This window comes from Rhyacophila brunnea, unplaced genomic scaffold (genome assembly GCF_057557595.1).
Source record: "Rhyacophila brunnea isolate RB1 unplaced genomic scaffold, BYU_Rbru_1.0 scaffold_8, whole genome shotgun sequence".
NCBI classification, from domain to species: Eukaryota; Metazoa; Arthropoda; class Insecta; order Trichoptera; family Rhyacophilidae; genus Rhyacophila; species Rhyacophila brunnea.
This window is the reverse complement of record NW_028233350.1, coordinates 43,388,430-43,460,518: the sequence shown is the minus strand read 5'-3', so window position 1 is coordinate 43,460,518 and position 72,089 is coordinate 43,388,430. Positions and strand designations below refer to the sequence as shown.

Here is a 72,089-nt window from a genome sequence, read left to right as displayed (position 1 = left end):
TTGTTTTGTGGAAAGACATTTTATTAATTGAGTAGGTTAAAGGTAAAAGGGCTTCTCTCCATCACTTTCACATTGAGATAATAATACATGCATAAAAATTATGACATAATGTTGAGAATATTTTACGTGGGTACATTATAAGCAAATAATACCAGGTGGCAGTGGCACCTGTCAGCATTATCATATATATTTTGCTTATCTCCCCGTTTCTAATATGTTTACGTGTATGTATGTGAGCTGCCACATCAGCATAGCGGAGTATTTGTAGATTCTCCTGACTGTGCCGAGCTCACCATCGTGAGCCCGTTTAGTTGTCAAACTGCGGCGGTTAGTTGATGGTCCTTCCTCATCCATAATTTAAAAACAAAAAATCGGTTAGGTACATGTTCAAATACACACGTTAACATGATCTTACTCCCTACTTCATTTATCGTTTGTCAATTTATGGCTACGGCCGTATGTTGTAGCTTAGCCACTGGGAAATGCCAATAGAAATGGCGTATTTCAAAGAAATACTACCTTACTCTTGGTCAATAATTATTATAAGGAAAACATTAATCGTAGAATGTTTATCACCTTTGAATGGTCAAAGACATAGCTTATAATCAGTATCTTTAAAATTATCTTTAAATGTGTAAATCTTGCCCATTTTTTGAATAATAAAATGCCTAATTCTTGTCAAATTTGGGATCACAGAGATTATCACTATAATTTTTTATTGTAAATATTTCACTATAATAATGTCGACATAAATTTTACTAATGGTTTTATAAATGCTTTTAAAAATTAATAAATATAAAAACTCTTCACACCACTTCACATGGACGTACTGAAATATGACTATATTCTAAAACATTAGAGCGAGAGGTTTAAAAGAATACTATTTTATGTAATAAAAATACTTTATGCAGTCATCAAATGTTTAAAATAAATATAAAGGATAACAAGGCTTCAAAATTATGTAAATAGATTATCCACAACGTTTAAGGAATGTCCAGGATCATGAAATAGCATAAAAGTTCAATTTTGACGTACTGTTATGCACTATATCGATACGTAGATAAGAGATTCTAATTAAAGAAACCGCAACTTCCGCTGATAACAATAGCATCCTTTGATATCAATAATATTGTCAATTTAAATATTGATTCATTTATTCTAATTAATTCTAGAAAACCACAAAACAATAATATCATGTTATTTGTGTTTGATAATTGGAAACATCTAGAACATTATTCAATCTATATAATATGAACCATTGTACACGTAATTAATTTGTTAGCTCTCTGTCGACCATTGTACCTATAGTATGTAAGCTGGCTTTCTGTCAGTTGTAATAAATCTGTATTACTTGTAATTATTCTCCGTTTAATAAATCGAACATCTATTAAAAGTTCTTATCTTTCAATTTGATATCTCCTGTGAACATTTCCGCTCTCTTTCGCTATTCCTGACAAAACAAAAGAGACTTTAACAGAGTCCTATTTCATAGTCCTCTGTATAATAATAATAAAATAGCAAATAATACCTTACAAGTATAAAGACTATTTAAATTCGTATATTACGAAACCTAAAAGTACTAGTGAAAGTGATTAACTATCTTACTTAAACTACTCCGCTTTTTGGGGACGTAACAGTACGCTGAGCATGTTGGCCGTTAACTAGATTGACAAACATCGCCGGTTGCTCCGCTAAAATCTCACAAAATATTTAGTTAGGTTAGATTAGAAACCCCAAAAATCCTAATTATTACAGAATATTATTTTATTTATTCTTTTTTGTTTTCTATTCTACAAGCCATGAGGCCCAAAAATATACGACAACGTTGTGTATTTAGTAATTGAAGATTTACAATCACAAACACTCAGACTTCGAGAAAATCATATAAATATATTGTGACCTCGCCGAGATCGACCTCGAGGCCCCCGGATGAAAGGCTAGCGCCTTACGCAATGGTCTACAATAGCCGCCCAATAATCGCAGTCTACCCTATAGCTGGGAGTCAACTTCAAAAAAATCTGAAGAATCTAAATAAAAACTAAAAATATGAACGACAGAATATTACATAGTAAATTTACAGCCCTTAATTATTATTCTCAGTTCACCACTGCATCGCATATATATGTGCGACTACATTATATATAACATTAATCATATATTCTCAGTATGTGGGAGCAATTCTATGGTGTATGGTGCGGAACAAAGGACCTTTGTTCTCAGTTTCTACATACATTTTCGATTTTCATAAAACTTAGCTATACACAGCCAACCAACCGGCTAATGAAATAGATTATTGTAATCAAATATAGTCAAAATGCTATAATATTAAAGGGTATTCTAAATTTAACTCTAAATTACCTATTGTCAATTTAAAAAATCATTTATTTTATTTTTATCTACATTAACATAATACACCAATAGATACTCTCACAATGGAATCCGATCTATTTCAGGGAAATCAAAAATTCACTAATACACAAGGTTTATTAATAAAGCCTTTATGATGAACATACATCATTTAGATTATTTAGAATGCCACAGAAGTACCTATGCCTAAAATAAATATTTTTGAAAAATATTACCACTGAGCGACACAATATTACCATCGATTATTAACTAACACTAAAGTTTTGAAAGATTCTGAACCCATAGCCCTCACAAGGGGGGGGGGGGACTAAGGCTTTAGTATGAGGACCCGTTGTGGTGGGTCGACTAGCTAAGTGACAAAAAGTAACTTCTTTTGAATATTGACTTTTGTTTTAACCATCCAATTAATATTTTTTATTCATTATTATCATTATACCTACGTATCGTTTCATCTTTGTGATTTATCACCATTAATATTATTTTTTTCGACTTATACGAGGTATAAATGAGAATTCTGGGTAGTGTTGACCTGTGTGTCCCTAATAATTATCTTAGAAATAGAGAGCATCGGTTGTTTATTCTCCCAAGGTGCAGAACAGACCTGCCACTGGTAATGCAAATTGGGAGGGCGATAACTATGTTCAACCAAATTGCCTCGGGTGTGAATATATTCCACTTGCGTGAGGGTGAGTTTATGTGGACGCTATTTTATAAATTCTTAAAATAGGGTCTCCTTAGCAAACTCGGTGTACTTCTTTGAACTTCTATAGATGTATAATTGTATTTTCACTGCTTTTGTATGTTTATATTATGTTCTCTTTTTATATTATCATTTTTATCGTTTTTAATACTTTTTTTTCTTTATAATAATGTTTCTCATTTCCTGCACCACATTTTTTCTCACAATAAAAACGTGGCATGCGGTGCTATTTTATTTCTGATTTATTCGGCAGTATGGATTTTTCAATTTTTTATTATTATGTGTCGATAAACCTATTATAATTTGGTTAATCTTTTATGTTGGAAAAAAACGCTAATTATAATCTTCCGATTTTTTTGGTCTAGACATGAATTTTCAGACCTCATTATATTAAAAAATTCTACAAAACTGGTGTGACGAAATCTATTAGCTACATCACCAAATCTTTCTTGATCTTAGCGATAGTAAGTATATCTAGAAATCAATGTTAGTATTAATAATATAATACCATGATTTTAATTTACAAATCAAGATTATCGTCGCTAACTTTAACTAAATTTAAAATAAACACCTCGAACGCATGGTTGTTCAGATATTTTAATTTTATTTTTATATTTTTAAGATGTTCCAAATTGTATAATTACACAAAGTTGCAATATCTGGTAAAAAAGAATTTTAAAATTACCTAAGTTAGGTAAACCAAATTTGAAGTAGGGTTACGGTATGATAACATCGAATCTTGACGGTGATATTATTTCTTGATTCTATGTATCGTGCAATTAACCTATTTGCGGTTGAGCGCTTTTGCCTTTAAGCCATCGATCTGTCAATGACACACAACTACTTTTTATCTAAGGTACATCGAATTCTGCCAATCTAAAGGCGATCGGCTGTGTAATCGATTAAGGTTAACGACATTACAAACTTAATTGTTGCCAACGTCCGGCACTTGCCATATTATTTCTCTCTTTATACCCTTTACTTGATTACTGAGGATGGTGATCATTTAAATTACAGGCGTTGCCAACAGAGACGTTGCCATCTAGAGCGATCCTGCGCTGGTTTTATTGCTTCATTCGCTTTCTTGATAATGTCGTTCCATCCTCACAACCTCCTCCCTTTGACGCCATCAGAGATCATTTTTCTCTTCAGGCTGCTATAATTTCTTATTGCTAGGTGCCCGAATAATTGTAAAACACGTCTTTTACAGTTAGGTCAGCAAGCTCTTCCAGTAGCGAAACATGTGTGCGTCTGGCCGTCCATGGAATGCTGAGCATTGTCTCTACATTTATTAAATACTTAGTAAAGCTAAAATATTTTGAAGACTACAATGTGTAGATTGTGTTTGTTAGTTTTTAAAGTTCAATTAACCTCTGCTTAATCCAAGCCATAGTAGACAATAGTCAAAAAAATAATCGTTTATCTATAAAGTATCTAAAATTATGCCATTAAATCATACCTAATTTTAGATCGATAGAATCGATTATGGTTTAGTTAGGCAGGGCTAAATTAAAAAGAAAACTAACCAAACCCATTTATAATCCTAATTAAACGAAAACAAATAAGTATGAATTGAAAGTGTGCACTATTTTGTCGAATCACACATAACATACCAAAACTATTATGGTTTGGTTTAGGCAAGGCTTAATTGATTTTCTTAACTAAAATTGAAGTAGGGAGTAAGATCATGTTAACGCGCGTGTTTGAACATGTACCTAACCGAATTTTTTTTTATTTTTTTTAAACGGTAACAAGGCTTCAAAATTATATAAATAGATTATCTACAACGTTTAAGGAATGTCCAGGATCATGGTTTGAAAATGCAATAAAAGCTCTATTTTGACCTACGCTGAGCATGTCCGCCCTTAAAAACAAATACAAATGATTGATAAAGTTTAATGTGCACTATTTACGTCAGATGTTAACACCCTTCGCCACTGCAGTACCTTATTCCTTACTGAAAATTATAATAATAATAAATTTAACAATGGCTAATTTTCCTCATGATTTACCACGGTACTATTTCCATAATATAATAAGCACACGTGCCAAAATTTTAATTGGTTTATTCCAAACAATACATTTTCACATAGGTACGTTATAATACAAAATTCTTCTTTATCGCCACGGTGTTTATTACACATAATAAACTCTGTGAATTAATAATGTTTAGGTTCTATTCAGGGTGAACAATAAGGTTATATTTTCCAAAGGCTATCGAGCAATTTTCTCGCCGCTCACGGTGTAATTTAATTACGCTGACCCATGCAGAATTATTTAGCAATGTTTAATTGAGCACCCATTAATATTTCATCATTGAAAATAGTGGCGTTGTAAACACGGAAAAATGGTCCAGGCTACATTAACAAACAACCCTGAATACTTTCAGAAAAGGACACAGGAGAAAATGCAAATTACGTTTTAAAGGTATTTGTTATAGGTATTAGGTATGAAAAGTATCAACAGAACTACAAGATCTCACCACTACTCTTGAAGATCTATTCAGGCAATTTGACTAGGACAGTGGTCGGCAAACTCATTAGTCAAGAGAGCCAAATATCAACAGTACAACGATTGCGATTTATTTTCAGAGCCAAATTTCTTAAACTAAAACTATATATTATGTAGGTACACTGCTTATTAACTTAATAACCTCTAATTAATTAAACTAAAGGTACACTGAATAAAACTTCATATCATACTTAATAATGATCTTATTTATTGATAAAAATTAAATTTTAAGTAAGGTATCAATAAAATTAAATCAGGACAAACACTTAATGTGAACAATGGCCTTCCATCTCCTTGAAAAGTTTGGGTAAGTCAGGCTTGTATGTTATTGTTTTTAATTTTAGACACGATTCCAGGTCCTCATCAATAAGACGACTTCTCAATTTACTCTTGATAAGGTACATGCTTGAAAAAGATTGCTCGCATGAATATGTATAACCAGAAAGGGAAAGAACAGCAAACGCTCAACAACAAACCCTTTTCCTATGCTGGTCATACTTTTCACCCTATCTGTTGAAATTGACACAATTCTATCGAGTGGAAAATGATGTTTTTCCATGCACTCATTTACAGCATTTCCAATATCCTCTCCACGTGTTTGATCTTTGAGTGGCAATAATCCTAAAAGTTCTTCTTTGGACCTATAGATGAAATAAATCGTAAAAATTTGTGCTGTATCATTTATATCACAAGACTTGTCTACTGCTATTAATAAAGCTGATACCAATTTAAGATCTTCGACTTGCTGGTTGGTTATATTTGAAGACATTTTGACTATTCTATCTTCCACTGTTTTGTGGTCATTTGCGGAAGAGTCACACTCAAGGGGCCAAAAAGCCGACCACTGGACTAGGGGAACAGTGAATTTGCCATTACCTGCATTTTGCAGGTGGCATTTAATGTCTTTGCGAATGATCCATAAGATCTTGAGAACAGGACCTTTAAAATGAAATCCGCAAATCTGATTCCAAGACAAATGTCTCGACGATAAAAGTAAAATAATAAAATATTTTTCTCAATCAAATGCGACCTTCCTCAATGACAATCAAATTGTGCAAGTCAACAATTGCGTATATCTCGATTAACAATGATTAATGTCAATTGATGGTGCATGGTATCGACTGTGCGCGCGGTAGAGAGTTGCAACGTTGCCGGTGATTTTTATTTATCTCCGGACGAGACGATTTTCTATATAAGACTTGACTCAGCCTTAGAGCCCATACAAATTGCCGTTTTTTTAGAAAAGTTACAAACGCTGGCTTCCTATTTACATAATATATTTAGGTCCGACGCGTATACCGGCTTTGTGGCACTTCTAAAAAACGCCGAATAATTGTAAAGACACCAATTCATTGATGGTTGAGCCAAATTTTGGTCGCATTCATCCTTAATCCCCCTCCTACTCAAATCCCCTTATTTCGTATTTTTATAAGACCAGAAGATGAGCAATTACTGGTCAAAGAAGAATGTAATTGCGAACAATATTCAGTTACTCAAAAACCGCCGAGGGCGTAAGGCTTGCGAAAGCTATCGAGGTATATCTGATAATATGATACTAACGAGGCTGTGTTAGATACAGAGTGATTCAAGAGTTGGTTCAAGACACTGGTGTGTGTACCTGTTAACGCTAAACCACAGTTATTGATTAATTTAGTCCTACAGACATACCTATCCTCATCAATCATACAACCATTAACAGTGTACCGTCAAGTGCTGCGCACTGGGTAACCCAAACAAACGGCCACGGAGCCATCATCATCATAAAGGTCAGTGTCTGGCATTCTGTTAAATCGACCCCACCCCTAGATCCGGAATCCACACCATCCTTCAAATTATAGTCCACTTTCAAAAAGCGCCACCAATTAAGAATAGAATACAAAAAATATATTTAAAAAATTATCATTTGTATTAAATATACCAAGAGTATAGCAAGAATCCAAATCCTGAATATTTTTTTTATATTTTTCCCGCCCAGTCGATCAGTACATTTAGCCGTTTTCCAATAAGGTGACAGATGTTATCTTCGGGTCCGCAAAGATAATATATGGTTTTCAAAGTAAACCCAAAATGTGGGTTTTTACAAAAAAATATTTACATTATGGGCCCCATAAATAGGCGGCTCTCGCAGTCCGCTGCGTAAGGCGCAGGCCTTTCATTCGGGGGCCCCGAGTTTGATTCTCGGTGAAATCCATTGATATACTACTAGATGAGCAGTTCTCATACAAGTGTCATTTTAAAAACGTACCACAAAAGATAATATATAACAAATATCGTCTTATAATATTTCCTTGTTGGTATAATGCGTTAAGACCGTTAACAGGGATTCCCGAATTTCACCCGTATTGCCCTGGCTGTAAAACTAAATTTGCGTTCTTGGAATAGTGAACCTAAGGGTGGCTGCAACGCAAAACAGACAGAGCAAGTCGTCATGCGCTGACTATTAGTTAGAGTAAGATGCAAGCTAGACCGGGCTTGCTCAGTAAGTTTTAACAAAGGCCGACTCGCTGAAAATCGGGCGTCATTTTAAGAAGCATATGATTCATCCAGTAGTATATCAATGGTGAAATCACAATATATTTATGTGATTTTCTCAAAGCCAAGCTGTTGTGATCATTAGGCCTCGTGGCCTGTTGTAGTGTTTAAAAAATAATATAAATGTATACTTACATAATAATATATATATTATTAATTTAAAATATTTATCAAGCTTATAAACGACTGTCTCTTAAAATAAAGGGATGATGGTTCATAATTAAAACGCAAGTTTGACACGGGTAAAACATTAGCACATTGATGGGTTTCAAAGTTCAATCATAACGTCAATCAGTTTTCCCAATCCCCCTGAAATTCAGAGTACTTCCTCTTTATGAAACTCTGCAATATCCTGTTACGGATTATAGCGACGGAAATGAATCCCGGTGTAAAGTTCGGACGTTTCGTAATATTATGCATTTTCACAACATCGATTCCATTTACTTAATACGTTGTTAGATAAACAATTGAATTAAGTAAACTGATCAAACTATACCGCTTGGAACTTCACTAGATGTATTTAATTGTATTTGGTTTCTGGGTTATCACCAAGACTTATTCTTACCCCTTCTTTCCTCAGTGTTCAAACACGTTGCAGAAAACATTCGTAAAAGATTACTTAGTACAGTAAATTTCTTTTAAAAAAATTACATTAGTCGTGGACTAATTATTAGTAAGTTATATTAGTCACTAATAGAACTTACTTAAAAATAGATGTCACTAAAAGTACATAATTAAAATAAAAACCGTAGCATGTATGCTACTAAAGGGCTAAGCAACACGTGGCTTGCTTTAGCCCACGGGACGTCACTATTGGATTTTTTTCCATCACAATATGCCAGTGGTTTCCAAACTATAATTTAACCTTGGCGCCTCCCCCCCTTTATTTCATTAAATAATACACACCTTTTTAAATAGCCAAAAATTGACAAATGGATTCTAGCATGAGCCGCACATCCTGAAGCGGGCCCCCAAGCTAGGATCTTTGGCGACCCCACCTACCTATCGCAGATGTTAAGGGCAGTGTGGTGCTCTAAAGTAGTGTGTCCTAAATTATATACTGGAGTTATCATTTAAGTACCTATAGCAATCATCATATAGGTATCAAATCAAATTACAACGCATAACTACATATTTAAAATATTTAATAGTTCCGAAACAAAGTAGCGCTGCAGGCGACTTTTTTTAACTATTAGAGTAAATCGTCACTGTTCTGGCAGAAGACACTAATTCGAAAAAATGACATATTTAGTTAGTAATACCAAAATGTTCCTTATTTCAAACTTTACCGTCTGGAAACCTTCTTAATAAATAAACAGTCTTTATTTTAAAGTCATCCTTCTTACGATTACTTAATAAACTCACATGATAGACCATTTCAAACATTTTAACTACTTCAAAGTCAAATTACTCAAAACTAGTATTCTTCAGTTAGTGTGTTCTGCCAGAAAAGAGACGAAATTTGCGATGTCTGTTATGCCCGGGCCCCCAGGTTCTTTATAAACTATGCATTTGCACCCTGCAAACCTGTGGCTACATTTGTGTTAAACTTTTCGCTCCTCCCTTTGCAACACTCCGCGCCTCCCAGTTTGGAAATCGCTGCATTATGCCATGTTCTATAGTTTCTTTAATGATACATTCTCATTTTTAAGGCTACCCGGCGTAACCCCACTTTTTCATTTGTTTTATTTTAGTTTACTCCTTACAAGATTTGAGAATGTAACGTTCACTTTCAAATAATGTCTGTTCAACAATTAGAATATTACATTCTTAGGGCTATACCTCAATTGAGGCATGGTCTAAAAAGATCGTAGCTAGGCGATGTGCGGATTATGCAAATGACGCGTGCCGAACGAAATATAATTTGTCATATAAATCCAACATGCGTCCATTTAATGTTCTGTTAGTAACAACATTCATTGACATGTTTTCTTTTTCAAGTAAATGGGTAACGTTTTTTAGTAATCTTTACACGATTTAAGAATTAATACCCCCGTCGCCATCACGAAACAAATTGACGTGTTTACAGCTCGACGTTCGCTCTCCGATTGCCAGCGAATCCGAAATTTCGTCGCACCTATAGTTGAAAATTATTTTCCGTTTCACTGAAGTACCGTCTTAAATCTTGTGTAAAATTCGTTGAATAAAAAAAATAGTTTATTTAATAAATTTAAATTATGCAATTTTAAATAGTATTTGAGACAAGGATGACGTTTATTATCTTCTGGGGTGAGTACTTGAATGGACAATTTTTGCAGCGACATAAAACATACGACGCTGTTCAGAGACCCGGAAAAGTCCGGAAGAAACATCGTCTGAGGCGGAAATATTTCATGGCAATTTTATGCCCGACTAGACGCGGAACGCTGTCATAGCCATTTTCTCGTTTTTCTCAGGTAGACAGATCGGGGATAACAAATCACAGAAATATGCTTCGAATCGCAGTTACTTTTAGGTGTCGCCGAGAAACGATGCGGCAAAGATATTGGATTGAATCTTATTGGAAACATTCATTTTTTTTTCAGAAGAATATCATGGCATTAACGGGTTTTGTATAATATAATAGACTAGCTGAAGTACTGGAGTCGTTTCGTTGATCGGTGTTCATTTAACAATGAGAATCACCTACATAATTTAAAAACACCTCAGAGAAAATATATTATAACCACTAGAAAAAATCTTTTTGAAAAAATACGACGCCCAGGCAATGTTGCCATCTTTTTGTCACCGAATTATAGTACTCGGCCCAAGAAATTATGAAATATATGGATTTTTTGCTTCTCACCAAAGAAATAACCGAGAAATTAATAAATCCCGACTCTTTTTTTTATTTAGGAACCCTTCCTACCAAAAACGCTTATCGACCAATTCAAGCAATTTCAATCCAAACCATAGTTATTGGCTTTTTTACGTTTTCCGAAAAAAAAATTCTAGGTTCTCCAAATTTTCTTATATTAATTTGCTTCAATTTATAGTACGGAAATATCGAAATTTTGCTACTTTTTGCGTATTTTTCCCGATACTCAAAATTATAGTATTTTGGGCGTACTATACCTGTTTTATATCGTACACAGTACGCAGACGAAAATTATAGTACAAATACTATAATTACAGTACGGTTGGCAACACTGCGCCCAGCATAATTCACACTCGCGCCCCTGGAATTCGCGTGCAATTTTGTATGATCAATAAAAGAATGTTAAATTCAAAATAGTTTCTTAATTATTAATGATAATTACATTTTTCAGTATCAAAATAGTAACCGAAAAATGAAATTAATGAAAATAACAAAAGAACACTAAATTAAAATCTAATCCAAAACATGCAAACGTTATCTTATTGTTAGGCGTGCACATAATGGCGGGATTTAGGGTCCGGACCGCCCCTCAGAATACAATTTATTTAAGTAAATAGAATATTACTTCTTCTTATTCTTCGTCAGGACCTCATGAGAGGATCGTGAAACTGATGATTTGGTTCTCGAATAATCAATGAAAGGGTTGGATCCACTCCTCTTAGGATTTTATGACAGGCAACAATTAATTGTGGCTACTGAAAGACCCGTGGCACTCGTACATTGGTGCAACTATCAGGGCCATCCAATATTTGCTTTAATATGTATTAAAAACAAGACAACGCGGACGACACAAAAGGACACTAACTATCCTAATAATTTTGACATTTAAACCAAGCGCATTCGATAACCACTTGTGGATATGACGGCTAGCAATAAGGCTCAATTATACATGCAGACCATGTGTGTTTCGCTAGACTCAAAGTGCGGAGTTTTACGTGGAACGTGTCTGTAAAAGTGCAGTATTCTGAGGTTAAATCGATGAAAGCTATAATCAGGAGTAAATGTGGAAGTCAGTGGCACCTGCTAGATTTTCTTAACCCCGCCTCTTTCCATCATTACTTTTATCTTCGAGACATTTATCTTTAAACCTATTTTGCGTCTTTCATGTGAAAGCTCCTATATCATGTTCTTAAAGTTTTCTGACTTGTTCACACACAATAACATTGTCTGCAAAACGCAGGTGACTGAGGTGTTTACCGTTAATGGTGATTACACTGTTCTAACAATAATATATGTATCGACCTTGTGTTTTCGAAAGATTTATTGCCAGAAATTTAGAGAATAATTTCCTAACATTCGCTACGACGATACGTCATGAACTCGAATTTGCGGTAATCTTTTCTAATATTATTACCATCTACATTTTCTTAGTTTCACCGCCAGAGGCGTCAGTGTTGTGGCGGGGTATCTTACGCATTTCACAAGTGACAGCTGTCAAACGCCATCTAATTTATAATATCGCAACTTCTTCATTATTAAATGTATCATTTCTCTTTTCATATTTCTATAAATATCTATATATAACTTATAGACAGTAATTACTTGAGAATTAGAGAGATGGCCTAGATCCTTATCAGTGACGTCCTAGACAAAATGCCGCCCCTAGGCAGCGCCAAAATGACGCCCCATTTTTATACAGTATTTTTTATCATCCTTTCATAACTCCAATATCTAATAAATGTGTTGTATGGATACATTACTAACAAAATATTATATACCACTGAAAACAAAATTAAATCGTGGACGAAGAGCGGTAGGAGGGACGCTCTGTAAGAGGGGGTGCATCTTCGGTTTCGACAGCCAACGCAATTTCCGTGCGTAGGTACCTACCGGTTAATAAATCAGACTGTAATTGTTCGTAGATCTGCACGTGTCGTTGCTGGTTACCAAGGACGTTGAAGGACAAGGATCTAAATTAGACATCGCGAACACGACAAAATTAATACATTTTTCATTATTACTAAATTTAGGTGGCTATGTCTATATATACCAAATGATTCTCCTCGATCTGCCGCCCTTCCAGTAACTGCCGCCCCCAAACGACGCTCAATCTGCCTACCCTCACGGGACGTCACTTATCCTGATTCGATTGTTTATAGGGCTCGAAATGGACCGGAGCGCACCGAAGCATCGTTCCGGTTCATGAAATCGGTGAAATTGTTGCTCCGTCTCATGGAGAAAATATTTTGACCGTCTGAGCTAGATAAGAGTATGATAAAAAATCTAACACTTTGATAACTACGTAAGTATCTTCAGAAAATTGTCAGGCGCTCCGGTTCGTAAACTTTTCCATTTCGAGTGCTGATTTTAAAACCAACGATGATAGTAAAAATGTGTTTACATATTTGCTAGTTTCTTGATAACGTGATAACAATAATATTCGCATGAATTAATAAAAGTAATGTCGGAATCACTATCATTATATCAATTCATTTCTAGTTTAAGGCTTTTCTTTGTGACCTCTAGTTTAAGGGGTTAGAATAAACACTATATAGTTATAATAGTTACATCTATCAACATAACTAACGAGCTCAGACGATAATTAAATAATTGTCACTCGAACTTATCTTAATATTCTTTTATTAGATTATAATATCAGTCGATATCAAACCTTTAAATCAAGCGGTTAAAAAATTAACCTCTCAATTAAATAGTGGACCCACGCAAATTGTGTTAACATATATAACTAAATTAATATTATCGAAGTACATACATCCTCAAAATGTAACACGGTGTACAAGTGCATACTATTAAGCATACTTTCGTGGTAAATCCCAGCGAAATGCGTTATTTATTAAAATTAACTTATAGTGTATATGTGAAAATATCATGATGGTACACTAGATATGGCTAATGCGCCGATGATGCTGTCCTATTCGACAACTCAATCGAGGGCATTCAAGAGACAATCTACATGTTGCATAACAACTCCTCTCGCGTTGGTTTGAAAATCAACGCGAAGAAAACCAACGTCTTGTGCAATAGCACCTGTCCTGATCCAGATTTCCCTCTGATTAGCGATGGACAAAACATCGAGAGCGTCGACAGCTTCAAGTACCTGGGGGTACACATCACGGGAGATGGCATTTTGCAGAAAGAGCTCGCTATCCGAATGGGAATGGCTGGAGCAACATTCAACTCGATGCAAAATGCCTGGGACTCACGATTGTACTCGGTCAAAACCAAATGCCGCCTATTCGACGCTTGCATTCTGACAGTGTTGCTTTACGGTAGCGAATCATGGCACCTTACGAAGGCTCAGAGAAACCGTATACTGAGCTTCGAAAACAGATGTTTGCGACGAATACTGGGTGTGCGGTGGTATGACTTTAGGAGCAACGAGGAGATAATAGAACGCACCTAGCAGCCTCTCATCACGCTGAAAGTGAAAAGGCGACGTTGGACCTGGCTCGGCCACGTGCTGCGGATGCCAGAAGAGAACTTTAACCTGGCTTGCCTGTTCTTCAAGCCGACAGGATTCCGGCGACCTGGAAGGCCGCTAAATACAATCTACAGAGTGTAAACGGCGGAGCTACGGGATGCTGGTTTGACCTGAAACGAAGCTAGAAGACTGGCGAGCGACAGGGATTCTTGGAGGCGCCGCGTGGTGTCCATATGCTCCAGCTAAGGGGCGGATATGGCTAAAGAAGACACTAGATATTCCATCATAACCGCGGAATGGCTCATGGGCAGATCGCTCCCTATTCAGTTGCACATTGGGCATATAGTATTAATTGTGCAAAACCCATTAGAGATGGTTCATCTGGACAGCTCTTTTTCATCCACTCACCTGATTACCTCACATAAATATGATCAAATGATATTTAATTGTATTAATATATTATGTAGTAATAAATAAATAGATAATAAATATTATGTAATGATCAAACACGCGAGTTAACATCATTTTACTCCCTACTTCAATTATAGTTTGTCAATTTATGGCTACGGCCGTATGTTATAGCTTAACCACTGGATAATGCCAAAAGAAATGGCGTATTTCAAAAAAACACTACCTTATTCTTAGGTCAATAATTAATATAAAGCAATCATTATTCGTAGAATGTTAATCGCACTTGAATGGTTAAAGACATAGCTTATAATTAGTATCTTTAGAATTATCTTCAAATGTGCAATCTTGCCCAGTTTTTGAATAATAAAATGCCTAATTCTTGTCAGATTTGGGATCACAGAGATTATCAATATAATTTTTTATCGTAAATATTTCACTATAATAATGTCGATATAAATTATACTGATAGTTTTATAAATGCGTTTAAAAATTAATAAATGTAAAAAATCTTAACACCACTGCACATTTATGTACTGAAATATGACTATATTCCAAAACATTAGAGCGAGAGGTTTAAAAGAATACTATTTTATGTAATAAAAATACTTTATGCAGTCATCAAATCTTTAAAATAAATATAAAGGATAATAAGGCTTCAAAATTATATAAATAGATTATCTACAACGTTTAAGAAATGTCAAGGATCATGCTTTGAAAATGCAATAAAAGCTCCATTTTGACCTACGCTGAGCATGCCCCCCCCCCCCCCCCTTAACAAATAATTGCGAACAATTTCAGCAATATCAGTCAACTAAATACTTACTTCATTTTATTTACTTTCAAATATTTTAAGTACTTTCCTGAAAGGATATACATCAAACAGCCACCAAAACTATTTAATAGGTCTACTATAACGAAGTAACAAAAAAGTTCGGGACAAAGGAAAGGTTTGGCCCATACTTAGCTTATTTGGCGAGAGAAATTCTGTAATTCCGTTGTTCTCGAAAACCCAATGAGTCGATAGTTTATTAAAGTGACCTCTGTTTCCTTTGTTGATCCTTTACCTTCGGAGGAAATGAGTGAACGTAACTTTTACGATTTATGGCATTTCTCTTTCACTCTGAGCAGTGGCGCACCCAGGATTTAATATTGGGAGGGGGGCAAGGAGGAGAATGTAAATTAGTCCCATTGACTCTTTTTCTTCTTCCCAGCTTAAATTCTCGTTTATCGGTCTTTTGTCTATTGCACTCGGTGTACCTATAACATGGTCCCCACATCCTGAAACGGGCCCTCAGGCTAGGATATTTGGCGGGCCCCCTACCTACCGCTAAGATTAAATGCAGTATGAAACACTACATTAACGTTTTTCAAATTGTGTTTTAGTTCAAATTAAGGGTACTTATACAGTGAATTATTGGCGATTTTTAATACATCTACTTTAATAATGGAGCTGTCGAGTATCGACACGTAATAATCAAAAAATATATTGCACAATTATATAAGTAATTGAAAATGTTCATGTCCATGAAGTGTAATAGCACCGCAGGCTACTTTTTTACTATTAAAGCTAATTTATGATGTGTGTCTATCTCACTTATCTGGTCAAGCCGAGACACCGGGCCCCCCACAGCCCGGGCCCCCAGGCTAGAGCCCTGTCAGCCCTCCCCAGCCATGACCTACGCCACTTCGGAATTCGGGTGGACACCGAGAATTTAAGGTATTGGGTTTCTAAAAAACCTGACATTAGTGTTTCGAAATTTTTGTGTTAGAAATTAAAATCTAAGAAATTTTTCTAAAAAGGGTGCTGGAGAATTATGACAAATCATTTTTTGCCGTGTTTTTATTTGTCTAATCTATTGGCTTTCAATTTCAATGTTTTTGGGGGGGGCCAAGGCTCCTTGCCCCCCCCCCCCCCTGGGTGCGCTACTGACTCTGAGAGGCAGGGCCGTATCTTGTAACAAAGAACTCAGTACCCAAAAATATTGACGGCTTAAACTTTGCAAACAAAAGCACAGATTTTGTAAGTATTTTTTGCTAAGTATTGAGATTGAAATATCATCAGGGTATTCCAGCATCAATAAAAAGTGATAAACATGCTATGTCGTTTTACAAGAGTTAATTATCTCGAGGTGTGAACAGTCAAGAATTGGCGAGGGATGGAAGTAGACTGTTAAAATCCGCCTTAAAATCCGCCATTAATAGTACACACTAGACTTTGTCAGTGATACTCATTTGTTTTCATTGAACTAAGAATACAAATTGTAGATGGTGCTGGTTAGTTTTTAAAATTCAATTAAACCCTCCGTAACATCGAGAGCGTCGACAGCTTCAAGTACCTGGGGGTACACATCACGGGAGATGGCATTTTGCAGAAAGAGCTCGCTATCCGAATGGGAATGGCTGGAGCAACATTCAACTCGATGCAAAATGCCTGGGACTCACGATTGTACTCGGTCAAAACCAAATGCCGCCTATTCGACGCTTGCATTCTGACAGTGTTGCTTTACGGTAGCGAATCATGGCACCTTACGAAGGCTCAGAGAAACCGTATACTGAGCTTCGAAAACAGATGTTTGCGACGAATACTGGGTATGCGGTGGTATGACTTTAGGAGCAACGAGGAGATAATAGAACGCACCTAGCAGCCTCTCATCACGCTGAAAGTGAAAAGGCGACGTTGGACCTGGCTCGGCCACGTGCTGCGGATGCCAGAAGAGAACTTTAACCTGGCTTGCCTGTTCTTCAAGCCGACAGGATTCCGGCGACCTGGAAGGCCGCTAAATACAATCTACAGAGTGTAAACGGCGGAGCTACGGGATGCTGGTTTGACCTGAAACGAAGCTAGAAGACTGGCGAGCGACAGGGATTCTTGGAGGCGCCGCGTGGTGTCCATATGCTCCAGCTAAGGGGCGGATATGGCTAAAGAAGACACTAGATATTCCATCATAACCGCGGAATGGCTCATGGGCAGATCGCTCCCTATTCAGTTGCACATTGGGCATATAGTATTAATTGTGCAAAACCCATTAGAGATGGTTCATCTGGACAGCTCTTTTTCATCCACTCACCTGATTACCTCACATAAATATGATCAAATGATATTTAATTGTATTAATATATTATGTAGTAATAAATAAATAGATAATAAATATTATGTAATGATCAAACACGCGAGTTAACATCATTTTACTCCCTACTTCAATTATAGTTTGTCAATTTATGGCTACGGCCGTATGTTATAGCTTAACCACTGGATAATGCCAAAAGAAATGGCGTATTTCAAAAAAACACTACCTTATTCTTAGGTCAATAATTAATATAAAGCAATCATTATTCGTAGAATGTTAATCGCACTTGAATGGTTAAAGACATAGCTTATAATTAGTATCTTTAGAATTATCTTCAAATGTGCAATCTTGCCCAGTTTTTGAATAATAAAATGCCTAATTCTTGTCAGATTTGGGATCACAGAGATTATCAATATAATTTTTTATCGTAAATATTTCACTATAATAATGTCGATATAAATTATACTGATAGTTTTATAAATGCGTTTAAAAATTAATAAATGTAAAAAATCTTAACACCACTGCACATTTATGTACTGAAATATGACTATATTCCAAAACATTAGAGCGAGAGGTTTAAAAGAATACTATTTTATGTAATAAAAATACTTTATGCAGTCATCAAATCTTTAAAATAAATATAAAGGATAATAAGGCTTCAAAATTATATAAATAGATTATCTACAACGTTTAAGAAATGTCAAGGATCATGCTTTGAAAATGCAATAAAAGCTCCATTTTGACCTACGCTGAGCATGCCCCCCCCCCCCCCCTTAACAAATAATTGCGAACAATTTCAGCAATATCAGTCAACTAAATACTTACTTCATTTTATTTACTTTCAAATATTTTAAGTACTTTCCTGAAAGGATATACATCAAACAGCCACCAAAACTATTTAATAGGTCTACTATAACGAAGTAACAAAAAAGTTCGGGACAAAGGAAAGGTTTGGCCCATACTTAGCTTATTTGGCGAGAGAAATTCTGTAATTCCGTTGTTCTCGAAAACCCAATGAGTCGATAGTTTATTAAAGTGACCTCTGTTTCCTTTGTTGATCCTTTACCTTCGGAGGAAATGAGTGAACGTAACTTTTACGATTTATGGCATTTCTCTTTCACTCTGAGCAGTGGCGCACCCAGGATTTAATATTGGGAGGGGGGCAAGGAGGAGAATGTAAATTAGTCCCATTGACTCTTTTTCTTCTTCCCAGCTTAAATTCTCGTTTATCGGTCTTTTGTCTATTGCACTCGGTGTACCTATAACATGGTCCCCACATCCTGAAACGGGCCCTCAGGCTAGGATATTTGGCGGGCCCCCTACCTACCGCTAAGATTAAATGCAGTATGAAACACTACATTAACGTTTTTCAAATTGTGTTTTAGTTCAAATTAAGGGTACTTATACAGTGAATTATTGGCGATTTTTAATACATCTACTTTAATAATGGAGCTGTCGAGTATCGACACGTAATAATCAAAAAATATATTGCACAATTATATAAGTAATTGAAAATGTTCATGTCCATGAAGTGTAATAGCACCGCAGGCTACTTTTTTACTATTAAAGCTAATTTATGATGTGTGTCTATCTCACTTATCTGGTCAAGCCGAGACACCGGGCCCCCCACAGCCCGGGCCCCCAGGCTAGAGCCCTGTCAGCCCTCCCCAGCCATGACCTACGCCACTTCGGAATTCGGGTGGACACCGAGAATTTAAGGTATTGGGTTTCTAAAAAACCTGACATTAGTGTTTCGAAATTTTTGTGTTAGAAATTAAAATCTAAGAAATTTTTCTAAAAAGGGTGCTGGAGAATTATGACAAATCATTTTTTGCCGTGTTTTTATTTGTCTAATCTATTGGCTTTCAATTTCAATGTTTTTGGGGGGGGCCAAGGCTCCTTGCCCCCCCCCCCCCTGGGTGCGCTACTGACTCTGAGAGGCAGGGCCGTATCTTGTAACAAAGAACTCAGTACCCAAAAATATTGACGGCTTAAACTTTGCAAACAAAAGCACAGATTTTGTAAGTATTTTTTGCTAAGTATTGAGATTGAAATATCATCAGGGTATTCCAGCATCAATAAAAAGTGATAAACATGCTATGTCGTTTTACAAGAGTTAATTATCTCGAGGTGTGAACAGTCAAGAATTGGCGAGGGATGGAAGTAGACTGTTAAAATCCGCCTTAAAATCCGCCATTAATAGTACACACTAGACTTTGTCAGTGATACTCATTTGTTTTCATTGAACTAAGAATACAAATTGTAGATGGTGCTGGTTAGTTTTTAAAATTCAATTAAACCCTCCGTAACATCGAGAGCGTCGACAGCTTCAAGTACCTGGGGGTACACATCACGGGAGATGGCATTTTGCAGAAAGAGCTCGCTATCCGAATGGGAATGGCTGGAGCAACATTCAACTCGATGCAAAATGCCTGGGACTCACGATTGTACTCGGTCAAAACCAAATGCCGCCTATTCGACGCTTGCATTCTGACAGTGTTGCTTTACGGTAGCGAATCATGGCACCTTACGAAGGCTCAGAGAAACCGTATACTGAGCTTCGAAAACAGATGTTTGCGACGAATACTGGGTATGCGGTGGTATGACTTTAGGAGCAACGAGGAGATAATAGAACGCACCTAGCAGCCTCTCATCACGCTGAAAGTGAAAAGGCGACGTTGGACCTGGCTCGGCCACGTGCTGCGGATGCCAGAAGAGAACTTTAACCTGGCTTGCCTGTTCTTCAAGCCGACAGGATTCCGGCGACCTGGAAGGCCGCTAAATACAATCTACAGAGTGTAAACGGCGGAGCTACGGGATGCTGGTTTGACCTGAAACGAAGCTAGAAGACTGGCGAGCGACAGGGATTCTTGGAGGCGCCGCGTGGTGTCCATATGCTCCAGCTAAGGGGCGGATATGGCTAAAGAAGACACTAGATATTCCATCATAACCGCGGAATGGCTCATGGGCAGATCGCTCCCTATTCAGTTGCACATTGGGCATATAGTATTAATTGTGCAAAACCCATTAGAGATGGTTCATCTGGACAGCTCTTTTTCATCCACTCACCTGATTACCTCACATAAATATGATCAAATGATATTTAATTGTATTAATATATTATGTAGTAATAAATAAATAGATAATAAATATTATGTAATGATCAAACACGCGAGTTAACATCATTTTACTCCCTACTTCAATTATAGTTTGTCAATTTATGGCTACGGCCGTATGTTATAGCTTAACCACTGGATAATGCCAAAAGAAATGGCGTATTTCAAAAAAACACTACCTTATTCTTAGGTCAATAATTAATATAAAGCAATCATTATTCGTAGAATGTTAATCGCACTTGAATGGTTAAAGACATAGCTTATAATTAGTATCTTTAGAATTATCTTCAAATGTGCAATCTTGCCCAGTTTTTGAATAATAAAATGCCTAATTCTTGTCAGATTTGGGATCACAGAGATTATCAATATAATTTTTTATCGTAAATATTTCACTATAATAATGTCGATATAAATTATACTGATAGTTTTATAAATGCGTTTAAAAATTAATAAATGTAAAAAATCTTAACACCACTGCACATTTATGTACTGAAATATGACTATATTCCAAAACATTAGAGCGAGAGGTTTAAAAGAATACTATTTTATGTAATAAAAATACTTTATGCAGTCATCAAATCTTTAAAATAAATATAAAGGATAATAAGGCTTCAAAATTATATAAATAGATTATCTACAACGTTTAAGAAATGTCAAGGATCATGCTTTGAACATGCAATAAAAGCTCCATTTTGACCTACGCTGAGCATGCCCCCCCCCCCCCCCCTTAACAAATAATTGCGAACAATTTCAGCAATATCAGTCAACTAAATACTTACTTCATTTTATTTACTTTCAAATATTTTAAGTACTTTCCTGAAAGGATATACATCAAACAGCCACCAAAACTATTTAATAGGTCTACTATAACGAAGTAACAAAAAAGTTCGGGACAAAGGAAAGGTTTGGCCCATACTTAGCTTATTTGGCGAGAGAAATTCTGTAATTCCGTTGTTCTCGAAAACCCAATGAGTCGATAGTTTATTAAAGTGACCTCTGTTTCCTTTGTTGATCCTTTACCTTCGGAGGAAATGAGTGAACGTAACTTTTACGATTTATGGCATTTCTCTTTCACTCTGAGCAGTGGCGCACCCAGGATTTAATATTGGGAGGGGGGCAAGGAGGAGAATGTAAATTAGTCCCATTGACTCTTTTTCTTCTTCCCAGCTTAAATTCTCGTTTATCGGTCTTTTGTCTATTGCACTCGGTGTACCTATAACATGGTCCCCACATCCTGAAACGGGCCCTCAGGCTAGGATATTTGGCGGGCCCCCTACCTACCGCTAAGATTAAATGCAGTATGAAACACTACATTAACGTTTTTCAAATTGTGTTTTAGTTCAAATTAAGGGTACTTATACAGTGAATTATTGGCGATTTTTAATACATCTACTTTAATAATGGAGCTGTCGAGTATCGACACGTAATAATCAAAAAATATATTGCACAATTATATAAGTAATTGAAAATGTTCATGTCCATGAAGTGTAATAGCACCGCAGGCTACTTTTTTACTATTAAAGCTAATTTATGATGTGTGTCTATCTCACTTATCTGGTCAAGCCGAGACACCGGGCCCCCCACAGCCCGGGCCCCCAGGCTAGAGCCCTGTCAGCCCTCCCCAGCCATGACCTACGCCACTTCGGATTCGGGTGGACACCGAGAATTTAAGGTATTGGGTTTCTAAAAAACCTGACATTAGTGTTTCGAAATTTTTGTGTTAGAAATTAAAATCTAAGAAATTTTTCTAAAAAGGGTGCTGGAGAATTATGACAAATCATTTTTTGCCGTGTTTTTATTTGTCTAATCTATTGGCTTTCAATTTCAATGTTTTTGGGGGGGGCCAAGGCTCCTTGCCCCCCCCCCCCCTGGGTGCGCTACTGACTCTGAGAGGCAGGGCCGTATCTTGTAACAAAGAACTCAGTACCCAAAAATATTGACGGCTTAAACTTTGCAAACAAAAGCACAGATTTTGTAAGTATTTTTTGCTAAGTATTGAGATTGAAATATCATCAGGGTATTCCAGCATCAATAAAAAGTGATAAACATGCTATGTCGTTTTACAAGAGTTAATTATCTCGAGGTGTGAACAGTCAAGAATTGGCGAGGGATGGAAGTAGACTGTTAAAATCCGCCTTAAAATCCGCCATTAATAGTACACACTAGACTTTGTCAGTGATACTCATTTGTTTTCATTGAACTAAGAATACAAATTGTAGATGGTGCTGGTTAGTTTTTAAAATTCAATTAAACCCTCCGTAACATCGAGAGCGTCGACAGCTTCAAGTACCTGGGGGTACACATCACGGGAGATGGCATTTTGCAGAAAGAGCTCGCTATCCGAATGGGAATGGCTGGAGCAACATTCAACTCGATGCAAAATGCCTGGGACTCACGATTGTACTCGGTCAAAACCAAATGCCGCCTATTCGACGCTTGCATTCTGACAGTGTTGCTTTACGGTAGCGAATCATGGCACCTTACGAAGGCTCAGAGAAACCGTATACTGAGCTTCGAAAACAGATGTTTGCGACGAATACTGGGTATGCGGTGGTATGACTTTAGGAGCAACGAGGAGATAATAGAACGCACCTAGCAGCCTCTCATCACGCTGAAAGTGAAAAGGCGACGTTGGACCTGGCTCGGCACGTGCTGCGGATGCCAGAAGAGAACTTTAACCTGGCTTGCCTGTTCTTCAAGCCGACAGGATTCCGGCGACCTGGAAGGCCGCTAAATACAATCTACAGAGTGTAAACGGCGGAGCTACGGGATGCTGGTTTGACCTGAAACGAAGCTAGAAGACTGGCGAGCGACAGGGATTCTTGGAGGCGCCGCGTGGTGTCCATATGCTCCAGCTAAGGGGCGGATATGGCTAAAGAAGACACTAGATATTCCATCATAACCGCGGAATGGCTCATGGGCAGATCGCTCCCTATTCAGTTGCACATTGGGCATATAGTATTAATTGTGCAAAACCCATTAGAGATGGTTCATCTGGACAGCTCTTTTTCATCCACTCACCTGATTACCTCACATAAATATGATCAAATGATATTTAATTGTATTAATATATTATGTAGTAATAAATAAATAGATAATAAATATTATGTAATGATCAAACACGCGAGTTAACATCATTTTACTCCCTACTTCAATTATAGTTTGTCAATTTATGGCTACGGCCGTATGTTATAGCTTAACCACTGGATAATGCCAAAAGAAATGGCGTATTTCAAAAAAACACTACCTTATTCTTAGGTCAATAATTAATATAAAGCAATCATTATTCGTAGAATGTTAATCGCACTTGAATGGTTAAAGACATAGCTTATAATTAGTATCTTTAGAATTATCTTCAAATGTGCAATCTTGCCCAGTTTTTGAATAATAAAATGCCTAATTCTTGTCAGATTTGGGATCACAGAGATTATCAATATAATTTTTTATCGTAAATATTTCACTATAATAATGTCGATATAAATTATACTGATAGTTTTATAAATGCGTTTAAAAATTAATAAATGTAAAAAATCTTAACACCACTGCACATTTATGTACTGAAATATGACTATATTCCAAAACATTAGAGCGAGAGGTTTAAAAGAATACTATTTTATGTAATAAAAATACTTTATGCAGTCATCAAATCTTTAAAATAAATATAAAGGATAATAAGGCTTCAAAATTATATAAATAGATTATCTACAACGTTTAAGAAATGTCAAGGATCATGCTTTGAAAATGCAATAAAAGCTCCATTTTGACCTACGCTGAGCATGCCCCCCCCCCCCCCCTTAACAAATAATTGCGAACAATTTCAGCAATATCAGTCAACTAAATACTTACTTCATTTTATTTACTTTCAAATATTTTAAGTACTTTCCTGAAAGGATATACATCAAACAGCCACCAAAACTATTTAATAGGTCTACTATAACGAAGTAACAAAAAAGTTCGGGACAAAGGAAAGGTTTGGCCCATACTTAGCTTATTTGGCGAGAGAAATTCTGTAATTCCGTTGTTCTCGAAAACCCAATGAGTCGATAGTTTATTAAAGTGACCTCTGTTTCCTTTGTTGATCCTTTACCTTCGGAGGAAATGAGTGAACGTAACTTTTACGATTTATGGCATTTCTCTTTCACTCTGAGCAGTGGCGCACCCAGGATTTAATATTGGGAGGGGGGCAAGGAGGAGAATGTAAATTAGTCCCATTGACTCTTTTTCTTCTTCCCAGCTTAAATTCTCGTTTATCGGTCTTTTGTCTATTGCACTCGGTGTACCTATAACATGGTCCCCACATCCTGAAACGGGCCCTCAGGCTAGGATATTTGGCGGGCCCCCTACCTACCGCTAAGATTAAATGCAGTGTGAAACACTACATTAACGTTTTTCAAATTGTGTTTTAGTTCAAATTAAGGGTACTTATACAGTGAATTATTGGCGATTTTTAATACATCTACTTTAATAATGGAGCTGTCGAGTATCGACACGTAATAATCAAAAAATATATTGCACAATTATATAAGTAATTGAAAATGTTCATGTCCATGAAGTGTAATAGCACCGCAGGCTACTTTTTTACTATTAAAGCTAATTTATGATGTGTGTCTATCTCACTTATCTGGTCAAGCCGAGACACCGGGCCCCCCACAGCCCGGGCCCCCAGGCTAGAGCCCTGTCAGCCCTCCCCAGCCATGACCTACGCCACTTCGGAATTCGGGTGGACACCGAGAATTTAAGGTATTGGGTTTCTAAAAAACCTGACATTAGTGTTTCGAAATTTTTGTGTTAGAAATTAAAATCTAAGAAATTTTTCTAAAAAGGGTGCTGGAGAATTATGACAAATCATTTTTTGCCGTGTTTTTATTTGTCTAATCTATTGGCTTTCAATTTCAATGTTTTTGGGGGGGGCCAAGGCTCCTTGCCCCCCCCCCCCCCCCCCTGGGTGCGCTACTGACTCTGAGAGGCAGGGCCGTATCTTGTAACAAAGAACTCAGTACCCAAAAATATTGACGGCTTAAACTTTGCAAACAAAAGCACAGATTTTGTAAGTATTTTTTGCTAAGTATTGAGATTGAAATATCATCAGGGTATTCCAGCATCAATAAAAAGTGATAAACATGCTATGTCGTTTTACAAGAGTTAATTATCTCGAGGTGTGAACAGTCAAGAATTGGCGAGGGATGGAAGTAGACTGTTAAAATCCGCCTTAAAATCCGCCATTAATAGTACACACTAGACTTTGTCAGTGATACTCATTTGTTTTCATTGAACTAAGAATACAAATTGTAGATGGTGCTGGTTAGTTTTTAAAATTCAATTAAACCCTCCGTAAACCAAACCATAAGAGTTTAGGTATACTATGGGCGATCCGACATTAATAGTACACATTTTTTCATTCATACTTATTTGTTTTCGTTGAATTTAGAATACATATTACGTATTAGTTAGTTTGTTTTTTAATTCAATACTTGTTATTCCCTGTTATTCCCTGTCTAAACCAAACCATTAATAATAAAAAATACTTTTCTATCTATGAAATATCTAAAATTATGTATGATTTAATGGGATAGTTTTATATAGATGAATAGATGAATATTTGTTGACTTATCTATTATCGCTTGGTTTACGCAGGGTAAATTTAATTTTAAAAACTAACTATGTAGTTGCATCTGCAAATGTTATACTTAGTTCAATGAAAACAAATAAGTATTACTGACAAAGCTTCGTGTGCACCATTTATGTCGAATCTTAACAGCCTACCTCCAACCCTCGCCACTGCTGTCAAGCGTATCGTTTTTTTAACGCGGGTCGCAAAGTTATACTCACATTGCTAACTGGACCATTGATATACTACTGGATGAATCATATGCTTCTTAAAATGACGTCCGATTTTCAGCGAGTCGGCCTTTGTTAAAACTTACTGAGTAAGCCCGGTCTAGCTTGCATCTTACTCAAACTAATAGTCAGCGCAGGACGACTTGCTCTGTCTGTTTTGCGTTGCAGCCACCCTTAGGTTCACTATTCCAAGAACGCAAATTTAGTTTTACAGCCAGGGCAATACGGGTGAAATTCGGGAATCCATGTTAACGGTCTTAACGCATTATACCTACAAGGAAATATTATAAGACGATATTCGTTATATCTTTTGTGGTACATTTTTAAAATGACACTTGTATGGGAACTGCTCATCTAGTAGTATATCAATGAACTGGACAGACCGAGAAACGCAGAAATAATGGAAAGAGCGAAATTCTAACAAGTTTTAAACCTTGAATGTGGAGAAATATGGGATAAACATAAACACGTGTTAAAGAATATAATATTTTGAATAGTTACCTGTATCATGTATCTGTACAATGTACATATTATTATCACGTAAACGCAACATGCATTCGCATTCTTTTTGTGCACCATGGTAAATGGCATAAATTCTCGCAGGGTAGGTTATAAAGGCGAAAGTCTCAAAACATTCTCAGCGGTTTGGATTTACCCGCACTAACATAAAAGACTTTAATGGCCAACCATGCGTATTATATGCACGTCAGACATATTATCTGGAGCATATGCGATTAAGGCATACGACGTATTTACGGGAGAGCTGGATCCTGGGAGCTCTCGATTTAGGTCTATCTACCAGACGGGAATACCCTCCCATATTACCTGCTATCCACGCCATTCAGGGCTCTCATCCAGACAGGCTTTGTAGATTTTCATCGTTGAATAGATAATTAATATAATATTTAGAATATATTACAGTCGAACTTGGTTATTACGATCACGGAAATAGCGAGATCTCGGATATAATGAGGAAACATTCGTTGACATTTTCGGTCGGTTTCGGGATCGGATTACGTTTATGACACTAGTTAAGTGTCTAAGTACCTAATTGGTGTTTTCGCCGACAACATTGAAAAAGTATCCACGCATATGATTGACATTGCATGTAAAAAATCCAAGCTTTATGAAGTCAGTAGGTACCTACCAGCGCCGGCGGCTCAGCACTTCATTACAATAAACTTCTTTTGTTGTTTATGAATGCTATGCTTGCTTCTGGGATTTTTAAGATGGTTTTCAGATTTTTTATGTTCAATGCTTAATACTTTGGACGTTGAAGACGCACCTGACGCGTAATGACCAGGCGGCCGATCGATGTAATTAACGTGCATTTTAAAGGTGGTAATTAAAAAATCATTATTTAGTCAGCAGCGAATGAGTATAGAACGTGGCGCGAAAAATGTTATATAACGATATAACGAGTAATGCTTATAACGAGCAAATTCAGTCTGTCCCATCTTCCTCGTAATAACCAAGTTCGACTATATTCAGGGCTCGAAATGGAACGGAACGCACCGGAGCGCCGTTCCGGCTCGTGAAATTTGTAAAATTATCGCTCCTTCTCGTGGAAAAAATATGTTGACCGTCTGAGCTAGATAGGCCATAGTATAGAAAATCTGACACACTTATTTTTATAAAATACACATACGATTTGATGACTATGTATCTTCAGAAAATTTGACGAGCGCTCCGGTACGTAAATTTTTCCATTTCGAGCGCTGACTATATTATTATATTTGCTCACGAAGACTTCTATGTGAAGGAACCAAACGCCTCTCGAATTGGCCGTCTATTCACCGACACACGTAGAAGCCCCGGTTCTGTCTGAAGGAAACCAGAACGAAGATATATATGTATCCCTGAGGAATGGGAAATGGTAAGCTCTTTCATATAATGGCTTTAAAAGCTGACCTCGATTTAAAACGGTGTTTTAACACTGCGGAAAGTTGAAAGCTATTATTTGGTTTCCGGCATCAAATGCTTTTCGGTAAACAATCAGACTTTAGAAATAAATCAAACGCCATTATTTATTGTAGCTATCGTTGTTTTTTTTTATTCCCCAAATAACAAAAAAAAACATTTCAAATGCTTTGTAAAAAAAAAAAACACCAAGCTGTTAAGCGATGAAAATTTTACTTACTGCTACTGTTGTGTACTTATTTACAATTTTGAAAATTCCTTAATGTGTTTCCGACTTTTCTATTCAGCGATTCTCAATGCTTTGCGTTTGTTTGTTAATATGAAGGTATGAAAAGACAGGGGCATTTCAACGTTCACTATAATCCATCCCATTCTAAATTGTCGATACTATTATGTCGTATAAGCATGGATCTTGAAAGACAGTGATAGATCTAGAGGCTTAAAGGCACGAGACACTTACTGTTTTTGATATCGCCGACAATAAAAATAAAATAAATACCATAAATTCCAACTCCAATGTGCCTAGTAAAAATATCAATGTATATTTTTCCTAGAATCGCATTCTATAAATAAAAATATTTATTATTTAAGGTTAGAGTGATGACATATTATTACTAAGTGGTTTATATAATTAACTATTTCTTTTATTCAACGAATAATTCACAAGAATTAAGAATGTACCATTCTGATTATTGAACATACATCATTTTGAAAAACACTTTCTGAGAAAATATATTATAACCAATAGAAAAAATCTTGCATCTCCTGGGTTTACCTTTTTAATACCTACTCATCAGCGTTCTCCTAAATCAAGCTTTGGCAATCGGTTTTTGTTTTATTAAATCAAAGTAGATACCTATTACTTCAATTACTAACCGACGTCGTGGATTTCTCCTATATTTTTTTATGATGTAACTTACTTGAACTTGCTAATAATTTATAATTAACTATTTATTTTATTCAACGAATAATTCACAAGATTTAAGAATCTACCATTCTGATTATTTAACATACATAATTTTGAAAATTGGTATTAAAAAGGCCAATGGTTAAAATTTGTCGCAATTAGTACGTCGCCTTGTAGCATAGAGATAAATGCAACGAACGTAAACCCATGAGATGCAGAGTTCGATACCCTGCCGGGGTGGCTTACTTTTTTCAAAAAGATTTTTTCTATTTGTTATAATATAATATAAAGTGTTTTTCAAAATTATGTAAGTGGTTTATTTTTTGTATCTGTTTGAGAAGTTATTATTGATTTTTTTAACCCTGTGTATTACTTGATACTCACTATTTTTATTAAATGTTGGTTAAATTTAATTATTTCATAACTGGTTTGAACTAAATATTTCCATTTCCCTTTTAATTTTTTTGGGAAATCGTTTGCGTCTTCTGCGTCAAATGAAATTGCCTCTAATAAAAGTAACAAATATAAATGAGGATTAATGCTTTTAATATGTGGTATAATAAGGCGATCACATTATCATCACGTTACATGCCAACACAGTAAGCTCGCGCTACGAGAAAACAGTGTCTAATGTCGTTTTCTTTGGTATTTAAAATTTTATCAGTCTGATGCTCCCATCCCACAAAAATGATGTCACCTCACGCGTATCGCACTACTACACCAACCACACGAGTCAGTGAACGTTTTTTTATTATTTTCTGCATCCCTACACATTTTCTCACGGCACGGCTCACGTTCTCTTTGTTGTAAGTGCTCGTCCGTGGTGGTTTGGCGGGCGCGGGGCGGCGGCGGGGCGGGCAACTCAAACGTATGAACACGTCTCGACGTGTCCGTAGACAATGCGCGGGGACGGGTGTTCGCGCGTGTTGTTTTGGCGCGTCTAGCTCGACGCAGGCACGATCGTACATGCGTCGGGCTCTTCCCATACTGCGCGCATAGAGGTGTCCGCACTGAATAGACGGGCGCCGACGCGGGAAACGAGCGAGTAGCGGGTGTCTCAAACCATCATGAGCTTACCGCGCGCGTCTGGTGTATTTATGGTATTATTTTCACAAAGCATAGATAGTGCGAAGTGATGTAAAGTAGGTATACGTTTTATAACGTTGCACTTTTTACTACACTGATACGCCTCTTTGCCTTATTACGTCGCATAAAATTATATCAAATGATATTCACTTGTATTAATATAATATGTAGTACTAAATAAATATATATTATGTAAAAATAATATCTTTAAATTTCAATAATTCTTAACGCACATATAATATTGTATACTTATCTTACTTATAGTTATAAAGGTAGGTACATAAAAAAATGTTTTTTTTGTCTATAATTATTCAATATTCTTTCTCATTTATCTCTTTATCTAATTTCTCTGTATTTAAATTATAATATGATTAACTATAATTATTATAATTTATATGGAAACTTTGCTTGTTGCAATATCTTTTTCTAGTCTATGTTATACATATTTGTAGTCTATGTAACTGTTTGTTTTCCTTAATAAAAAAATATAAACATAATAAAAATAAAATATATTAAGTAGGTACATCATTTCCATCCTAGAGCCGGGGTGCAAAGTTATGAAGTGTACATTCTACACCTACATTCACACCATATGAACCGAAAAGTCTTTTTTAAACTTTAACTTAAGTACATATTATCCAATATATAATCAATATATAAAATCGACCAAGCGTAGGTACTTGATGGAATTTGAATTTAAATTCATATATTATATAAATTTACCAAATAAACAGGAATTAACTGTATAAGATGACAGTGTGTATTCACCATTGGTGGTATTTGAAGATGCCAAAAGGCGATAGTCGGATCGCAAAAAATGACTCAAAAGGAATAGAAATAACTTAGATCAATTAGAATATACTTAATAAAATATTTTCTCATGTTACTCTTTTTCGAAAAACTTGTCTGGTTGTTCCCGCAGTATCTTGTATAAGTTATAAAATTCTTCTGTTAAATTAGTGCTTTCCATATTGATTTCATTGGCCCCATATTTTGCTGCAAAGTTTTGCCATTTCAAATAGGAGTTTTCCAGTAAAAGCTTTTCTGTGTTTATGGTTTCCTATCCCTGATTTGACGCTGAACACGACTGGACGCGCGCGGGCTACTACGGACACTCTACCCGTGCCCGTCCCCGCGCCTATTCCGCGTCGAAGACGCCCCATGACTACGGCCAAGCGCTAAGTGATTTGGTCTATGGATTTTCTGATAGATTATTATCTATGACTGGTGTTTACGTATATTATCTGTAATTTGCTGGTTGGGTTCTGTTCCTAATACTATCTATGATTTGACGTACGCACGCGTAAAAACTGTTAGAATTAACTTTAATTACCATGAATCATGAAGAATAATTTATCATATAAAATGTAAAGCATTATTATCACTTAACTTATCGAATTTATTTTTTATATATAATATTATTTTCGAGGTTTCTGTCTTCAATAAGATATTGATAAAATTAAAAACCGACAATGTCATTAATTTTGGTGATCGTAATTATTGAAAGTATATTTATCTACCAAGCAAGAATTGATAAATGTTTTTTGGAAAAATAATTAGATGTCACTATAAAAATGTTTATTCAAAAACGCGTGCAAAAACAGAAATGTACGTACCTACGTAATTTTAACTGCCAATAATTTCTTTACCCAATACTGGTTTTCTATTAATTCATATCATGGATCCATGGTTTTTTTCTGTTGATCGATAACTGCAAACACATATTATAAGTACATAACAGTTTCGATCTCCTCTTCGTAATCTGAAGAACTACTTGAGTTAGCACTTTTCATAATTGAATTTATGGAGATAATGATCACTCAAAATATTCTTCAGAATGACGAAACCATAGACTAAATTTCTCCACGTGACAGCACATGACGTGATCGTAATGTGTTAGCCCCAGAAGTCTCAGTAACTCAGTCAAATCATACCTGAGACATTACGTAAAAAAAATCTGATGCTTCGTACCATACGTAGGACCCCGTGATACGCTCGATTAAGATAGAGTATGGTGCGGGGCTGATTGGTTTTGATGAGGCTATGTTTGTGTTGATTTCGTGTTTTCAGTTGTTCAATTGGGAAAATGATTATTGCCATCTGGCGGTTCAAATCCATAACTATAATTTAAACATAATTCAGTCGTGCCAGTTTTAATACTGGATAGTGGATCACAGCCTACTTGAAGTTGGACATGTCTGCTACAGCAATCTTCACATAAAGCATTACACTTCTAGCTTAGCGTGTTATGTGTAGATAGTGTTAATTCACGCTATGTAGTTACGTCAGTTTACTTTAGTTTAGTACAGTCGGTTTGCGGAAGCTTTGATACAAAGCTTACAACTATATGAAAGCCAATTATAACAAACAAGATGGTCGTTTAGCTGTCAAAGGTAGGGATTGCAATACCGAATGAAAATGTCAATACCGGTTTTTCGGTATTTCTTATTCAATACCGGTATTTCTTAAACATTAAAAAAACAGAAGTAGGTGCTTATCAATAAATATAGCTATTGAAATCTTTTTAAAATATTATTTAATTGCAAAAACTTACATATCTACATTTGTTATGTTGACATTTAAAAATATGTATTGATCATAATTGTAGAACTAGTATTTTTTTACAAATAATTTTAATATATATATAATTTTAACTAAAGCCTTCAAAAGTTCACCTAGTGCAAATAAGTCCGACTGCAGGAAAAGCTTCTTAAATTAAACGCTTGTACAGTCATCAATAATTATAGAATAATTGAACATTTTTGTCACGGATGTTTTCTATTTCGAAATAATATTATGATAATTCATTGCGACAGTTACTTATATAAATATATTTGATGAAATTTGTTTTATTATTTTTTCACCTCTGTTGGATTCACTCAATATATTATTTGCATTTTAGCAGCACATAACTTATAATTCATTTTCAAAAACTTAAACGAGTGTGCTTTCTTAATACCGAAAATTCCTGTATTTTGGATTTTTAAAACTGGTTTTTCAGTATTGATAAATACTGGAATACCTGTTTTTAAATACCGGTATTGCAATCTCCAGTCAAAGGCAATTCAATATTGTTACATTGCAGTCAGAATAATATTATATAATATTAAAATACTATACATCATAATATTACATATACCCCAAAATGGCCACAGCATAATTAATTTACAGATTCTGAATCATGCCGTAATTGAGATTAATAATACCATAAATTACTTATAGGAATATTTATAGACAACAAGGATATTGTCTATAAATAATAAAGATATATCCGGTCGCTGTGTCAATGAAATCCCTGCGTTTCTTTTATTTATGGTTTCCCGCTTCCGGCATGACACCGCAAATTTATTAAAAGCTTCCAAAATTGGCTTTGCTAGAAATCAAGTCCCCGCAGCGGATTCGTAACATATGAGGTTAGATCTATTCGAAAAATTCCATGCGTTAGTATTTTACCTCGGGGAAATCCAATAGGAAGTAATTTAGAAATGTCAAAAATTATTATGGTTATTTTTCGTTACTATCGTAATATGATTTTTCTGTGTATATCCAAATTTAATAAAAGCTGGTAGTATTTTTTCCACTTTGAATGCTTAATGGAAAGAATTAAAATTTCACCTTTCTGGCATGGCGGGAATGATTCCGTACAAGACATACATTTCACCAGGTGAAAAGGCAATGACAGAGCTGTCATTCTTAGAACATTTCCTACCAGTTAACTAAAACCTAAAAACCAGTTTAACTTTGTTTTCACATTTCATTCTAAAAATCACTTGTACTAACTTCAGCACTCTTCTAAATGATGATGCCTTACACATTTCTGTTGCTCTCCGGTTTGGTGTGGATTGAGCTACCATATGGGTGAAGGGAGGCATAGTCGCCATTCTTTCATCAATGATATTGTTATCTATCGATCTTTGGTTTCTTCGGGAGTTCCACCAAGGCAGGCGCCTCTTGGCGTCTGTCGATAATATTATGGCAAGCGACCTTATGGTATCACAATGATTCCATGGAGGGGAGTCAAATGTATGGTTTGATATGCCACTATGGCAGTGGCGAAGACTCCATACTAGGCGATTATTTAAAGCCTACCTTCTTAAGAAAAATATTTTTTATTTTCATATTGACGTATTTATATAATCACAAATAATAATATACTTATTCAATATGCCCAATGACATTTATATCATATAATTGTCATAATTTTACGATCTTTTCCCATATTTCAATAAACACCATCTATGGCATATCTCGAAAGTTTAAAAAAAATAAAACACACCGCGTTTTGCTTCACATATTGTATAGGATTATTTTGGCGTGGATCGTCGTGTTTTTCAATATGAAGTGTTTTTTTTCATAATTTCAAAATGTCTGGCGTCCCGCATACAAATCTACAAGTTGTTTTGTTAGAGCTTACATCGCTAGAGCACATTTATTCAAAATAAATAATAAGATATTTTAAAAAATAATTTCTATGGGATTCAATCACATAAATATGTATTGATTGTTGTTAAAAATATAAAATAATAATTAACTCGTGATTTTTATTTATCTATTAGTTCACCCATTAGACAATTTATATATCGGATATTGTACCTACCTAATTCTGTGTTTTAAATAGGTGTAGAAGTATTTTAAAATGTCTAGTTTTACGGGATAAATTATAATTTGTTATGGAACATAATATATGCCTACACAACAACGGATATTTTCAAAGATTAATGTAATATATTTAGAGCGTATGTTACGTTTATAAATTTTTAGGAAAATACACAAGTTATTCAAACCAATTGCTTATTTTTATAAACTAATTATAAAAAACCAATTAAGCTTTTGAAATTTTATCGATTTGGCGCACCTATTCATCAGTAGTAATATTGGGTTATCTTCTTATTTCCCGTAAATATATCTGACAAGCATGGTTACTCCCACAGCCTACCTCTTTCAAAGAGTCACCCTTCGCCACTGCACTATGGTGGTACACTCGTGGCATCTCATCTGAATAAATAAGTTTAATCGTCAGGTTCAACAACTCTTTTAGTTAAGTGAAACAAAGTAAAAAAATACGACTGTCTATCACCTGATTATATTCTCTATTCTATTCCCTAGGTTTCGACACATTTGGATCTTTACTGTTTACTTTAAAGACGGTGGCTGATATTGGTCGTCGATTGGTGAGTGCCGTTCAACTAAGTACCTGAGACAGCGAATAAGCATAGAAATCCAAAGGGGTAATATAGTAACTGTTTTAAGTAGTATTGAGATATCCAGGGGACCGGATGAAGTATTTTATATACTTGGGGAAACCTAGAATTATAGCTTGGACGATTGCTATCTGTAGTGTTAATATTTTGTATGTGATAATTTATCTTATATTGTAATTGTGCAGACGCCTCGTATGCTTTGGAAGCCTCTACTGCATGGAGAGTCCCCAAAAGCTGGCCGTGGAGAGAACTCGCCGCATCTGGACCGGAATGGGAGTATCTTTAGTCCTGCTCTTTCTGGTTCTCATTGTGTATCAATAATTTAATGTAATATTCGATTTTATAAAGGAAAAAGGGCGTAACCCTCAGTTTTCTTTCAAAATAGGTTTTATTGCATAATATAGTTGTACATGACTAAATACACGTACACAAAGGATGTAAGCTAAAAGTGCCGAATTATTATCTAAATTTAGCTTTCAATTTAAAAAAAAAAAAAAAAAAAAGAAGGAAATTATGTGGGAAAAACGACTTAGCCATCATTTTTGTTGGTTTTTTAAAGTCAATAATTAATATCAGATTAAAGATATAAAAACCAAATTATTAATTATCATGCAATTTGAATACTTGTTATGTCTATTTTGTATTTTAACTTTGACTGAAAACCATAGCAAAAACGTTTTTGCGCCTCTTGTAAAATTTGATTTGTGTGGATTACGCCCTTTTTCCTTTCTACTGTCGATAGATTTGTATGTAATTTATTATTTTTGAATTGCCGTTTGATTTGTGTGTAATGCAGATTATAATATATTGTTTTTTTGTGGTATTATTATAAATTTTGTATTCGTAAAAATAATGTACAAAATAACTTTCAAAGACATACTTACATAACAGAGGAATGCTTCATGGCTTACCAATTTCCGTCATTGGTATGATTTAACCTAATATAAAGGATAAAGTAAAAAGTGACCTCGTGGTAGTTGCATTCTGATAAGAAGAAAAAAATATAATGTCGCTCACCATGATCTCATATTTTCTAATAAAATTTAATAGCGGGCACCCACATTAAATTTCAGGTAAACTCGGAGATTTAATATTTGATGCGTATATGTTACATTAACGCAACCTTCTCTACAGCCATGCCTTGCGTATATACCCACATGCCTTATGCATTGTACATTACGTACTATGTCGCAGAATTTTCTAAGTGGCAATAAAATATTAAGACGCAATTTCCCGACGCTCTATATTTTAAGATTGTAAACAGCAGTAGCGTACAAAGTGAGAAAAGACGGGATTGAAAAGAGATTTTTTTTTAAATATGAGTAGAATATATCTACATACCTGGTGGAGCACTTATGTATATATTAATATTATGAAAGTGGTTGGGCCATTTATATTCGCACTCATCCTTTCCTTCCACCAACCTCAAATGCCCAATCATTGTTAGAAGACCACCAGTCACGGGTCATGATCGACCGTGATGAAAGTGTTAAGTTTAGTTACCTCAAGACAACTGGTGTATGTAGGCCTGTTACCGCTAATTCAATTAAAACAGACTGCTTCAACAGCAAGCTCGAGTGACATCAAGAAAGCGTTCGCGTTGCGGGCTTGTGAAAGCTTAGCCGTCGTTAACTACCGAGTGACTCAAAAGGCATATGTCTGACCTTCGTTGCGCTAAATCTGATACGGTTTGAGCGAACGTCGCGTCTATCATCCATCCTGAACTTATCATCAATATTCATCAACCTCATAATATGATCCATCAAAAGTGTACCGTCCGTTTACCGGTGCGTGAGTGCGTGAACACGGAACCGGGCCCATCGCGCGTCAGCCCTCTCAACATAAAGGTCAGTGTCTGGCATCCTGTGTAACCCCCCCCCCCTCACCCTAGATCCGTAATGCATCCACCAGCATCATTCCACTGTTAAAAGTGCCACTAGAAAGTATGGCAAGATGAGTAACCGAGTAGATTCTGTTAGGGCTATTTTTTAAATTAACAACAGTCACTCTCCAAAATGTTCAAATTAAACCAAATAACTTTTTTATAAACATACCTACCACATAAGCGTGAATTTTGATAGTTTTGTCAGAAAATATGACGTAGTTAAGCATGGACGATGCAATAGTCAGAAATAATAACGGTGACCATAATAAAAAAATACCATATTATATAATTCGTGCGGAGTAGAAGAAATCGCAATTTGCTCAATTCCAAGGTTAAGTTGTTCCACTATAATATGTTTGAATTTAAACAATGGTCAAAGTAGCAGTATAATACTTTAGTAATATCGCCATCGGCCGAACTCGAGGTCAGCAGTGGCTGGATGAATGCCTCCCCTAGCTCCCTCCACTCTTCTCGGTCCCCTAGATCTAGCAAATTTAATGAGTTCGTCTATCTAGCGGGTTTCAGGGCATCGCTGTAGTATGTCAGTTGTCCAACAGTTGTGCACTCACCGGGCTACATATTCCGCCTATTGCCATTTCATTTGTTTAGCGATCTCTATCACATCGTTTACAATATCAATTAACATTTGCTGTCCATGATTAATTGATTTTACCATAATATATTTTTTTTTCTTGGATTATCTGTAACGCAGCTTTTTGATCATTTTATAGATAAAAACAACAACAAATAATGATGATGAAACCTTACCAGACTTATTTAAGCTACCATCATAAGCATTTTTATTTTATCTGCTGTAATATTGACAATACCGTACGTAGCCCAATGTGACATCACCGGAACGGACGGAATTTATTATCATCGTAAAGGGAAGGTTATTAATGAAGTCATAAGGTAAGAAGACAAATTGATGAAAAATTAATGCGCATTTGGAAAGGATTAACAAAACTAGGATTCCAGACATCGTGGTGCACGGAAGACAAAACTCTTTTATTCCTGAAATTTATGCTATAAATATATTTATAAGTATTCTTTAAACAGAATTTTAAAAAATAATAAAAATAAATAATAAGAAAAGTATGGACGCTAAACCAAGAGATGTCACGGAGACTTGAAGCTTTCGAGATGTGGCTGTATAGGCGCATCCTCAAAATTCCTTGGACTGACCGGGTGACAAATGTTGAAGTTCTCAATCGAATGGGGAAGGACCGAGAAGTTCTACGAAGTATCAAAACCAGGAAACTACAGTACCTCGGCCACATTATGAGAGGACAAAAATACAGCATTCCCCAACTTGTCATTCAAGGAAAGATCAATGGGAAGCGTAGCAGAGGATGGCGCCGCATTTCGTGGCTTAAGAACCTCCGTGATTGGTACGAGTGCAGCTCCACTGAACTGTTCCGGGTAGCAGACGACAAAGATAAGATCGCCTTGATGGTGGCCGACCTCCGCTAGGGGATGGCACAATAAGAAGAAGAAACAGAATAGAGGGATGGGGTGGCCTTTTGGAATTCGGCAAAAGACAGGAGAGCCCTCATGTTTGGGATATTTAACGTATGCAGTTGATTTTACTACAATTTACCGTAATTTGTTGTGTCGGACGATATATAGATGGCCGTATAGCGTTGAGATTGAATTCATGTCTAAATAAAACCAATTAAAAAATTGGTCATAAAAATCTCTGGAATACAAGTAAAAAACAAAAAAATAGATAGGTTAGTAGAAATACAATCATATCGTATATAGTTATATAAAATTATTTGCTTGTAAATATTAAATCTGATAATAATGATATTTTATATCAATCAATATCAAATTAATGTTCTTATTGCGTCGCATCCAGGGAACACAAGATTAATGGAAACGTGCGTACCCTACTAGGTGTGGTATTTATAACAGGGTACCTACATGACCAGACAGTTAGTACATGGGACATGTACAGACCAAATCCATGTGCAATGCTGCATGCATTGACGCCGACACTCCTCTGCGCGTTTCCGGTTTGCCAGTCGAGCTGGTGTGCAGGTTCAAATACTTGGGTGCCACGGTTGCCGCCGACGGTGATATTTCTAGTGAGCTTGGAATCCGCATGGGTATGGCGGGGTCTGTATTCAGCCAACTTGGAGTCGCGTGGAGGTCAAGGCTGTATTCTGTAAGGACCAAAAAGACATGGCATCTTACTAAGCTTCAAGGGCCTCGGCTTTTGAGCTTTGAGAATCGATGTATCCGCCGAATCTTGGGGGTACATTGGTACGACCGCGTTACAAACTCCCGAGCTCGTGAGCAGGACACAGCAGCTTTTGGTGGTTGAGATAATCACGAAGAGACGTTTTACGTGGCTGGGACATGTGTTCTGGATGCCGCCAAAGAGTGCGACACTTCGTACCCTTTTGTGGCACAGCCTCAAGGGTTCCGTCATCGTGGCCGGCCCTCCCTCACCCTGCAGCAGTGCTACAAAAGTGATATACGCGCTGCAGGTCTGGGATGGCGGGAGGCGCAAGAGTTGGCGATGGATCGAGGGAAGTGACGCGAGCTTGTGCTTGCCCTATACCCCAAGGTTGGGTCATGACAGGGTGAAAGAAAGAAGGCATGATCTTGAGCGTGGAAAAAAATTAACCATCTGTTAAAGAACTTTATCTTTAATGTGTTATAATAATATGCAGTAAAGTTTCTCACGTAAATGTAATGCGCAAAAACTATAGTACACAGAATATTTCTCGTTATTTGAATCCTTCAAAATTAAAATATGTTTGCCTTATTTGGCGTAAAATTATAGCATATTAAATAGTATTATGTGTATAAAATATCATTCGCTTCGCAACACTGACATGATGTTTAAAATAAGTGCATCGTTGATTGAACTACTTACGTTTGCATTTACATTACGAAAAACAGCCATTTTGAAACCGGTTTAAGGCATGCAATGCACAGGCTACGCACGCACTGCGATGCGTTCGTTTCGTGAACGAAAAAAAATCCCGAATATAGATGGGGCTATGTACATCCTAGACACCCACGATGGTCGCGCGGCTTAAGCGTCGACCCATAGGGTCGTGGGTCCCAGGTTCGAATCTGGCAAGTACAGATATTGTTTTTCAACTCGTGTATGAGTCAGAGTATGGACCTAATAGGATGAGCAAGTGGCTGACATCAATTTCTCGTAAAAACAAAATCCGTTATTACAAACCTCCACTCTGTGAAGGCCCATATAATCCTATTAGGATCGGACATGGTCGAAAATGTACATTTAACCGATATTCTTGGGGCTAGAAAACATTATTTAAAAAGAGTAAAGCCTCAATTACATTGAGCTTCTTTACGAGCTGTTTGTTGGCAAAATTATAATCTGCCTGTAAAGTTTCCCAGTGTAATCATCGAACATGTAAGCTTGTTCGATGATTACACTGGGCGACTTTACAGGCAGATTATAAATTCGCCAACAAACAGCTCGTAAAGAAGCTCAATGTAATTGAGGCTTAATAAAGCAACACAGATGAACTGTCATATTATATAAAAGAGATATTGCAGAAAAATGATAAAACTTCTCCTGCGTCACTGGATAGTGAGTAAAACTTCGTAAACAGATGATTAATGATTGGTACTTAGCAAAGTTGAAACCGTTACATAAATGTGATCTGCCAAAACTTTCCCAGTTGTGGTAAGTACGAAACAACGGGCAAACTCCAGTATGCGTGCCCCGCGTAACCACTACAAAATGAAAATCGTGTCATTGCTTTTACAGGGAGCGGTGCCGAAAGGGTTAACTCGCCTATCTCTTCTCAATATCTCTGTACATATTATAAAGTTTCTAACAACCATTACAATGCTTTTAACTAGTTATTCATTAATAACATGGTCATATAAGTTTTCGCGTTAATGTTTGAAAACTTTGAAGGTTTTACGGTGTGGTGAAATGGTATTTTAACTCTTTGGTACCTTTATCAGTTTTATTTCATTATTAGTTAGTTATCAATTCCACTCATCCTAATACCACGGGTGGTCTATTTCCGTTTCCAGGTCGTTCTTTTAAAACAATATGGCTGACAACGAGCACGCCAAGTGGGGGTGTTAGGGTTCGAAACATTTGAGCGGCAGGATTCGGGGGGGGGCGGAAAAAGTTCGAAAATACATTTTTAATGATATAATTTATTAAAAACATAAAATGAACTTAACGATGAAAAAAGTCGCCTGCTGCGCAATTTTCTTCTATGTCATTGAATATTATTTTATATTATTCATAATGTCATATGATTTAATATTAGGTACTTATACATATTTTGATGATAATAAAATAATGTTTCAACATTTTTTTACTTCGGTCATATTTGCAGTAAAGATAAAATAAATAACGCGGGTGGCTGAATTGATAAAGCGTATTATCTGGAATCCAATGGATACGGGTTTGAGTCCCTCTGGCGCCTTTTTTTCAATGATTTTTCCCGGTATGAGTGTTTCTGACGTGTTTTCAAATTATTATATACCTAATAATGCTTTTTTCATATATCATAAATATTTTCATATAGTGTACTAAAATGTTAATTATAAATCAACCATATATGATGTCACGTACTAAAAGGGGTGGGGAGAGGGGTATGCTACACTGTATAAAATTTAACATCACAAAGCCACAAAATAATATAACCTAATTTCTTTGAGAATAATATATTCCATGAGCATATTATACTGAAATCAAATGTGGGAAGGAGGGTAAAAATTCCACATATTTATAAAGAATAATATAATATGCTTTTGAGGTGTTTTTAAATTATGTAGGTACGTTCAATAAAAATGGTTACATTAAGGGCGGACATGCTCAGCGTAGGTCAAAATGGAGCTTTTATTCTATTTTCAAAGCATGATCCTGGACATTCCTTAAACGTTGTAGATAATCTTTTTATATAATTTTGAAGCCTTATTATCCATTATATTTATTTTAAACTTTTGATGACTGCATAAAGTATTTTTATTACATAAAATAGCAATCTTTTAAACCTCTCGCTCTAATGTTTTAGAATATAGGTAGTCATATTTCAGTACATAAATGTGCAGTGTTGTTAAGATTTTTTACGTTTATTAATTTTTAAACGCATTTATGAAACCATCAGTATAATTTATGTCGACATTATTATAGTGAAATATGTACGATAAACAATTATATTGATAATCTCTGTGATCCCAAATTTGACAAGAATTAGGCATTTTATTATTCAAAAAATGGGCAAGATTAACACATTAGAAGATAATTCTAAAGATACTGATTATAAGCTATGTCTTTGACCATTCAAATGTAATAAACATCTTACAAATAATGATCTAATGATTCTAAAACATTAGAGCGAGAGGTTGAAAATAATACTATTTTACGTAATAAAAATACTTTATGCAGTCATCAAATGTTTAAAATAAATATAAAGGATAATAAGGCTTCAAAATTATATAAATAGATTATATACAACGTTTAAGGAATGTCCAGGATCATGCTTTGAAAATAGAATAAAAGCTCCATTTTGACCTACGCTGAGCATGTCCCCCTTAAATATTTTTTTTTACCATGTACGATTCTAATAATATCATATGGGTCTCCACAGCGAAGAGGTTTGTAATAACAGATTTCAGTTTTTACGAGAAATGGATGCTAGCCACTTGCTCAACTTATTAGGTCCATACTCTGACTAAAACACAAACAGAGAAACAATATGTCGTCGGTGTTTTGTAAAAAGGGCGAATCAACCATTTTGGCGAAATCGAGATTTTAATGAAAATACAATATGTACGCCACTAGCTTTGTTGTGTAAAAACGGCGAATTTTTATCTCCACAGAAAAGTACTTAAAAACGATAATCGACTAAATTTAAATTAATTAAAATTACAAAATAAAAAGCAAATGTGACATATTAGGCCTTTTAAAATATTATATAATAATACCTATTATAATGACAGTATTCTTTCTAAGCTTTATTATAAACTAGTTAGATATTTATAATCATCTACAGGTAAAAAACAAGTCAAAAGTTAAAAATCCTCCTCCTGTAAAGTAGCATTTTGGTTAATTCGCCCTTTTTACAAAACAGCGACGATGTGTATGTGCCAGACTCAGGATTCGAACCTTGGACCCACGACCGTATAGGCCGATGCTTAAGCCGCGCGGCCATCCTGGGTGTTTTTTTACCATTACATATTATTATATAACTACTAGAAATAATATTTTTGAAAAAAAAAATACGATGCCTAGCGGGACTCAAATTCGCGTTCACTGGATTTGTGCCAATATGCTCTACCAACTAAGCTATGCGCGTCCTTATCCAATTGCTATGAAGTTAACTAGAAGTTTTTACATATTTGAAGCGCTTCACAAATTACGTTAATCAAAGGAGTTAATCTTAATTACTAACTGGTGTAAGCATCTCTCAAAATTTAAGTTATCCAGAGGGTTGGAGCAGGGCCTTTTTTGAGTTGCTCCGCTCCAGCTCCAGCTCCGCTCTGGGACCTAATACTTACTCCAGTTCCGCTCCAGGGTCTGCTCCGTTCCGGGTAAAAAATAATCGGTATTCTATGTATTAAAAAAAATTAAAATAAGTAGTTTTAAAATAAGGTTTATTTATTAGTCGTTTTCATTATAAATTTTATTTAACAAAATTCCGACAGCGAATTGTCTTTCATTATCTGCCTCTTCCGTGAAAAAAGTGAGATTATTTATCACTCAGTGTTGGCGTATTTCAAATAATTCCAGTGTTGCAGTGTCAAATATAATATTGTCATTGGATTTTAGGAAGAAAATTTAAGAATAATAAAAAAACGCCCGGAGCAGTGGAGCACTACAAGTTTTCGGTGCTACGAGTAAACCCCATTGCTCCACTGCTCCGAGCTCCGCTCCAACGCTCTGGTTATAACTTACTTGCAAATAATAACTTTTATTAAAAAAAATAGTTTACTGTATTTATTATATGTATTATGTTGAGGGCGTCGTGAAAAGCGCTAATTTTTTTATTAACCACGATAATATAAATAAACAAGCATGTTTTTCTTTATAGGAAAACTCCAACTATATTATTAATAAACTTGATCTCGTATTAATGCTCGAGACTCAACAAGTAATAAACCACGGCAAAAACTTATCTCGTGAGGAAAATTGCCAGTGGAAAAGTCAAGAGTCATAATATCGCGGCAACTTGATCTGTGTACTTCAGTTAACGTCTAAATTTGAGGAAAAAAATACACCATACTTATCTATATAAGTAAATTCATTATTTTTCACTAAACATATATTCACTTCTAACTTATATACAAAATTAAAACAAAAAAATATGTAAAAACTTTATCACCCTCCTATTAAGTCAACAAATTATGAATAGTTGAAGTGTTTAAATTATGAATAGTAAATAACCCATATCGCTAATAATACAATCAATAGGCGTAATCATCGTCAAAACCTAATAATAGATCATTAAATAATAGGTAATCAATAAACACTACATTCAAGAGGTCTGAAATCGTCCATACTAGGAATTTAATGAAGTAAACTAATGATATAATATATATTAATAATACCTAGCAGTCTTTAAAAAGTTATATTTGACAAATATTCTAATACGCTACTATTTTTTTTATAACAAATCCTCAAATAAGCACACATACATACCCAAATACACACACTATAACCTATACTGTAATCTATGAATACCGGATTTATTTTTAAATTCTATGGGGTCTTTATTGTTTATTGTTTGGTGAGTGCACATAGTGCCTGAAGATGCCGAAAGGCAAAATCCGGGTCACAAAAAACGACTAAAATTGAATAGTATAAAACTTAAATCCATTAGAATTTAAATTCAAAATTCATCAAGTACCTTCCGTCGATAGTATTAATATATATTCACTTGGTATCAATTTATTGAAAATACATAATATGTTTTCACAGAATGATTAGTGTAAATGTACAAATAAAGATCAAGTGTGTAGTACTTCTTTCACTGTTATAATTACTGCATATTGTGTTTTATTTTAATTTATACAATATCCTTCCACCAAGGACCGTGGATTATGTGTGTTCCGAATGCCGCCAGAAAGTGTGACACTCCATACCCTTGTAACACAACCTAAATCCGACCATCTCTCACCTCTCAACGGTGCTACAGAAACGAAAGTCTCACATGGTAGGTGGCGCGACACGACGTGGTGATGAACCAAGGGGAATGGCACTACCTTCTAAAAACCCTGTGCTTCACTGCTGGGGCGTGACAGAAAGAAATAAGTATGTAAAGTTCATGTATATGTACTTATCATTTATAATTTTCTCAGTGTACCTACACGATTAAAACACAAAAATATCTCTATTTTACAATTTAATGAGATATTTCTTGTTTGTTTATAATTATTTAAGACGTGAGTTTTAAGAGAAACCTACATAATAATTATGTTACTCCCGTAGTTTCGATTTTACTTTCGATTTATAATTATTCATGGAATAAAATAGTTATTATAGCCATATGATTAAGCAAAGTTGATCAAAATAGTAATTACTATTAAATTTGTTCACAGAGCTAATGGTACATCGATATAAATGAATTATTCAAATATTACCGCGTAATCTGTTTGAACAACAAGCTGGTGTTACTAGATAAAATAATTTTTAAATTTTCAGTCGTTTTTCGATAAATTAAGTATAGGTACCTACTAATAAACTCACACATGCAATATTCGAACATTTACAATTTCAATTAAATGTGAAATATCTTGTTTCTGATCACAAATAAGTTTGATCAGCTCGTCGAATAAATACTTTGGTTGCCGTTTATTTCTATCAATTATTTCTTTTTCATTCGTGAAAACATTCTTCTTCACAGTTTATTATTACACTGCCAGTATACCTGAACGTTAATTTTTACTTTAACCTCTGAAACTAATAAGAAAATACAACTACGATATACACAACTATATTACATAGTATATACAAACATCATTCCCAGTATTTGGGGAAATATTTCTAGTATTACAACACTACGTACCTACCTGTAATGGCGGCAACGCGTCCTAGAGGCGTGTTTAATTATTGTACCAGCTCCGTTTTAGGTGCGGCTCCGTCTCTTCTTCGTAATAAACCAAAAATTTACTACTACTAATTTTAACGTCACTCCTGATCGTTTTAAACATATTTTTATTAGAAAATTTTCAAAGTACTAACGTAAATTATTAGATCCGAACACCAAATTTGGAGCGTTACTCATTTGAAAACGTAAGTGCCATATAGCTGCACTAGAAAGATTAGTTCATTCTTTTCACACGTGGACAAGAAGTTTTTGTTTGACAGTAGATAACTTATTTTATTGATATCAAACACAAAAGAATTTGACAAAATGTCACTGATTGTGGTTGTAAAATATATCTTAATATTTATTCAACATATTATGTGATAACTTTCATGACAATAATTGTCTATTGATTCGATGAGCAATGGTTAGTCTTAGTTCCAAAATTTTATACATTTTGGACACTCTAGTATTGGGATAAATCGCTCGATACGTGTCAGCATATTGATCGGCGATTTTAAATAACTTACCGCAATTACAAATTCATTAATATCCAATTATAGCAAACTCAGTAAATAGCTTACTGCAATAATTACAATTTCTGCAATATCCATTTTTCCACATATTCAGCCATATCCAATAACGTAAACTCCATATAGAGAAGCTGACTCAATTATAATAATTATTTCCTAAATATTCTTTTAATTATATTATTTTGATTGTAAGTACGTTAATAAATAGCGAATCATAATTCATTTGAGATGTCACTCGAATATAAGTTCCCAGTCTATTATTATTTCAGTCTCTGTATCGGTCCGCACAACATCGCATTCTATCGAGACTCGGACCTCGGAACAGTATCATAAGTATTGTAACATAACTACTGTACCGACTGTCGACTGTTTACTCTGCAAATAAAACTCGCTCCTCCATCCATTGGAGCAACCACCAAAACTTGACTTCATCATCCACATCACCATGACTCCCACAACTCTATAGAGATAGTGTTTTTTTTTTTAACTTACTAAAATTTATTGGTTTTTTTAAATAATAATTACCTAAGTAAACACAGTTGGCAGTTGCCAAGAAATCACTCTCAATTAAAGTAGAATTAGAGCAAAATAGTAGAGAGTGTATTTAAAAATGAAGTCGGCAATCTATTTACTATGATTATTTGATTCTGTGGCAATTTTTTTATATAGCGGTCGCATTTTTTTAAATGCACGTTTCTCTATAATCACACTAAAAGCACTCGTGTCTGGTTTAAGCTAGCGTATCGCTCACTTGCATGGTCTTATTGAAAGACAAAAAGTGAAACTTGCAAATTCGATTACACCGTTTTGTTCGTTGTGTACCTACTCGATTTATGTATAAGATTTAAGTATTAGTAATTCACTTGAAGAAATAATTTAGAGATAAAAGAAAAGGGTTGGACATGTTCAGCTAGTCTCGTTGACATTAGGTGTCATCTTTATCCGCATAGTGATTATCAAGATTTAATTCGATGATTATTCTACGGAGCAATCGGGATCAACCGGATTAATTTGCTCTTCATACGATGCTATAAATGTCTCAAATGCCTCTAAGTGGGCCTCGATCGATATCAAGTCTGCGTGGCCAATTGGACCCGTGTGTAGACGGACCCTGACCCCAGCTCCGCTTGCTCAGAATTCAAATGTGATAGCCAGTTGCCATGGACTAAGATTTGAAGCCAGCCTCGGCTTGTTATCAGGCTATAAATCGCAAGGGACACCAAACACACGGACTATCCTCAAGTATTAAATGGACGTTTCCAGAATTAAACCTTGATTCAGCTCACCCAGAAGGTAACCGACTTCTCATTAATTTTGTGTTTCACTTTTTTTCTACCGGGTCTCGGCTAATGAAGAATGAGCTTTGGTGGTTTACCCGCCGCAAGCGAAAGCGTCATTTGAATTGCAAAACCTGAACACACGAAAGCTTTCAGATACTTTATTTTGACTGCGTCCATATTTTCATTTTTGTTAATTTAAAAAAAAAGCAATGCAGTCTGGTGTGGAATACGTAAATAAGCAAAAATCTAAACATAATTACGTACGTATACGTTTTTATTATAGTTGGAATCATAATTGTTATTAATTCTTTTTTCCTCTACTATATTCGTTATTAAATAATATCGCCGATGATTTTAAACATCTCTTCCTCGTTACACTCTGGCTTAGTCAGTATAGCGGGCCGGCTTTGTGTAAATACGATGCAGTAGGCAACATTCCTTCTAAATCATGGGTGGCCAACCTTTTCAGCAGCCGGGCCAGATTCTAAAAATGAAATTTCCTGCCGGGCCGCACATCCGATTTTTTTTATTATACAAACCAAAAAAGAAATATATATATATTAATAAAATAAGACAAAAATGAGAATCAAGCATATTTATTAGATTACACTTTTTAAATGATAAAAAATAAACAAAATAATATAAAATAATTTTTTTTAGTGAGAAGTTTGATTTTGTGTGGCAGAACTAAGTAAGTGCATCAATATCGATATCGAGTGATGTTGTTCCTACACGCAAACAGTTTTCCAAATGCACATCAGTGATTCGTGTTCTCATTCGGGATTTGATATGCTTCATCCGACTAAAAAGCTGTTCACACGTGTAAGTGTTTCCAAATAGCGAAGTCATCATAAGAGTTTGTTTGTAAAATGCAGGATATTTCTGCTTTTTTAAATATGTTTTGTAAAACTCTTCCAAACCAACCTGATATAATTTCTCCTTTAACTGTTCATCGTAATATATTTCACAATATTCCATTTGTAAATTTCCCGGTAATAAATTCACGTCTACGTAGAATGGCGTTGCAAATGCAGCAAAAAAGCACACGGTGCTTTTTAAAATCTTGAGCTAATATCGAATCTCAATTTGCGAAATTAGCACATCTAGCGGGAGCATTTGATATTATTTTTATTTTCTCACTACTCCATGGGCCACAAGCTGACACCCAGTGGGCCGCATGCGGCAGCACCCATGCTCTAAATGTTGTATTGCATAATATGTGGATCTCAACTTTTGAACAAAAAAATGTGTAAATATACAGTACTCCCATATTATCAAGTTGTGCTAACCTGTGTGTCCCTGATAACTATCTTAGAAATCGGGAATATTAGATGTTTGTTCTCCTAAGCAAGGTGCAGAACTAACCTGCAATTGGTAATGCCAATTGCGAAGGAAATAACTTTGTTCAAACACTATGCTACGGATATTGATATCGGCTACGGCTATCGAGGGTAGTTTATTATATTTATGTATTGGTGTATATTATAATTGTTATAATAATGTAGCCGTCTAAACTGTCGAAACTGTCTATCTCGCTCTAAAAGTTAACACAGCCAAGAGAAGTGCTGTTAAAGCATAGTACTTTTTGACAGTGCATACGATTAACTTATTGTAACAATTAACCGCATCAATACATAAATATGATAAACTTCCCTCGATAGCCGCCGATAGCAGTCTTCTGTATAGAATAGATGCGCTGTAATGATTATTAAATGTTAAAAGTATGAATAGGTACAATAAAGGAGTAAAAAAATAATAAAAATTAACAATTTCTAATGTTTCATAAATATTTAAAGACAGTATTATATATTAATACATTTGGTATATTTCGAGCCATGGATAATCGCAAATAAAGCCTTAAAATTACAACACATTAAATGGGTTTAAGTCATGACAACGCAAGCTAAAACTCCGAAAGTCAGAATCCTGAATGATCATTATCCCCAATGACCAACTTCCCGAAAGTCTTAGCATCGAAAATATTACCATAAATATGTTATTTTAATACAAATATTGTTACTTGTGTCTATGTTGTTCCCATATGACTACTATTAAAAAATTCTTCTGTTATAGCTAGATAAGACACTAGTCAACCCCTTTTAAATTCTCTATCTATATTTTTTTGTGGTAAAAGGCTACATATTTGTAGGTGGAAGATTGTAAGGTGTCATAAAACATTTTTTTTTACATTTTCTACTTTTGAAAAGTGTATCTATGTCTATCATATAATTTATATATAAAAATATTTCACTATTACAAATAAGTAAATGAAATTAATTAATTGATTGCTACGACATCTAATAATACATCGTCCATCGGTGTGGTTCCAAATCTTTTCGGACTCATTTTGATTGTGTGTGGTGTCTTGTCGTTGAGTGTGAACCTGAAGTTTCTCAAACTGCTAATCAACATGACACGAAGCATCAGCTGTGCAAATCTCATCCCTGAAAATATACAGAAAATTAATTTATATAATATCATGTATCGCACCTTGAATCAATGTTAAAATTAATTAAATTTATTGAAACACGTGGGTTAACTAGAATCTAAGTATTGCTTTGATTATTTCCCATTGCTGTTTAGTTTTTAATCAAAATTTTGAAAATAATTACATCATGATAATTTATTGTATACTAGCTGAAGTACCCGGCTTCGCACAGGGTCGCTTCGTGGTTATATTTATCTTAGATATTTGAAAAATAATATGAGGTAATTATTTTTTTAATATTAAAATATCTGTGTAATACAATATGGCAATATGAAAATAATTCTAATATGAGTAAAGGTCAAACATAAGAACACTAAATTAAAATCGAATCCAAAATATGAAAACGTTATTAATGTTATTAATATTTAGAAAAAAAAAAAAAAATTGGATGGAACAAACAAACAACAAACTTTGTATTTTATATAATATTAATTTAGAAACCTTCGCAGGTGTGCGCACAACAACTGACAAAAGTTTCATCGCAATCGGATGAATGGTATAGGAACGCAGACGAATAGTAGAAGAAGATGATTTTCTAATTCAGAAATCTTCGTGGGCATGCGCATGACAACTCACCAAAGTTTCATTGCAATCGGATTAATGGTATAGGAACGCATACGAATAGAAGAAGAAGAAGATGGTTGTACTAATTCAGAAACCTTTGCGGGCGTGCGCACAATAACTGGTCAAAATTTCATCACAATCGGACGAATGGCATAAGAACGCATACAAATAGAAGAAAAAAAAGATGATTGTACTAATTCAGAAACTTTTGCGGGCAAGGGCACAACATTTGATCAAAATGTCATTGCAATCGGATGAATGGTATAGGAACGCATACGAATAGAAGTAGAAGATGATTTTCTAATTCAGAAATCTTCGTGGGCATGCGCACGATAACTCACCAAAGTTTCATTGCAATCGGATGAATGGTATAGGAACGCATACGAATAGAAGAAGAAGAAGATGGTTGTACTAATTCAGAAACCTTCGCGGGCTTGCGCACAACAACTGGTCAAAATTTCATCGCAATTGGATGAATGGTATAAGAACGCATACGAATAGAAGAAGATAGAATAGAAGAAGAAGATGGTTGTACTAATTCAGAAACCTTCGCGGGTGTTGGCACAATTACTGACAAAAATTTTATTGCAATCGGATGAATGGAATAGAAACGCATACGAATAGAAGAATATAGAATAGAAGAAGAAGAAGATAGTTGTACTAATTCAAAAACCATTGCGGGTGTTACCACAACAACTGACGAAGGTTTCATCGCAATCGGATGAATGGTATAGGAACCATACGAATAAAAGAAAATAGAATGAAGAAGAAGAAGAAGATGATGATTTTTCTAATTCAGAAACCTTCATGGGTGTGCATACAACCACTTACCAAAATTTCAACGCAATCGGATGAATGGTATAGGAACGCATACGGGACAGACACACAGACATACAGACAGACAGACATTCATTTTTATATATTAGTATAGCCTATACTCTTCGCGCAAGTGCAAGCAATAAGTTTACAAAGTTTTATCGCAATCGGATGAACGGTATGGCTGCGCATTCAATACGAACAAACAAACACACAAACACACAAACACACAAATATTAATTTTTATATATTAGATGGTCAACAGAAAAAAATGGTCTCATTAGTGACATTTATAATATTATGTTTTACTAGTTATTTTGTGATTTTGAAATTTTGACGCTTGAATAATATAATTTTAACTGCTCGTTATCTTATATACTAAATTAATATTACATTGTTTATATAATTCGTCCATGTTATAAATATATTTTGCTGGTTTCTTAAAATAATGCAGACCATTTTTGACTTCATTAATCATTAATTAGATGCGGAAATAATAGGTACTATTATTAGACATCTTGGGTAGTGGTAAAACAATGATATTTAGATAAGTTAGCTATCAATTTTATCTAATATTTTTTCAGTAATTTTACATGAGCCACGTTCTAAATTGTAGATACTACTAATAATTAACAAGAATATTTAGATATTATATCGTACCTAGTTAAAGAAATTTTTATTACGAAAAAACACCATAAACAGGTTAACTGTATATGACCATTCAATTAAGACTCATTTAATCATACAAGCTTTGTCAATACTACATTGTATAATACGAATCCGTACACAATCATTAAGTATTTGTAATAAGAAACAAATCTTTTTAAAGCATTTAATGTATAGGTACAATATAATTTGACTTAGTCATGGAACGACAGTAAATGACATTTGTTTTTCGATTTCCATATTGCATGATATCAAAAATGCAAGTCATACTTTTCCATTGATCTCGCATTGCACGAATATTCATTCATATATTTATCATTAAACGACATAATTATATTACAATATTATGCGTACAAAATAATTTTCATATTTTCCATTTTCACATAAGTACTTAAGCACGTAAGCAAAAAAGTAATTATAGTATCTATTAATTTTTCCGTGCACCATGACAACCTATTTATAAGACATAGGTTACTATAAACATATAGATTCTATCACAACAACCATGATGAAAAGTGTGATGAATTGCTCTGCAGAATTTACAAATAATAACTTAATTATTACTCATCTTTGAAACCATGACATGAATGTTTATTTTTGTATTACACTATATTATATTAATAATGTGTGACGAATTTGCCAATAGCTATAATTCTACAATACAAGTACGTTTCCATTGCCACTATGATTAGGGATTGCAATACCGGTATTTAAAAACCGGTATTCCAGTATTTATCAATACCGAAATACTGGTTTTAAAAATCCAAAATACCGGAATTTTCGGTATTAACCCATAGCTTACGGGCCGCACAACATTGTGTTTTTGCTAATTACTTTTCAAATGCAAATTAACACGTTAATTACGCCTGTAAGCATTGTGTTAAGAAAGCACACTCATTTACGTTTTTGAAAATGAATTATAAGTTATGTGCTGCTAAAATGCAAATATATTTAGTGAATCCAACAGAGGTGAAAAAATAATAAAACAAATTTCATCAAATATATTTATATAAGTAATTGCCGCGATCAATTATCATAATATTATTTTGAAATAGAAAACATCCGTGACATTATTATATAATTATTGTTGACTGTACAAGCGTTGAATTTAAGAAGCTTTCCCTGCAGCCAGCACTTATTTGCACCTAATGAACTTTTGAGGGCTTTAGTTAAAATTATCAATGCATTCAAATTATTTGTAAAAAATCACTAGTTCTACAATTATGATCAATACATATTTTTAAATGTCAACATAATAAATGTAGGTTTGTGCTATAAAATAATGTTTTAAAAAGATTTTAATAGCTATATTTATTGATAAGCACCTACTTCTGTTTTTTTATGTTTAAGAAATACCGGTATTAATACCGTTATTCAATAATAAATACCGAAAAACCGGTATTGACATTTTCATCCGGTATTGCAATCCCTAACTATGATCGTAGATTGAGTTTCATACAACGAATTATTAAAATTAAATAATCTACGAGTAATTGAAGATTTTTTTCATGAGCAACACACAATCAATGAGAATTTATTTAGTGAATAAATTTTCTTCGTCGTAAAATACCTAGTTATTTTTATAAAAACAAATAAATATAATATTATTATGTACATTAACTATTTTTCCTATTGGAATGGTGACACTATGGGAAAGATCTGCATAATACAAAAAAAAATCTTAAAACTAATATAATATGTATATTTCTGTACGGAGGTAGTAGTACCAAATCAATTAAATAAAACAAATATTCTAATAATAATTTTAAATAGTTATCAGTTACATCCCGTACGAGTAGGCAGGTCATGTGTTGCATAGGGGTGATATATTATAAAGCACTTATACAAATATTACAACTTTTGATAGCAGTGTTGATTTTCCAATAAGCAGACGATGCTGGCGCTTCGTTGTAAAATGTCGACACCTTTGTTTAAAAAATAATCCAATCATAAAAAATCCTGACAATATTGTATAACATACCCATTGTAATACATATTATAATGGCGATTTATCGCACAGGCATAATTTTTACATGGGTTCCTCCAAGCCTCCACGTACCTAAAACCACCACTATTTAAGAGTAGGTTTCATGGAAATGGTTTGTATGTAAATATAAAGATTTTGGTGGATTTTTCTGATAAGATAACTTAGAGTAAATAATTTAATAACATAAGTAGGTACCTACCTAACAAATTTCCAGACAATTTTGGAACTTGAAATTAAATGAGACTGAATTCTAGGTATGAATAAACCAGCTCTCACGTCTAAACTCGCCCGTCTGCCGCACATCCATATATCAAACCTTTCAAGAACGTCGATCCGGTATTGCATACGAAGACCGCGCACGTTTACCTAGCGACAGTCACACGTAACCTTCAAAACGTATAGATATTTGGATGCGGCGATCGGCGAGCTGGTATTCCAATTCGTAGGTGTATGCGTCCTGGCGTCTTCAACTCGCAGTCCGAGTACCTAACAGTAGCGAAGGGTGGAGGTAGGCTTTTAAGATCCGCCATAAATAGTGCACATTAAACTTTGTTAGTCATAAGTATTTGATTTTTTGAACTAAGACTACAATTTATAGATGGTATTGGTTAGTTTTTAAAAATCAATTAACGTCTGCCTAAACCAAACCATAATAGTTTTGATATACTTTGGGCGATACGACAAAATTGTGCACACTCATACTTTTCATACTTATTTGTTTTCGTTAGATAGAATACATATTACACACATTCTTGGTTATTTTTGTTAATTCATTAAGCCCTGCCTAAACCAAACTATAAATGATAAAAAAAATTAATAAAATACCCAAAGTTGTGTATGATTATTGCATAATTTTAGATATTTTATAGATAGGCGAGTATTTTACAACGCTTTTATTAGCTCGTATTCTTGTTTGTCCGGTGGTTGTTTGTCCATTACAAATCTTGCAATCGATTTGTAACTAACTTCCCGACTAGCTAGACATTTGAAACTTTTAGAATATATCAGAATACGATGCCAATGCATTCTTTTAATACTTTTAGCCATATTTAAGCAGTATTGAAGTTAATTCTGATTTGTATGGAAAGTAATTTCAGAAAAATCCCTAAAAAGTAAAAGACTATTATTGGTTCCTAAGCGGGTGGTCCTAGCAACTAAATTTTTAATATATAGGTGCGCTACTATGGAAATCAAAATGAAATGTCAAAATGACATTTCAGTATTCTTTATATGTTTGTTTGTTTTATTTACTTCATATCAAGTGCAAGTTTGAGCATATTGAGCATAATAATTCAACAGAAAATTTAAAAACGTTGTATATAAAAAGTTCTTGTAATTATTTGACTATTATCTATATGGCTTGGTTTCGCAGTGCTTAATTGAATTTTAAAAACTAACCAACACCGTCTGTAAATTGTAGTTTTATTTCAATGAAAACAAATACGTATGACTGAAAAAGTTGATTGTCCACTATTTATGGCTGATCTTAACAGCCCACCTCCACCCTTCGCCACTGGTACCTAATCATAGTTCAATGCGCTGTATTGAGTTTTTTTAGTTTTAACATCTAACAGCAAATCAGATATTTGTATAGTACATTATTCACTCAAATTAATCTAGTTGGGTTTTCCAAATTACCGATGCGCAATCATTGGTAAATATTTTTAACTTAATACAACAACTCATGTTTGAACAAAATATAATCTTTACGTTAATTACATACTATTATTCTCAAAACATCTCATTCTGATTGTGTGTTTTTTTGATGGGTACATATTTAGTGAGTTTATATTCTTACGTTGACATCTTACAATAATGCTGACAAATAAAATATATTAAAATGAATATATTGGTGGTATTGTGGTACTTACCCAAACACGTTCTTGGTCCCGCACTAAATGGGAAATAGGGGACCTCAGTAATATTAATGTCATCAAATCTCTCAGGAATAATTTCTTCTGGATTTGAATAATATTTTTCATCATTTTGCAAGCCCTATAATAATTTAATAAAAAAAGTGTGAGTAAATTTATATTTTCTCATCCAATATGGAACACAATAATGTACGTAGGTACACGTCGGGTGTAGCTTAAATATTATTTAAAAAGCTTTGGTTGTTAGTCCCAAACACAGATCATAATAATTGACAAACCTCCATTTCAATTGTATTTTTCTTGTTATTTAAAAAATATCATTAAAAACGTTTTTTTAATCATTTAACCGATCTTAAGATCATATTGGCGTCCACAAAATGGAGGTTTTATTAACAAATTTTTGTTTTACGAGAAAACGGATGTTGGCCACTTGCTCAACTTATTATATCTATATTTTGAGTCCAAACGCATTTAAAAATAAGTTTATTTATTTTGTCAGACCCGGGATTCGAATCCATGACTCAACAATTTACCACAGACGATATACTTAATTTATTCTCTTAAAAAATAATTTCAGGATTCGTTTACCATTTAATTGGATACTTAATGGTGTCTGCATTATTCAGGAATGAAAAAATCAAATAACCAAACTATTCAACATTTTAATCAAGCGTTATTTAAGGGAATAGGACAACTGGGCGCCAGGACAATTGGGCGCCGCACTGTCGAATGAAATAAATAGATGTTCGTTACGATTTTATAAAGAAAGTAGGCGAGGAATTTTAATCAGTTTCTATGTAGGTACTACTTAGTAGTTTTAATTCATTTTGCTCTTAACATAATGTTTTTATTGCGGATTTTTATGCCTGATCCTCTATATAAAAATACAATAACTCTCTTCTCGTTGGAACTTAATCATATCCACAATTAAATCATTATTTACGTGTGTATATTTAAATTCTCATCAAAGTATTAATAATATAATAATTTAAATATAAATAATAATATTAAATATATATTTTAAAAGTATGTGCCTATAATTCACGAGCGTCTATTTATTTTCTAATTTCGCTACTGTTCGGTTATACGGAATACAGCGGAAAACACATTTTGAAAATAGCCGATAAACTGGATTATTTGTTAGGATAACCTAACCAAACCTAACCTAACCTAACTTAAACCAACCTAACCAACCTAAACTAACCCAAACTAACAAATAATCCAGTATATCGGGTATTTTCAAAATGTGTTTTTCGCTGTATTCCGTATAACCGAACAGTACCTTAATTTCATACGATTGAGTAGCGCCCAGTAGTCCCGGCGCCGAATCGTCCTAGACCTGTTATTATAATGCACATCTGCTAATATCCAGTAAAAAAAAATTCTATATATCTTACCAGCATGGGTATCATGAGTTTCGTTCCTTTCAGAATCATCTGGTTTGTCCCAGGAATTAAATAATCCCTGGAACATACGCGGTCAATAAACGGAAATGGCGGATGTTTTCTCAAACACTCTGGAAACAAATAAAATTACTCATTATGTTTTAGAATAAATTCATACTATAATCAGTAAAGACCGGATTATATGCATTTGCGTGTAGCCCATTCTCATCGGTAATTGCATATTTTACCTAAAATCTAGTGACGATGCATATTTTCGCTATATTTTATATTTCGAGGCCATCAAAGGTGTAGTAAATGATTTCAATAGTGCAGAGGCTATGGCAGTTTGTCATTCCTAGGAGGCATTTAACGATTTTAATATTTTTAAAAACATAGCTGTGATTATCACTCATTTTGCCCACATACCTGCGAGTTTTAAAAAACTTGAAAATCAAGGTTTGGCGTTGACTGAATGAATAAAATCCGCCAAATGAACTCCGCATTGCCAGAGGTATTCCCGCGTAAACTTACAAAAAACTTAAAAAACATTTTGTGCAATAACCCAGGCTTTGAACCTTTGTATCAAATTGATAGTTTTATTAATGGGACGAGTGACCTTTTGCCAGAAACAATAAGTGCTAACATAGCACCCAAATTCAAATACTGCCCAGTTACCTCAGTGGATGTGGAACGGTCCTTTTTCACTTATAAAAATATTGAGTGGTCGAAGACACAATCTTACTACCGAACATCTGGAACAGTACCTGATTGTTAACGTTTACAAGAGTAACAAAATGATAATTGTTAATTATTGATAATTAATTAATTAATTACTAATTGTATGCTGATTTTGAAATAAAAAAAACTAAGGCGCCAGGAACATACATTCGGGCGTGCGGGGCGCTCGCTCATATTCAATGTGAATCATCGAAAATACAATGTGATCAAATATGGCAGAGCACACTGGTTTTGACGAAGCGCTGTGCCCGCCCGTCCCGTGATTCATTGATTTTTTATGAGAGGCGCTGAAAATAATAAGCTTCTCGTGCCTCTTATTACATAGGTGAAGGGTAATGCGCGGGTGGGAGGAGTGTCATTTCAGTTGAATTTATGCTTCACGGGCCTACTTCGCAGTGATCGCCCCGATCCGACGCTTTTGGTGGGCTTTATGCCTAAAAATTACTATTTTTTATTATTTAATGTTGCATATTATTTTGAAACTTTTCATGCATATTTCAAGCTTTTTATGTTGCATATAACCTGGTCTCTAATAATCAGTGTAGAATGTAGTTCTTACAACGGAAAAACACATTTTTTCTATTGGTTATAATATATTTTCTCAGAAGTGTTTCTCAAAATTATGTATGTAGAAAAACACATATATCATTATTTCTAAATTCAGTATAAATTATACCATAATATTTATAATATTTTCCTCGTGTGTTCTAGGCTTCCTCCAGAACTCTCGTCAATTTGGCCACCTGCTGCCAATTTGAGACTTTCTCGGTAAAATGTACTGTATATATTTGACCATAACCATAAGGCCGATTCACAAATGACAGATAATTATTTTAGTCGAACATGATTTTCATAGATAAGTACTCTACCAGAAAGGTAATTTGTACAAATTAAAAAAACCTTGTAATCATTTGATGAACAATGCTTATAATTCAGATTACTTATCTTTACCTGTAATAAACTTGTTCATGTAAGACAATTGGTTAGTGATCTCATAATCGAATACTCCGTTATGGTTCTCGAAGGCTTCGTTGATTTCTTCTCGGAGCTTATCCTGAATTTCGGGATTCTTTGCAATCTCGTACATGCAAAAGGTGATGGCGCTTGCAGCAGTCTCAAATCCAGCAGTAAAGAACATAAACAATTGACCGGCGAGGTTTTCATCGTCAGGCACTGCAAATTTTAAAAAAATAATAATTTTGTATGACAGGCACTAAAAATGAAATATACTTAGTGTTACCATCGTAGTAATACACCGGGAAGATATTGTGTAACTATGGCCCCTACATCCTGAAACGGGCCCCCTACCTATCGCTAAGGTTAAATGCAATCTGACGCTCTTCAGTGGCGTTTTCCAAATAGTGTTCGAGGTAAATAAAATTCATTGTGTTTTTTAGCGATTTTTTTAACACATAGAATTATAGAGTTGTTGAGTATCAACACACATCAACCAAAAATTGCATCACACAACCATATATTTTAAAAAGGTGGCCATGCGTGTAACCGATGTATTATTGTGTAATCGCCATTAATTGACAAAAAATCAGAAGTCAAAAAGATGAGTCAAAAATGTCAAATTTAATTCTACTTATTTTTACATCATACAAATAAGTTGGGATTGTATTTAGCTATTTAGAATAATTTTCCACTTTTTGTCAATCGGCCTGATGGCTTCGGTCATGTCTTCTCGACTTATCAATTTTTAATTTTTCTAGTTTATCTGTATTTTATACAAATGTTTTTATTCTAATCGCATTTAGTCAAATTTCCATGTTGATCAAACGTTAGTAAATAATGTAATTACTATCATAATAATAAAAGACAAGAGATTATTTATTCTCACCTATCATTTCTCCGTTATTTCCTTCCCAAGGTCCCTTAACACGCAGCTCCATGAGCGCGTCAATATAATCACCACGTGGAGGATGACCAGCTTTGAGTGCCAAAGCTTTACGCAGAGCGTCTCTCATCAGGTCGTAGGTCCACTTGGGGAATAAACCTATGCCTGTAGCCATCATGAACTCTGGTTTTAAGAAACATATGTTGACCCGCATTCCTTGAATTATATTTTCAGCAAATAGCTGAAATAAAATAGAAAATTAGTAGTGTCAATGCCGGAAGGTGGCGAGTCCATTAAACAAGAACTTGGCTGGAGAACATTTCATAATTTACAGACCAATGACAAACAACAGGCAATTTACAATATTCAGGTAGATTATTTTAACATGTGACATCAGGTGAGCGACAAGTGATGATATCTTGTCGTCAATAATTAGGCTGATCTCAATACCAGAATATCGCCTTATATCGTTCGAGGTTTTAGCTTTTCCGGTTTTTTTATTGTTCTTACAATAATATAGATTATTGCAATATCGAAAATATTGTCATTGTAAAATTATAGATTGGTACTATTACATTTGTGAATTCTAAATTGATACATTTTTGTCGAATAATGACATCAGACAATTTTGTTCTTTACGTTACCAAGGTTACCGAGTATTAATGAAATATAAAATTAAGTAACTACTAAGTACATAAACCTCAAATGTTTATATCTCGTGAATCAAACCACAAATTCATCTATGTTTTCTTGCGTTGCCTTGCATTTCAGCCAAGAAATTTTCAGCAAAAATTCAACGCTCTATAAAACTTGCCGTTTTATAGTAGGTATGAACATATAGATAGATAATACTAGGGATTGCAATACTGGTATTTCAAAACCGGTATTCCAGTATTTTTCGATACCGAAATAACGGTTTTAAAAATCAGACAATACCTATATATTCGGTATTGAAAGTAGAAACAAAATATATTAATTAACATAAATTACTTAACAGGACTGAATATTTTTGTAAGGTAACGCGATGTCTAGTTTACTTCCGTGGCCGTTCATCGTCATTGGTGACCAGCAATGATACGTTCTATAAAATATTAATATTTTAAAGATATTTATATATATATATATATTGGTAGATACTACTGTTTTACATATATTTCACGTATTACATATATTATACGTAATATGTTTTCACATATTTCACGAATACCGGTATTAATATTTTTATTCGGCATTGCAATCCCTACAGAATACCACTGTATTGACAGAAAATTAATTTGATTATTTCTTTACTATATATGTTTTAGGATTATTATAATTTATAATAAGTGTACTAAAAGAGTATTGAAGACATAAACAATTCATTTCATGAGTTATGAATTATGATGATATTTTTTATTATCATAGGAATAAAATAACGAAGCAATTATCCCTCATAATTAATAATAAAATTGTACTTCTATTCCGCATTTATCATAGAAGCTAGTTGAAAAAATGAATAGAAAATATTGTTTCCTATAATTGATTTAAACGACTATATTTAATATTCTTATAAATTATGCTGTACTAACTTCAAACATAAATACACTTTTTACGACATCAACACGTGTATTAAACTTTATCAACAGCGCATGCCCATCTGATGGTATTATTATGAATTTATTAATTACATGACATCATTATTAACTTGTATTATATAGTATTATATTATATATATTGGTAGTATTTACACGTGTGTCCTCGATAATAATCTTAAAAATTGGAAGCATTCATTGTTTGTTCTCAGCGGCTGCATAACTACCCTGCCATAGTAATACCAATTGTGAGGGCTATAACTTGTTTAACCAAATCGTTTCGGATATTGATATATTCCACCTATGCGAGGACGTATGAATTCTTAAAATACGGTCTACTCAGCTCATTCTGCGTACTTATTTATACTGTTTTTCTGAAACTGCTTTTATTTTTTCATGTCATGCTGTGAACGGCTTGGATTTTTAATTTGTACAATTCACCGTTTGTAACTAAATTTTAATTTGAAATAAATAAAAATCGAAGACAGCCGATCATCCTATGTAATTCTTTAGACTTGTTACACTATTTCATACACTTTGACCTACATATTATGGCTTGCATACCTAATTAAAAACGTCCAATATAATCATTTATTTCTAAAATTTAATTATGTTTACTTAAATCTTATCTCAGCAATGCATGTCATACTTCGCTCATCGTAAATAAATGTTGCTATCGCAATCAACAACTTTATAACCGGAAGTAATCCTACGTATTGTTTGATAATTTGTTAAATAATAATATTCCGACTATAATACTAATAAATTAAATATATAATACGTTACTATGTTTACGACGCATATAATAATGTATTACTCACTGCGTTTCCTAAGTGTTTTAATGAATCGTTTTCCGGGTCAGAGATTGCGGTACCGTCAAATCCAAAAACTGCATCAGATATGACGTCACTGGTGATACACGATGACAGGCTCTTGATTTCAATCGATGAACCTTTATAAATTAAAAATAATGAAAAATTATTTCATGTAGTGATACCTATTCTCCCTAGCACTCCTTAAAAAGGACGGGAGAAGACCAAGTGGCTATAATCTCAATGGTGGAAGCCCAACTATAATATATTAGATACATTTTTTAGATATACGGGATCAGTGACATCCCGTCTCTATGGCCAAATTGGTATCTACTAATACCAAATATCAGAATGCCTAGCACATATGCGCACGTGATTGGCTTGACACGAGAATTCAAGAGAGTGAAAAGTAAGCATGCCTTGTAGAAAGGCAGTCGGAAAATAATCATTTGACGAATTATCGAAAGGAAGATCTTAAAATAAAGACGTCGAATAAATTTCTTCTGGACACGTTCTAAAATAAACTCAAACCCTCTTAAGGCCACCAGATAATCGACCCATATTCAAGAATGCTACGCACTTATGAGACGTAGAGTGTACGTAAGACATTTGGATTCTTGAATGGTTTGGATTGTCGCATGATGAATTCTAGAAGCTTACTCGCACGTAGAGCCGTACGAGTTATATGCGAGTGAAAAGATAATAAAGAATCAAAAATTATCCCAAGATCTTTCACCTCAAATTGACGCTTTAATGTACTTTTTGACGCATATTATAATATTCTATTATTTATTTAGTATTATGCCTTCTTACTTTCTCCAATTTTCTTCTGCAATTTCTTAGATACTCCAACGATTGCATCAAAAATAACCTTTTGCTTCTTCGCAGTAAAAATCGGCGATAATTTGGCCCTTGTATTTTTCCATTCTTTTCCGTGGATTGCAAAAAGGCTAAAACACATAAAAAATAAATAATTTAATTAAATTTATATAGAAACATCAATCGCAATGAACGGGTATTTATCGTTTATAATTTACCTTATTGCGCCCAGGTAATCCGTCTTTTTGGATATTTTAAATATACGATTATTGAAATAGTCATAATCCTGTTTCAGAATTCGGCTCGCCAGATCGAAATCTCTTACCACTAGGCATGGGGCATCAGCCAGAAATATTCCGACGTATGGATGATCTGTATATGTCCTGAAAAAAATATATTATAATATAATATGCATTATAACAATATAATAAACTACTAGCATGTCGGTGATCGAAATCAATTCAAAAAATATTAATCTTCAACTGAGGTAATAGTATTGGCATTGGGAGAAACTGATCCAAGTGATTAAAAAAAGAACTAAATTAGTATTAAATTTAACTTCGGGTGCCTCAGGGAACTCTGAAATACCTAGCGGGTGGTACCAGGCAACCGATCTCGAGTGCGGGAGAATATGGGATAAACTTAAACACGTGTAAAGAGTACGTCATACGTCGAATACTGACAACTGTTCTCGGTTTATACATTGACGCCCATTTAATATTGGTGTATTGAAGGTTGCAACACACACTATTTCACGTCCATAATGCGTGGTTCATTTTCGTAGCACACTCACGAATTCAAATACCTGCGTCAAAATGTGGTATATTGGAATATAATATTGCCTATCGGAATTATATTTATTAATCTGTTCTGTGGTCTTCATACTGCCCCATTGCAGGATGTGACGGTTGAAGATGCTATGTATCGTGCGGTTGACCTATTGGATACCATGATTAAGTTTGATCGATTGTTTTAATTTTATTTTATTTTTGTGGATCTTCTAAATAATTTACAATAATATAATTCATTTCATATTTATTACAACGTTTTTCTTAGCTTGTATTCTTATTTTTCCGGTGGTTCTTTGTCCGGTACAAATCTTGCAATCGATTTTTAACTAACTTCCCGACTAGCTAGACATTTGAAACTTTTAGAATATATCAGAACACGATACCAATGCATTTTTTTAATACTTTTAGCCATCTTTAAGTAGAATTGAATTCATTTTCAAATAATTCTGTTTTCTATGAAAAGTTATTTCGACACCATTATCGGTTGCTAGGGAACAACTAAATTATTAACATATCACTAAGGAAATCAATGACATGTCAAGTACAAAAAAAAATTGATCGTTTAAGCTAGTCAAGTCAAGTTTATATAGTTCAACAGAATTTAAAAACGTTGTATATAAAAAGTTCTTTTTATCTTGTAATTATTTTTGTTTATCTTGTAATTATTTGAATTTTTCCACTTGCTTGCGAATCTATTTGCTCTGTTTTTCTCCATTATATTACTGTTACATATTTCTTCTCATTATATAAGCGTAAGGGGTATTTTTGTATAAATGTTTCTTTCTAACCATGCAACCAATAAATATAACGATTCGAAATTCAAATCGCATTATTTTGATATCCACTCATTTTATACAAGAAAAAAAATAAAAAATAAAAAACGAACGTCCCATTTTCTGTCATTTGCATACAATCTATGTTTATATGATAATTTATTCTCATAAAGTGCCAATTTCTAAAACATATTTTTATTTATTGCTTGCTACGAATTTTAAAACCTATCGAAACATTTCCCTGATAATTCTTGAAATGTTATACTCTGTTGACTTATATTATATATTTTTTATATTCAGTTTTTTTGGCCATCATAGATCTAAGAATTACTTTTTAACAAAATTTCGTGTGAGGTGGGCAAGCTATACGTTTAAATATTATTTACATATTACTCCACTTTTAGGTACATACTATTAAAACAAACAAAAATACATTTCCACTATACCAATTTCAGAATAAGGTGATATAAGAATGTAATGTCTGTAAGTCTGATTCTTTGACTGTCGGTATATTATATTTTATATTTGAATAGAAAATATTAGGTAAGCATTTTAAATACCTACATGATTGTGTTATTTAAGATTTCTACAGGTCACTACGATTTCTTCTTCTAGTACCATCCCCTATCAGAGATCGTTCGCCATCAAGGTGAACTTCGCTCTATTATCTTGCTAACCGGAATGGTTTTCTTCGGATGACGAATTGGGGAATGCTGTACTGCGGTTCAGATACTCTAAAGTTCTGATTTTGGTACTATGCTGAACTCCTCAGTTCTTTCCCATTGGTTTGAGAACGTTAACATTTTTACCCTGTCATCAAATTGAATATTGAGTGTATGTTTAAGCCTCAACTTTCTATAACGTATCTAGGTTTGCGTCCATACTGTATTAATGTCATAGAAACAGAATTGGAGAACATAACAGTTAACCATACACAGTGTCAGGTGAACATTAAAGTCTTGATTGCTAATGAGTAATCTCATTTTGAGAAAAGCATCCCTTGCTATCAGATTTCTTGTTTTTATTTCATGAAACTTGTTCAATTTCTCAATGACCCGTATTCTTAAATATTGATATTAGTATTTTTTTTAAACAGTTAATAGTTTCGTTTTATTGGGGCTATTTTTTAAGCATACAAGTTTCTAACATCGTTAACCTTCTACTATTCAGTATACTTATACGGTTTAAGACATCAGCGATCAGCACTATGTCATCAGCATACCATATATCAGTGGAGGCGAACCTATGGTACGCGTGCCACCAGTGGCACGCGTTTGAAGAGAAAAAAATACCTATATTAATAATAATAAATGAAAGATCGCATTGTATAAAAAATATCAGGCAAATACTCTTCAAGAATATGCATTGCGTTTAATGTAAATATATAATTGCTTATGTAGGTCATCAGGCTTTATGCGTCACATAAATCATTATTATCACACTAACCTCATCAGGCGGCGGGGGATGCCGCGCCGCGAACCTCCAATTTTGATCGATTTACAATGCTTGAGACCACTCTAGCAAGAGAATGACTCTTCTGATCTGAGCAATTCTGGTGTCAATTTGTGCGTAAATGACCAAAGTAATTTATACATCAACAGAAAATTTCATTTCTACCAACAAAAGTTGAAATGATAACAATCAAAATTGGTGGACCGAAATGTATGGCGTAATTGAATAAAAGCGATAAAGCTATATGTGTGTAGTGGTATCTAGAACATTATCATTTTTTTATATAGATTTCTTAAAAACTATTTTTTCCCCATGAAAAACTGCTCGGCACGTCAGACAGTTGAAAAATAATATTTGAGAAATATAGGCACCATTAATTAAACCTGCCGATTCACTTTGTAATGTTTCTTTAAAAATATCTTCAAAGTACAGATTAATGACAGTATGTATATAAATTTGTATTATTATACCCCTGTCGTAAACCGGACGAATTTCCGATTTACCCAATTCAATAAATAACATTTTATATTATGGACATAATATATTGCCGGAATCAAGACATTGTTTACATATTATGTTATGGTCAATATTATTAACCCAATTAATTAAATGTTCTTCATTTACTTGACATCATCCATATATATTATTATATTGATAGTTACCACGACTTCAACAATATTTACTTTAATAACATTATTATTATCCATAACAAACTCCTTTATAAATATGCCGATGTTTTAAGTATTGATAATATTAACTATGTTAGAAAATGAATTAGTTATTTTAACTATTGAAAAAAAGGTTACAAACTAGGTAGATATTTTGCGATAAAATATTATTTCAATAAAGTTATCTATAAGTTTATATTTTTATAGAGCTTCACTTGGGCATATTTTTTTATTTATTTAGCTTTTTGAAATCCATGTTATTTGGTAAAAGGTCGTGGCAATACCATGGTCAAACGATGATTTTATACTCGTTTTCTTTAGATCTTGCGATGGTATTCATGGTGAAGAGCTCATATACTTTGGCCGTGGATTCAAACAAGAACGAAACGGAGTTATACATTGCACTAATAGAATGTATAACAGGGGTAGTCAACCTCTTTATACCTACCACTCACTTTTGAATCTCTGTTAGTAGTCAAATTTTCTAACCGCCCACCGGTTTCACAGTAATGCTGATTTATAAAGTAGATAAAGCAGAGTTACAGCAAGTAAAAGCATTTATAATAATAATTACTTACCAAATACTTTATGTCAGACTTTCGCTATGTTTGGCAGAATAAATCTTTATAAAACAACTTACTGTAGTTAAATCTATCTTTTTATTTATACTTTGCATACATAGAAGCATGAAGTCTTGAAAGATAAACGTAAAGCCGTCTTCAAACAAATTTGTTTTTTTCAGCAGATTCTCAACGCAAGGACTGGACAAATCAATAGCGTAGGCGGCAGTATTAGATCAGTGCTGCCATCACTGACTTTCCAACATACCATCGGACCACTCAACCATGAAGTCTGATGGAATTACATTAAATTAATTAAATTATTACCTAATGAGATCCCTGATGCTGATGCTGCGAAACAAATGTTTTTAAAACCCCCGCCGCCCACCATTGAAGCTGAAACGCCCACTAGTGGGCGGTAGGGACCAGGTTGACTACCCCTTATATATAACAATACAAAGTAAATAAAGAGTTTAGGCTGTGTATAGTTAAATCTTCACATATTCGCCAAGCATCTTCGCAATCTAAGAATCGTTTTTTTCGTTTCAGATTTCATGCTCATCAAATCCACCTGTTGTCGATGGCCTCTCACTCCTTCGCACTTGCATAATGAATTTAGTGAATCGGACAAGTTAATTATTTACCATACCACTTTTGATATGTTTTTTCTTGATTTCATGTTTAAGTTATTTGTAAATTATTCTTAACTTGACATTTACCTACGGTTTATATTTATTTATTGTTTAACATATGTCGGAAATTGAACCATGATGTTTAATGGATTTATTTATTATGGAAGGTAATGGTTTTGATCTTGAAAATTGATAAAAATAATTTATAACAACTCTGTCTAGCTAAATCATCAATTACTGATAACACTGGATATTTATTATTTAATTTGACGTGTTTGATAATATGCAATTCATTATCTTATTTATTGGTACGCTAACTAATATAATGGTTCATACAATTATTTGCATGCGTTTTTCAGGTTACGAAACATATCAGAGCGGACCGGAGCCGCTCGTAGTAAAATTTGGAATTGCATTCCGGTTCGTGGAATATTAAGAAAATAATATTATATATCATAAAACCCTATTTTTACAAACAATAATGAGCGTTTGTGTTATTTTCTACAGAGACTTTTAGAAGATTAATTTATGTTATATAACAATAATTGCCATACAATATGTGCATAACAGAGCGTTTTGTACATTTTTAATATTCTAGTCCACTTTGCAGCGCTGTAGCGCGCTAATATATAAAAAAATATTTCAGACAAAACTTGTAGACAATCATGTTTTCTACAAAATGGATAATAACAGTGACGTTCCGTGGGGGTAGGTAGATGAGCGTCGCTTGGGGGCGGCAGTTACACAAAGGGATGCAAATCGAGGAGAATCATTAGGTATATATAGAAATAACTATATAAACTTAGTAATAACGGAATTACCTTTCCATTAAAAAAATCAGCTCACTGGTTGGAAACAAAATGTATTAATTAGGTACTATAAAAGATGTCTAGTTTACTTCCGTTGTCTTTGGATGCCACGTTCTTGGTGAACAACAATGACACGTGCATACCTAATTTAAAATGTATCCAAATATATTTACCAGTCACTAGTGAGTTTTGGAAGTTGGCAAGTGTATTTTTAAATGTACCTACCTGAAACTGTAGACTCACAATATAGTCAATTGAATCAGAGATGGCATTTAAATTAGATTTAGTGGTATATATCTTGTTAGTTATGTATCCATACAACACATTTCTTAGATATTGGAGACATGAAAGGATGATAAAAAGTACTTTATAAAAAATGTGGCGGCATTTTGGCACTGCCTAGGGGCGGCATTTTGTCTAGGGACGTCACTGGATAATAATTAGGTATTTTTATCATTTTACCTACTGGTGAAGAGATGTTGTGAAAAAAAACCGTTTTTGTGTGCCATTTTTCCAAGATGGCGGCGTTATCAGGCGTGCACTAAGGTCGAAAATTTGAATTTTTTTATAGGACCACAATCTATCAAACATATCCTAAAATCAAAACAACCGTAACTTTTGCATGGTAAAACACTCCTACTACTGGCCTAATAAGGATATCAAAATATCTTTAAATGTACATAACGATAAATTATTTGAAAAAAAAAATCTTCAAGATTATCAACAAATCGCTTATTTTTGTCAAAAGGTTTATATAACCACCATTTATTTTAATTCCATAAATTTCTTAGTAAAAATATTTTCGTGTTGAAAGAAATATATATATCTAAGTAATTCAATTATGATGGTAAGTATATCAAACATTTGTTAATCTTAGAATTTAGATGTTGAGTATGTGAGTTTTCTTTTAAATTATTTTTTCTTGTTGTAAATAATCAGAAGTTTCTTGTATTAATGACAATTAATTGCCTTATAATTCGAGATTATTTATTGAATTTCTCATAACTTGCATTATTGAAATTAAAAATCTAAATATGTTTAAGTATACTAATGTTTTCTGAAAGGTTTGGTAGTTTATTAAATTTGATTTAATTTTGAACAGAGAATTTTATTTTAATAAATAACTAGGTAAGTATGCCTATTATTATATATATCCTGATTATTATTAAACTGTATTAAATACGCAAAACATCTTGTATTTTATTTTAATAAAATTAATAGTGGAAAAATAATTGTGACACAACTTTGTGGAAAATACAATTAAATAAATGTATACATAATAAGCATAAAAATAATAGGATTGACCAAACACCAAAAAATATTCAATATTACTCACGTATAAATATTCTTGAGAAATTCTCCAATGGACATTTTTTGTCCGAAGATCGGTCCCAGGTTTCCAATAAACGGTGTAGGTTTCACATAGAAAATTCCTCGATCTTTCCAATAATTAAAATTCCTCGTAGCATACAGATAAGCCGCCACCAAGCAAGATATAACCAAAATAAAAAAGACTATCATTTTGGTTTGTTTTAACAATTAAGATCAAAAACTAAGACTTCTTATCACGGCTGATACCTTTTTAAGACTGTTCTTTACCTACTATCTAAAATTGTCCACTGCATTTTCTCGAACACATAAATCTACGTTTTATGTACGCACCTATCTAATAACTAGACCTCGTAATATGTAAGTAGATAATTAAGTAATTACTATCTTACGTAATAGGTATTCTCATAGTCATAATTAAGTGGAATGAAGTACATATGCCAATAATGTATCATCTAATAAATTTCTATTTATGTTTACAATGTCAATTGTATTAATTATTTGTTTAATTAAATAAAACACAATTGTATAGTACTTCTTCCATTTTTTTAATTAAATTTTTGACCGGTTTCGTCCTCGAGGAGAAAATTTAATTAAAAAATTGAAATAAGTATCTATTATAAAATTGTGTTTTATTTAATTCAACAAATAATTAATCAAATAATTTAATGCAGTTCCACCATGAATTGACAGTTGTCTGTCTTTTATAAGCTGGCGTGCTGGTTTCCCCCCCCCCCCCCCCGGTTCAGCATCTATCTCGTTCCCTCCCATTGAAAACTTGCAACAGTTGAACGCGATAGCACAATGCTTTCCGTGTGACGTGTACGCCAGTTTATAGAATACAGACTCTAACACTATAAAAAAAATGTCAATTGTG

At 34.2% G+C, this 72,089-nt stretch overlaps 1 protein-coding gene across 1 annotated transcript; it reads right to left on the bottom strand.

The window, feature by feature from the left end:
* Window positions 1–50,889: 50,889 nt before the first annotated feature.
* On the bottom strand, window positions 50,890–71,473 carry LOC147064275 (cytochrome P450 6k1-like). The gene is made up of 9 exons (XM_085958531.1): window positions 71,220–71,473; window positions 64,417–64,581; window positions 64,193–64,329; window positions 63,389–63,519; window positions 61,000–61,237; window positions 60,108–60,329; window positions 58,431–58,549; window positions 57,031–57,154; window positions 50,890–51,082 (listed from the first exon to the last, which is right to left on the bottom strand). The coding sequence occupies exons 1-9, from the start codon at window positions 71,402–71,404 to the stop codon at window positions 50,916–50,918; spliced, it is 1,488 nt and encodes a 495-aa protein (XP_085814657.1). The 5' UTR covers window positions 71,405–71,473; the 3' UTR covers window positions 50,890–50,915.
* Between the last annotated feature and the right edge of the window lie 616 nt (window positions 71,474–72,089).

Bases quoted from the DNA above. Each gene is read 5' to 3' on its own strand.
- LOC147064275 (XM_085958531.1), bottom strand. From the start codon at position 71,404: ATGATAGTCTTTTTTATTTTGGTTATATCTTGCTTGGTGGCGGCTTAT. The intron at 63,520-64,192 runs GTAAGAAGGCAT...TAATTTATAAAG, and splicing joins GCAGAAGAAAATTGGAGAAA to GTTCATCGATTGAAATCAAG. The intron at 51,083-57,030 runs GTAAGTACCACA...GTATATTTTCAG, and splicing joins GGGACCAAGAACGTGTTTGG to GGATGAGATTTGCACAGCTG.